General features: G+C 40.2%; 5 protein-coding genes across 6 annotated transcripts in view; 3 read left to right on the top strand and 2 right to left on the bottom strand.

Moving 5' to 3' along the window:
- Window positions 1-761: 761 nt before the first annotated feature.
- Window positions 762-10,666, top strand: LOC108666990 (deoxyribonuclease-1). Its single transcript, XM_018153967.2, has 9 exons — window positions 762-867; window positions 1,203-1,388; window positions 2,600-2,760; window positions 3,191-3,426; window positions 4,721-4,874; window positions 5,803-5,905; window positions 6,730-7,011; window positions 7,322-7,411; window positions 10,366-10,666. Exons 1-9 carry the CDS (start codon window positions 811-813, stop codon window positions 10,531-10,533), a joined length of 1,437 nt encoding a protein of 478 aa, XP_018009456.2. The 5' UTR covers window positions 762-810; the 3' UTR covers window positions 10,534-10,666.
- An 11,558-nt stretch (window positions 10,667-22,224) lies between these two features.
- LOC108666989 (alpha-galactosidase A) lies at window positions 22,225-37,438 on the top strand. Its single transcript, XM_047880035.1, has 5 exons — window positions 22,225-22,396; window positions 33,111-33,277; window positions 34,824-34,998; window positions 35,268-35,424; window positions 35,892-37,438. The coding sequence occupies exons 2-5, from the start codon at window positions 33,114-33,116 to the stop codon at window positions 36,227-36,229; spliced, it is 834 nt and encodes a 277-aa protein (XP_047735991.1). The 5' UTR covers window positions 22,225-22,396; window positions 33,111-33,113; the 3' UTR covers window positions 36,230-37,438.
- A 1,052-nt stretch (window positions 37,439-38,490) lies between these two features.
- Window positions 38,491-44,735, top strand: LOC108666995 (ATP synthase subunit e, mitochondrial). The gene is made up of 3 exons (XM_018153973.1): window positions 38,491-38,648; window positions 44,218-44,374; window positions 44,615-44,735. The coding sequence occupies exons 1-3, from the start codon at window positions 38,601-38,603 to the stop codon at window positions 44,668-44,670; spliced, it is 261 nt and encodes an 86-aa protein (XP_018009462.1). The 5' UTR covers window positions 38,491-38,600; the 3' UTR covers window positions 44,671-44,735.
- Window positions 43,663-55,997, bottom strand: LOC108666994 (optineurin). Of its 2 annotated transcripts, none has more exons than XM_018153970.2 (12): window positions 55,803-55,997; window positions 55,378-55,474; window positions 54,632-54,801; window positions 54,253-54,411; window positions 53,538-53,667; window positions 53,119-53,279; window positions 52,649-52,711; window positions 50,521-50,688; window positions 50,017-50,193; window positions 48,372-48,532; window positions 47,483-47,621; window positions 43,663-45,430 (listed from the first exon to the last, which is right to left on the bottom strand). In XM_018153970.2, exons 1-12 carry the CDS (start codon window positions 55,986-55,988, stop codon window positions 45,299-45,301), a joined length of 1,743 nt encoding a protein of 580 aa, XP_018009459.1. In that variant the 5' UTR covers window positions 55,989-55,997; the 3' UTR covers window positions 43,663-45,298. The 2 variants fall into 2 exon arrangements, with proteins under 2 accessions (XP_018009459.1, XP_018009461.1); XM_018153972.2 differs by having other exon boundaries at window positions 53,119-53,276.
- A 6,650-nt stretch (window positions 55,998-62,647) lies between these two features.
- LOC108666993 (alpha-N-acetylgalactosaminidase) overlaps window positions 62,648-71,801 on the bottom strand; it is an 11,697-nt gene continuing 2,543 nt past the window's right edge. The window contains exons 3-8 of the mRNA XM_047880036.1: window positions 71,437-71,611; window positions 67,302-67,396; window positions 66,704-66,865; window positions 66,195-66,392; window positions 65,368-65,475; window positions 62,648-64,287 (exon numbers count right to left, since the gene is read on the bottom strand). Coding sequence (XP_047735992.1) covers window positions 64,105-64,287; window positions 65,368-65,475; window positions 66,195-66,392; window positions 66,704-66,865; window positions 67,302-67,396; window positions 71,437-71,611 — 921 coding nt within the window. The 3' untranslated portion in view covers window positions 62,648-64,104. The remainder of the gene's footprint in view (window positions 64,288-65,367; window positions 65,476-66,194; window positions 66,393-66,703; window positions 66,866-67,301; window positions 67,397-71,436; window positions 71,612-71,801) is intronic.

Genomic DNA, 71,801 nt, shown 5'->3' with positions numbered 1-71,801 from the left:
CAACAATGAAGCTGGGCTTGAATCATCTGATGAGACAATATAACACAATTTGAATGCGAGCTTGCGGCGGAATCAACGAGGAAGTTTGCTGAGTATTGTCGCTGTTGCTCTGCTTTTCAAAATATTTACCCGGTGGAAGTCTAGTAGCTATTTCAAACTATCGCCAGTCATGAAAAGATCCGGTCAAATGACACGAGTTTAGATCTGTGAACAAGGCACGAAAAGGAAAAGAATCGGCGACAGGCCACATCAGGCCTACACTTCAGCGCCGACATCACTATGCTATTAATTCTGGCATATATATCGTGTCAGGCGCGCGCACCAAACTGCTCGTGTCTTTCAATCATGCCGCGTCATTCCCTTCCCGGGGTAACTGAGTTATGGTTTTTAATCGGACACTTTTTCTCATAAGCATTTCAAGAAAACTCTCAAGCTTTTGTAACTTGGTTTGCATATTTAAAGTGGGAGGATACAACAATTAATCATACATCGACATAGTTAACTTAAAATACGATAATGACTGTTTAACGGACTTAAGAAATCGACTCGCCTCCAATTGTTCGCAGTTATCCCTGGAGAAGTTATCCCTGCCTTGAGATAACTTTTCCTTGGGATAACAAAAAGTTATCCCTGCCTTGATCATAGTTATCCCTGGTATTAACACAGTTAAGCTAGGCATTGATGAATATGGACATTTGCCGTGTTTATTCTACATCTATATTTTTCTATGCGTCAATACGTTACATTCTCGGACATTTCAATCCTAGAATCAACAAATGACTGTAAAACTAAAAATCATTCTAAATTAGAATGTTTATTTGGGCATTATTCGTACTTCTCGTAGTCTCCATGTCAGCGGAAAAAGAGGTAATAGCGACTGGTGTACTCAGCTAACAGATAAGGAGTTTTGAGTTAACTTTGTATGAGCACGGAAAATCGATCTAGCTGATAAATCATTTATATGGTGCACGTTCGCCTTGATCTTTAAGTAAAACGCATGAAAATAATGTAACAGATAGAGTTTTATTAGAAGCCAATTGTAAGTAATTTCAAGTTGAGAATAATTTGAAACTGTAGTCTTTTGCTACCAATTCCAGGATAATACTGTGTCAAAATATAATATAAATTGAAGAACATAAAATTACCTTACCTTAAAAACTAAGGTTTTTAAATCTGTGAGAGTCATTATCTTTCATCAAAAGGTACCTGGTCAGAGGGCAAAGGCATTCAAGGAAACAGGTGGCGTGTACCCCTTAATGGTGGACTTCTGTTCTGCCCTCCGCTGGCAACACTGCCTCGACGAGCCTGTACGCATCGGCTGCTGGAACCTACAGCGCTACGGCGTCGCCAAGATGAAGAACGAACTTGTGATGGACGTCATTGTCCAGGTGAGCAGCCAGCAGCTGCAACGTCACGGACCAGCTCCTGATGGGACGTCATTGTCCAGGTGAGCAGCCAGTAGCTGCAACGTGATGGACCAGCTCGTGATGGACCAGCTCGTGATGGACGTCATTGTCCAGGTGAGCAGCCAGCAGCTGCAACGTGTCGGACCAGCTCGTGATGGACGTCATTGTCCAGGTGAGCAGCCAGCAGCTGCAACGTGATGGACCAGCTCCTGATGGGACGTCATTGTCCAGGTGAGCAGCCAGTAGCTGCAACGTGATGGACCAGCTCGTGATGGACCAGCTCTTGATGGACGTCATTGTCCAGGTAAGCAGCCAGCAGCTGCAACGTGTCGGACCAGCTCGTGATGGACGTCATTGTCCAGGTGAGCAGCCAGCAGCTGCAACGTGACGGACCAGCTCGTGATGGACATCATTGTCCAGGTGGGCAGCCAGCAGCTGTAACGTGATGGACCAGCTCGTGATGGACCAGCTCGTGATGGACGTCACTGTCCAGGTGAGCAGCCAGCAGCTGCAACGTGACGGACCAGGTGAACGGATATAAGAATTGTGAATTCAGGTAGCCAAGCAACGTACAGAGATCAGCCGTCCATCAGATGGCTGGACAGCATGCCGTGGTTCACAAGTAAACTTCCTGATCCCGGTCACTCCACTATTATATGGATGGATACTGTATTTATCGCGTTAGGGCAAGATAGAAGTAAAATAAACGAAGTATTTGCTTTAGATTTATCCAAAAGTGCTCCCGGAAACACGCATCTACATACGTAGTCTTAATAAGTAAACTTTCGCGCCAGTGGACACCTCAAGCATTGAGATTCCTTGAAGAAATTAGCCATGGCCACGATCGTCAATACTTTGTTCAGATCAGGGTCCTGCCAAAATGTTTTCCAGCAGCCCCGAAACTTGGTTACTCGCTTAATTTCTGCGAGGATGGCATTAAAATTATTCCAAATTGAATGGTATGAAAAATTCTTGAGTGTTGATCATAAATTGCTGCACCACGGTGCAAATGATTGCTGGCTCACCGCCACTCAAAACTTCAACTCATGCCGAGTCGAGCACTGTAACAATAAGGAGCCAAATTAATTGTTCCTCATTTTCGAAAGTGTGTCACTATTCGAACGATCAGACTCATTCCTTTATATATATTAGGAATTTCCTGGAACACAACTGCGACTACGGCTGTTTTCCAGGTCATTTCTAACTACGATTTGATCGTACTGCAAGAAGTGACGGATACGACGGGCACGGCCGTACCTGCGCTGATCACGGCTATCAACACTTACATGGGCAGCGAGAATCTCTACGTGGCTGTTGAGTCGCCGAGGATAGGAAGAAATTCTTATAAGGAACAGTGAGTCAATTATAACAATTCAGTACTGAATCAACTGAATCAAAGAGAATAGAAGAGGTTCTTCGTAATAGGGGTCAGCACTGCAAATATTGATACCTTGAGGAAATTTGCCGTATTTCGAATTTTTCGTGTAGGATTTCGTTCATTTTAATATTTTTTTATGTTCAAGTTGAAAAATAAATATTTGACGTTTCCTGATTGTGTTTTAGACCTCATAATTGAACAATACAAAAAATATCAGTTGCGACAAAAGTTTTGTCCACGACTGTGTCCACGTCTCTATATGCACGCTTACTCGCCAAAATAGAAGATCGCGAAGCATTGTGCTGAAATTTTCATCTCTACACTTCATCAGGTCTTCAGTGCGTCAGCAGCAGTTAAACTAATGTAATATTTGCTCGGTTTTTTTACGTCAAACCCCTATGTGCAGATATGTGTTCGTGTATATGCCAAGCCGCATGACGTTCGTGAACGGCTACAAGTACGTGGAGCAGTCGGACGTGTTCCAAGTGGAGCCTTTCATCGCGCACTTCACCAGCAACAGCACGGGGCCCCTGCGCGAGTTTGCCGTCATTCCCCTGCATGCCAAGCCCTCCGACGCTCTCGTCGAAATGGACGCCCTTGTGGACGTCTACGATCAGATGATTCTTGACTTAGGAATTGAAGGTTTGATCACTGCTGCCGGGTGCTCGTTGTGTGTTCTTTGGCAGAAAAATCCATGATTGGTACCCTACCTACTTGGGTATAAGTTAACAATGAGATGATGGTTGATATGAGTTTTTACGACGAGGGCTCTTCGTTATACAATAGGTGAATGGATTTACGATACAAATTTATCAATTTTTCGAATGATTGGATGTGTTACCGAGTTCGAGACTATAATAAAAACATCGGCGACCGACCACATCTGGCCTATTCTTCAGCACCGACATCACTATGCAGCATACAAAAAAATTATTTCGCTTTTGTTCGTTTAGTGGAAGTGCCTGATAGTAAGAACATCGTTAACAGTGAAAAAAAAAAACGTTGCTTTAAAATTTAGCGAAATAAATTTTGATTTCAAAAACCCGTCATTCGTAGCAATTAAGTTAACCCATCAGCTTGAGTACAAGTGGTGTAAGAGCGTATTCGATGGGATATAAGAAATCAAATCGTTGATTGATTTCCAAATTATATTTCCCAGAATGTTAAGATTGTCGAATATATTGACAATTTACAGAGGAGCGTCAACCAAACTCTCTGATAGAATATTTCGAAAATAGTTGTTATATTCCTAATTCGAGAGGGATATATACTCAGGCAAAAAATTTATTGTATGAAAAGGAGTGCCAAATGATTATATATTAGCCATTCTGATATTTGGAATAATCTAATCAATAATCGAAAGAAATTTCTTAGGTGTACCGTGCTGGTAAAGGCTTCAATATTACAGCTTAATTTCTTTCCTTTACTTGAGGCAAACTATGGTGGTCGTATCAAGTTCAATTGGTAAACAGGCTTGAGGCTCCTAAACTGTGCTGGTAATCGTCTAGTCAAACTTAGAGTTGTCTAGAACTAAGTGAGGTGAATTTTCTAGGTTGAATCAGAACGTAGTATTCAAGTAGTTTGATTCTGAAGCTAAGACTGTAAGCGGGCTTGGACCATGAGCAGCTAAGCGCAATTTATTTCCTTAGCTCGCAGGCTTAGTTTTTTTTTTGTGAAATTACCTGGCTCTAGGATCAAGAGAATGGATCAACTATAGGAAGGGTCAAAACCACGCTGGTTGTCCTCAGTTCAATTGAGCCTACGGGTAATCTGATGCAACCAAGGTGCATTTAAAAATAGAGGAATCTTTAGAGGTCTTGGATTAAGTGTGGTAAACGTATGCTGGTAATCCAAGGTTGAATCGGGAAATAGATTTCAAGTACTCCGATTGTGCAAGCTGTGATGGTGAGGCCATTGTCTAAATTTCTGTATACAGATACGATAATTCTTGGAGACTTCAACGCTGGCTGCAACTACATCGTACAAGAGGAGTACGAACAAATGAGACTCTACACAGACCCACGCTTCCATTGGCTCATTTCTGACCACGCTGACACCACAACAAAGACTACGTCTTGTCCATATGACAGGTGCGTATATAGTTACGCGGACGCCACCTCGAAGACCACGTCTTATCCATGCAACAGGTGGGGTATAGATTTACGAGTATACTGAACCACACCACAAAAACACATTTTGCCCATGCGACAGGCTGGTGGTATACTTTCACCGGCACCACCACGAAGACCACGTCCTTTGCATACGAAGGGTAGGTATAAACATATACCGACTGCACCACGCTAGCCAAGTATCTTCCACGCTTTCTGAACATATACTGAATAGTTCCAGACTTCCAGTGGTAGCAAGGACAACGATGATGGAATCCGAAACATGCAGAGTATGTCCAAACTACTTTGAACTTAGTAGGGTGCGTTTTATTGCAACTAATGACTACATAGATCTTTGAAATATTTGATTTGAATTTGCTTCCACTCTACGATAAATGAACGAGCCATTATAAAAAAATTCTTTTTCACCCACTTGTTCTTAAGTGGTTCTTCAAAACCCAATTTTGCCAGGCATTAAGTGCGTAACTGCAATACACTCGCGCTTTGCTCGAACTGTTGATAAAAAATTACTGCGTGAGTGGATAAATAAGTGGACCATTACCCACTCATTTCTCTGAGTTTATTAGAGAAATACATTAAAAATACTCTCTAGCTCTATATTATACGCCTTGAACGTCATGTTACAATTACATACACGGATTACAAACGCAACGCACACTTGTTTACAATTTAACAAGAATTCTGTTGTAACTTAACGACAGAGGCTAAGCACGAAGATGAGAGTCAATGTTAAACTCATTATTTCATACCAGTTGTTGTCTGGACATTGAGTGATAAAATCGATGGACTGAATTTTGTTCTTGGATGGGAAGACATAATGCAATGCTTTAACCTTTTTCCGTTGTTCCATTGAATTTGCTCTTGATTTTCTCTCTGATATCTGGCATAGGATCATCCTGGCGGGCTCCACCCTGCAGAAGGCAGCGTACTACAAGACTGCCACCACTTACTACTTCGATGAAGTTCTCGGCATCAAATCAAACTCTGACTTGGCGAGTAACACTACAGCCTTCTAAATAATAACATAACATAACATAGTGATGTCGGCTCTGAAGTGTAGGCCTGATGTGGCCTGTCGCCGATTCTTTTCCATTTCGTGCCTTGTTCATAGATCTAATATCGGGGAGGCTGTTCCACATGTCGGTGATTCGAAGCGAGAAGAAATTTTGTCGCGTGGAGAAGTTGCAGCGCAATTTTTTTAGCTTATAGCCGTGGCCCCTGGTGTTGGTTCTTGTTTCAAATTCTAGTAACCCTTCAGGGACCTTGCTCGTAGTTCTTAGTAAAATTTCGAAATTCCCGTAGTTAAACTGGAAAATAGTTCTTGTACAAACAATCATGCAGGGATTACCTTTCCACCTTTGTTCCATTCCCAACATGCCAGCTAATTTATCTTCGTATTATTTCGTTCAGAAAGTTTTGCTGCCGGTACGCGTGGTAGTGGAATTTCATAAAATGAGTGAAAAACTGTTCAAACCAGTTTTCATAATTATAGTAGAAACCAGTTTCCTGTTCGGCACGCTTTTATTGTTTCAAGTTCAGCTGAATGATCCAGCAGGGCAGTACCCGAACATGATTCGACCCACCACACTTTTTCTGTGTCTTTTTAAAATTGCAAACTATTTTCAATTTTCTCTGAAAACTTTAAGACCTAGAAACAACTGAACTTCCGCACCCTCTAATGAAAATAGGACTTGCATTATGTTACAATTAGAACACTTTCATCACAATACCACACTCTCCTCAGTGGAAAATTAACAGCGTGTAGTCAGCAAATGTGTATTTCTCACCCATTCTTCTGATAATAATTTTAAAACAGATTCAAGACATCAGCGACCACTACCCGGTCGGCGTAATGATACGAGGCTCCGTGCCCGCCTCCGTGTCGGATTTGTACAGCTCGTCAAGCGCCAACTCGAGCGAACCACGCGCGCCTCCTAGCGAAGTTCGAGTGAGCGTCAGCGTCGACCTGCCGAGCCAGCCTTGCTGGTCTAAAGTATTCAATTTGATGCAAGGATGGACTTCCGAAAGTCAGGAAGGCTGCCCAGTCCATGGATTATCTGAATTATCACCTCAAGTAGCCATATCTTCCAACCTCGCTGTCAGTTGCTCGAGTATTTTTGACTTACATTAAAAATTTAATATATAGGCTTTTTAGACTTAACATTTGAGTGAATATAATTTGCTAAATATGAGCGCTAATATTTAAATATTATTTTTTCATTAACTCAGCATTTAAGTTGGAATAATACTTAATGACTGCATAATTACTTTCATTGCTTTAAAAACTTATTATAATACATGAGATTACATTGTGAAGTCATCTATCCAAGAATCCGAACGTCATTCGTGACAAGGCGTTTTTTTATAAATGCTGCATTTCAATGTTTAAAATATTCTACAATATACAGTTTCTTGAGTGGAGCGCCACCGATGTGGACGGTGCATTGCAAGTCCTCACGCACCTCTCCACACAGCATCCCGACGTCATCCCGCCTCAGGTGCAGTGCTATATACAAGTACATCACAGCAGCTCATCCCGCCTCAGGTGCAGTGCTATATACAAGTACATCACAGCAGCTCATCCCGCCTCAGGTGCAGTGCTATATACAAGTACATCACAGCAGCTCATCCCGCCTCAGGTGCAGTGCTATATACAAGTACATCTCCCGCCTCAGGTGCAGTGCTATATACAAGTACATCACAGCAGCTCCTCCCGCCTCAGGTGCAGTGCTATATACAAGTACATCACAGCAGCTCCTCCCGCCTCAGGTGCAGTGCTATATACAAGTACATCACAGCAGCTCATCCCGCCTCAGGTGCAGTGCTATATACAAGTACATCACAGCAGCTTTGCCCCCTCAAACCTGGAGCCCGAATAAACTGATACAGTACCACAATTTTTAGTGAACATTGCTATGTCATGGGGGTATTAAATTTAGAAATTATTATTCTACAGCGGTTCGTGTGCAAATTTTTTAGTAAATACTGCTATTTCATAGGAGTATTAAATTTAGGAATTATTATTTTACAGCGGTTCGTGTATTGTCCAGACCTCGTCGTGAGCACAGCTAATGATGTCGTTTCTATGACACTCGTTGATTTAATGATTAGTTTAATTGAATTCTTAATTTATTGCCGAGGCCCGATAGGTTCTAGATGATGTCCTAATTAAGACATGAAGGATGAATAAAGAGAGTTGAATTTTAAGTTTTACGTATTTAAAGTTAGACATGGTGAGGTATTATTAATGGAATCGACAAGGTAGTAATTTCGACACTATCACGTTAAACACGATTGCCTGAGCAGTCTTAAGTAGATGCGCATACAGGCTGGCTGGCTAATACAACACTAAGTTATTGGTTAGCTGCTCGTGTGCGATTGCCTCAGGAGATGCTTGAGGAGTTTATATAAATTCGTGGGAAGAGGTCATACAGATGTTTCGGGAGACGTTAGCGTAGAGGAATTTCATGCGGTTTTCGAAAACAAAATTTCTGCTGTGTGAGCGTCGTCAGCCGATGCTCCGCCAGCAACATATACACCGTGCCCGTTCGTCTTTGTGCTCCAAGAATTCGCTTGCATCACAGCTGAAGATGTCGTCGCGGCGGTGCGCTCGCTGCCTAACTATATAGTAGTGTGTCAGCGATTCGCTGCAAACATCGTTAATTAAGGGGAATGTCGCAAGCCTGTCACATTTTCTGGTCGAGCTACTCAACGGCTTCCTCACCGACGGTGTTGTTCCGATGATCTCCAAATCAGCTAACATTACGCCTCTATTGAAAAAAAGCAGATATTGACGCTTCTGATCCCAAATTATATCGATCCATCTCCAACCTGTCGATTTTGTCGAAACTCATGGAACACATTGTGGTCCGACAGCTGTACAGCCATCTTCAATAGTTTGGTGTCAAGCCTCGCCTCCAGTCTACATACCGTCATCTCAACTCGTCGGAAACTGCCGTGCTGAAGGTGCTCTCAGACATTCTGCGAGCAGTAGGCCGCGGCGAAATTGCGGCACTGGCTTTACTCGACTTGTCGGACGCGTCGACAACGCTACTTTCTTGCGTCGACTTGACGTTTCATTCGGCCTGCACGCAAATTGCTGCGGTGGTTCGAGTCTTATCGCAGCCATAGATTCCAATGCATTCGACGCGTGAACTCTTCTTCTACGCTATTATTGGTCACTTGCGGCGTACCACAGAGATCAGTTCTCGGCCCGATCCTCTTCCTGTTATATAGGCTACTGTCGACGTCTTGCATATAATTGATTCACAAGTTTGAATCCGCATATGTTCGCCATCGACACTCAAATTTATGTCTACTATGCACCGGCTGACGCTGCAGCGTTACAGGACCAGATGTCTGTCTGCATGGATGCCGTCTCAGACTGGATGAGCCACCGGCTCCAGCTCAATGCATAAAAACTGACTTGATTTGGTTTGCCACGTACTGCTCGGTGCCAGCATCAGCTTCCGGCCCACCTTGTTCGCGTAGGCAACGAGTTCGTCCCGCCTGCGTCTTAGGTTCGTAACTTCAGCATTCTACTGAACTCAGAACTCTATGAACAATCACATCGCCAAAGTCACAACCTCTTGTTTTAGCGCTCTGCGACAAGTACGTAGCGTCAGCCGCTGTCTCTCGAGGCCGGTCCTCGAGCCCCTCGTAGAGGCGCTCTTTTTGACCTGATTAAACTATGGTCATGCCATATTCTTTAGACTTCCGACAACGGATCTAAATAAACTGCAATCCGAAATGAACTCCGCTGCGCGCCTCGTGAGAAATAAGCGAAACTTCGACCACATGTGAAGCCGATATTTCGCGATCCTAACTGGCTGCGCATGTAGCAGCACAGACAGTTCAAGGTCGCTCTTCTGACGTTCCGACACCTTCACGGTCTGGCACCTCCTTATCTCACGGAATGTCTGCAGCGCATGTCGGAACTGCCTTCTGAGAGACGAATGCGTTCGGCATCAACAGCGGACCTCGTTCCATCTACACGTCTATCTACCGTCGGTGAAGAAGCGTTCCCGATCGCCGCCACCAGAACCTGGAACTGTCTGCCGGCTTCCGCAATATTGACTCCGTTGTAGGTGTTTCGTCGACGCCTAAAGACTGAACTATTTCACATAGCCTATGAATCTAGCCCTTAGTCATTGTATCCGTTCCCATCCCTTCGTGTGTCTATTTATTTTTTTCGCTTGCTATTAATCTTATGCGTGAGGTGCCCTCGAAATTCGTTTGAACCAGGCGCCACGAAAATTGCTTCGTAGAATAATTATAATAGTAAAAATTACAGTGACAGGCTCTTGTTAAATTACTAGTAAGTGTGACAGGCTTTTGTTAACATAACAATTTTCGAGACAGTCTGTGATTACTTATTGATTACCGTGACAGGTAGTTGCTTACTCACCAATTTTCGTGTAGACTGTTGCTTACTTAGCAATTATCGTTACAGGCTGTTGCCGTTCTTGGCTACAAGGCCGGGCATGGAGCGCTGAGTGATCCAGCGATATACGCAGCAGAGCGCGAGCCTCAGCACCTGCGACTCTCGCTGTTGTGCCGCTCACACCACCAGGAGGCGCTCTGTTCACTCACTCTCAGCGCACGCACCGACGTCAACTGATACAACCAATGTCTATTTAATTACATCAAATTATGTGTGCGTATTATTATCTTGTGCTTCAGAAACAAATATCATGATGAAAATTCACCTTATGACTATAAAGATTTTTTCCTAAAAATACTTTATACGGGAGAAAAAGACTCTTTAGTTCACTGTGATAATTAAAGATCATTAAACTATCGATTTATGTCAAGCGGTAGAAATCGAGTACAGTCCATGTGCTGATAATAGCTTAGAATGATAGAGGGTTCAGGCATTACGGCGACCACAGAGACACTAAAATATGAAGGCGTATCCTGCCCAATCTCGAGTTCACAACTGGTACAGGCTAAACACGCCTAACTCAAACATAAACTGATATGTATGATTACTGTAAAAAATGGCAGAACTACATCGCATTCTTCAATTTAATATTTCTTATTCATAGGATATCAATGAGGTATGAAACAAATTATATAATAAAGATAATATAATGATATAAGTAAAGCAGATGATTAATGAATGTACTTTTCTTGAGTCTATAGTATGGTTTTCCAACATTTATTGAGAATAAATTATAAATAAGAGCTTATTTCACATTACGACTGAATTCACCTAACAAAAATAGTCTTAATCGTCCAAAATGCGATGCACTTTTTGCACTGGTGTGAGTCATCAGGAACCAGTTTAGCACGGCAAAAGTTCGTATCGGTGCAACGTCCAGAAATTGTCACTATTTACACATTATAACTTAATTATTTTTGTCATTGCACTTTAGTCGCCAGCAAACTCAATGTAGGCACAGAGGCGCTAGGCCACTTTTTTGATGGCGCTACTTAACGAAAGGCGACGAGCCTGGTCAGGCATCCTCCCCTCCTGAGACCTCAACAATTTTGAATGATAGTAAACGGTGAACAGTTTTACAATTTCTAAACTTTGTGAGTATCGCTAAAAAGTTTTCCAATAAGAAGAACTGACGTTCATCGTACTTTCATTTGGCAGAGCCTCGGGGTGGATGGCTAGAGGTCAGCATAGCCTAAGTCCACAGTGCGATTCATATACCTTCCCGAGCGTAACGCAGCCGGGCATCTTCACGGCTTTTGACACAAAGCGCCCACCACAACAGCGCCGTTCAATCACAGGCCGCAGCGCATACAGGCCGGAGCGCAACGGGCCCTACCGCAACAGCTACTCCTAACGTAACTTAACTAACCTAACCTAACCTGCGCCGCCTGTTACGGTAGGGCCTGTTCACTGTTGCGCTCCGGCGCTGTGAAGCAGTGGCTGTGTTGTGCACAGCGGATTTCCTGTTAGCCGGAGTTACCCACAGCTCATTGATCTGAGGGTATATGTAGCTATTGCATGCTGATGGTTGGCGTTAGGCCCAGGGCCTGTTTACGAGTCAATTTTGTTACCCACGGCTGCGCTCCCGAGCCTCGTAGCGTAAGTCAAAACAGACCGACTGCGAAACCCTCTCGCTCATGAGCACTTTCAGGAATAATCACAAATCACGGCAATTACCATAGGGCGGCAGGAGAAGGGCAGCATTTTTAATTGTTTGCATCATTTGCATACAACTCGTTCATTTAATATCAATTATCATCATTTAAATATTAGCTTTTTCATCATCGGCTCAATTGTCGCAGTCATCTCAGATTTCGAAAAGCTATCAACAGACAGACGAAGTGCAGAATCGTGTTCGTGCTAAACCATCAGTAAACCTACCGTAGGATCAGTAATACGTATTAGTGTTTCGATGATAGGTTTTCGGATGTTAGCTTTATCAGAACTGAAAAATTGCAAATCCAATTCATAGTTCTACACGGTTGGACGCTTTACTAAGGTTTTCGATCAAGTGTAAAGAGATCGAGTGAATAATGTAGTCAACTAGTCATTACTTCGTTCGACAAAACTTTAAATTCTTTCAAGAGGTTGCAATTCGATTTTCAATTGAGCATCCCAAAGATTTATGATGCTTACCAGGAGGAGCTCTAATTCTAATATTGGTAGGCACAAAATTGTGTTAGCAAATCGACAATTGAAAATAACAATGTGATAGTCGCAAATTCGTTGTTTTTAGCGAACTATCAAGAACCTTCATTTTGTTCATGAGTCAGTAGAAGATCTCCAATTCAGAAAGCATTCATATGTAACTTTAGTGTCATCAGGATAATGGCATTGGATCTCACCAAAATATGACACTTTTCTAGTCTATTTATCACTCCGTGGTCATGACTCTTGCACACAACTTTCAATGCTGGTTTTCCGGCACTCATTGAGCCTTATTACATCACGGCAAATGAGAAACTATGGATCAAATTAGCTATTGCTTTGCACACATGTAGAAGGCTGATTTCGTGAAGTAAACTATTAAAGAATAGATTACAAACAATAGCAATCTTTTCCATAGTATGGAATACAAACAATAGCATTCTTGTCCTATATGAATGCAAATTTATGAACCGTTCCGGGCTTGCCGCGGTAAACGAAGCGTCAGCACGTCGCTCGGCTCAACGGACTCGTAGCTCATTCCTCATTCGCTGTTCAGTACGCATGGTGACTTGGTTGAGTGTGTTTATAAAAGGAGTTGTCCGTGAGCCACCCGCTGCTATTTTAAAATTCTAAGACCTCATCGAAGTTCAGTGCACTCCGTTGGCGTTTGCTGTCGACGAAGAAAAATTAAAAACTTATGCTTAATAATTCTGCAAATTATAGTTACGTACATTTATAAACTTGAACAGTCATGAAAGTCTTAATAACGTTTTCGTTTGATCCGCTTTTTTCAATTTTGAACTACTTACCTATAAATTCACTATCTGTGCCAACAAACCCATGCCTCTTCTAAGTATTTTTTGTTTCAATTTTTAAATCCGTGCGTAATTTTTTTCAATATTCGTATTCGTCAAGAAACGCCATCTACAGAAGGATTATTACGTGAGTCTGTTTCTTCATGAAAATTATTCTTTCCTTAAAATTACATAAAGTCTGCGTTTACCGTTTAGGCCTATCTGTCTGTATTTTCTGAGCGTCAGTGATTAATTGGCAGTAATGTTTCCCTTCTCGTGCATTAAAAATTATATATGCTTGCTTTGATTTGAAAACGTCTAATTGAATAACGTTCATAGCCTCATAGGTAAATAAATTTAATAAAGACACATGCCGGGTATATCCACCGGCCACCCAATTATATATGCCGGTTCTTCGAAGAATAATCGACGTTACCAATCCCTCTGTCCAAATTCCAAAAAAGTGTAAGGCATATATTTTCTTTGTTCTTGGACATGAAAAGAATGATGGAGAAAAAAAAACAATTGTCAGATAAGCAGCAATGGAAGTTTGATGTGCGAAAATTCCGAATGAACACGGAATGATAAGATTTTTAGATTGTCACATTCACATCAAGCGACTCACAACTTGAGGCTACCAAGTAGTACCAACACAATATTATTAGGATGAGAGTGTTCAATTCCGTGCTGATGTCCTAAAAGATATTCAACTTGGATAATCACTGTTGTGCCTGCTGAAGAAAAATTTCAATGTGCGTAAAAATAGTCTATGAGAACCTTTAACACAGATAGAAATTCGTGAGACGTTTTGGTGAAACACGCGCGTGCAAACGTTGTTCCGTGGCTTGAGGACTTGATGCCGCGATTTCTCATGTCTCAGCACCGTAAAATAATATCAATTTCAAGGGTTAGTGTTCATCCGCGATTGTGGATGTGGTCAATGTCAAGTTTCTTGAAACCTTAACACGTTGACTACGATTGCTTCATCTTGTACTATTATTTCATTTTTTGTACTTTTTTAAGCGGCAGGGTTGCCAGACGGTCATTTTTTCCGGACAAATTCCGTGATTTAGTTTTTCTCAATTGCGTTGGCTGGCTACAATTTATGATAGGTGTACTTTCTAATTAAATTTTAAATAATGCAAAAAGAAAATAAATGGAATTTTTATAGCGGAACCTACAAATAAACTAGTATATATTGAATTATCGGCCTTTTTGGCCTTTTTTGTTCTCGGATTTGGCCGATTTTAGGCAACCTGAATTATGTACCACTACCTCCTGGAGAAATACATTTCGTGGTTCGCATATGTACCAATACGTAGTCAACGTGTTTTAATAGTCACCTATTTGAATTCAGTTATGCACATGAATGCTACAAATTATCTAATTTTATGCGATGTATGTATTTTATGTCTCATACAAATATTTAAGAAATGTATAAAGGTTGTCTCAGAATGACAGCCTGCATCATGGTATCACCGACTAAGGATTGGTGTCAGGGCTCAACATTAAAATGTTTGAAGTAGCCTCGAAAAATGTTCTCAAAGTTTGTTAGGAAATTTTTGAGACATTTTGTTTGGAGAATTTTAGTTTTTTTTTTTATAAATTTGCAAAACCAAAAAGAAATGGGTAAACTTTCAGTTACATTATGGCCCTTAGAAACCACCGTCTTAGCGATCTTCTGGTTATCGCTCTGGTAAAGCTGATCCGTATCATTTCGATCATATTTATTTTTATTGGAAGAGAGAAATTACTGAGTGTCTAGCTTAGACCTTTCTCACTGTTTTAATTCTTTTTGTAATGCTATTTCCGATATTTTTCATGCAACTTGAACTGTATGTAGGTACGAACTCTATTGCAATTTTGCAAAGAATGTTGAATTAAATAAATTGGCAGCTGCTACTAAAAGGTAGGAAACCAGGATTAACGATGTGAGGGGATAACTCTTGAAATTCTAAAGGTCTTTCTCAACCTCACGATGCTTTGACCAACTTGTAATCCGACGCGTTTGCAAAGTTGTTCATCGTAAAGGTCGAAGCATCGCGCGCTTACTGTCTATATCGTGGCCTGGCGCACGCGCTATGAAGCTGCACGAGAGGATGTCGCAGCTCTGTCATCAGTGTGGTCGCGAGCATGACGTCGTGCCTTCGTATATACACACTCAAGCTGCCTAATCAAGTCGATCGAATCCGCTGTTTGACGTCAGCGAGGCAGAGCCTTGTTTCGAAACGGTTTCTTGTGGTGACCGTCTTCGTACAACGATAATCATCCCTGCCACTTGTGAAGAGTTGTTTGTATAAAAGCACACGTTTCTAAAAGCACACTTGCACACGTTTCTGTGGTCAGTTTATTACAAAATCTGAGAATTGAAATTTATGAACAGCGATTGGTAAATTCCATTATCACGGTTGATCGAGGTCAAAACCAACGAAGTTAATCGTTTGCCCTTGATAATTGTGTTGCGTGTAGTTCGCAAGTCCTAAATTTCTCTCCAATGGCCTTATTTGTCCAAAAATAACTTTAGGCTGATTTTTGGAAGCTTGGCCTGTAACGACTATACTATTATGATTTACATTTTACAGCCTGTTCGCCTAACCAAAGATTTGCATCACTTGTAGCTAAAAGTAACGCAACATGCGCGCTCGTGTCTGGTTAGTCCACTTGGTCTGCCTTCAGCTACCTCTTCTCTTCTGTTACATTGATTGGCTGTCTCTACTTTTAAATTAGCCGCTTTCCTAATCAGGAATAAAGAGTTTGAATTTGTTCAACTCTTATGAAAAGAAATGCACGATTTGATTCATTATTTTAGAAGAACGCATTCGCCCGTGCAAATGCCGTTAGCGCGAAAGTCTGGTTAAACAATAATAGTTCCGTGGAAGTGTTAATCTCATAAATAATTAACGCCCTGCAATTTCAATTGAACGAAACGATTTCATGAAATCAAATTTGTCAATTATGAGCCCCAATTCCCAGAAACTATGTTTTATCAACACCATCGTTTTCGATGACTGCGTAAACCAATGACTAAATTCGGCGGTTTACAAACAACTTGATGCTCGAATTATGACAGCGACAGCGATGATAACTGACACAATTATTTACTCGAAAAGACGAACAGTTTACGTGATTTTTCCGTGCTATACAAAATTGTTTAGGATATTTCATGAAATAATTTCCATATAACCGTCGCGCCGATTAGGTTACGCAGTCGGACCGTCCGGAAGAAGAAGACTCCGCCTCACGCTTGACTTTCACTCTCACAACCTCAGGCTGTCAACGTTTGCAACCGCAACGGTTGCGAACTTGCACGTTGCGTGTTGTCCATTTGCCCGCGAAGGATGTACGGCCGTGTAGTCTGGAAGCTGCCGAAGCCAGCAGTGACCCGCAGTTGATCATTAATACTGTAGTCTACATCATATTTAAGCACAAGAGCCGCGACCCAGAATAAGCGATTTGGTCACACTGGCAGTTGGCAGGTGACGCAACTCTCAATACACTTCAGTTACCCGCTTGAATCACCTATCTTGACGCCTCGTTCATAAAATATTCAAATGAATTGTTACAGTGTGGCAAAATGTATGGAGTGGGAATGTGTATCATCTAGACCAATCAAAACTAGTATAACCAGGCTAGGAGAGGAGGTGTCTTTAAGATTGGAGTATAGAATATCATCCATACAGGTAACGTCGTAGATTGCCTTCTGGAGGTTTTTAATTCATTTTAATTCCGTAGTAGTTTTAAGTTTTTAATCCTATTCATGCTAAACGTCAGGGTGCAATTTCGTATGACTGTGAGTATGTGCATAATTGGACATACTCGCAGTAATTAAACTTAATTAATCCAACTTGATTAATTAAAGTTTCTCATCGAACAGTTCCTCACTGTTCCCCTAATTTCCGCGCGGAACAGTTCCGCGTTTCGACACCTAATTTCTTAGAGCTTCCCCGTGACGAGCTGATCGGTGAGCTTCAAACCATGCTTCAATCTTGACTTCTAGGGAGTGGCAAGGTCTTCTTCGTCTGCGCGAACTGTTGTGCGCGAACTGTGCTTTTTGCAGGCACTTTGCAAAAGGTTGAAACCTTACCGAGCAATCCGAACAAAGCGAGTTGTTCGAGCAAAGAGATTCAAGTATATTTTCTGCATAAAGTTCTTAAGGATTGAGAATTTTCTCAACCTAAAGCTATTTCGTATTAAAAGAGATCGTTTTCATCGCATGCAAGATCATGGTCACTCATTTTGTTCCCAAACGAAAAATTAATTATTGGTCTTGAATAATTACATCATTCGATGACGTGAAGAGCATATGTAGTTTTGTTATCTAAAAGCCTCGAATAATTACCTAGAGAACATCGGATGCGGTGCGTCCACTTGAAAGAAAGGAATGTGTTTATGCGACCACCACAACTGAATAACAAGAGAAAATGTGCCGCTTATCTGAGAATTTATGGGGCTCTTTAAACTTTTCAGTTGCTCAGTCTTTTATGTGTACTAGTTTGTCTAGAAGAGAATTGCGAAGTTCTGCTTGTACCAGCAAAATAGTGTTCAGTTCAATCAACCATAAATATTTTCTAATTCGTTTCCCCTACGTTTGGCATGAACGAATTGACGCGTTCGAGATATATGGGCTTTCTATTCGCACATGAGTTCACAAACCATCTGTTGGTGTTCGGCACGGTTTCTCGTGTGGGAATTATTTTTGCACGACTTTATTATGGTTTGCACGCTGCTGCTCAAACTGGGGACTGAAAGTCAATGCGGTTCGCACAAATTTACGCCCTGGTGCAAAACTGAACATCTGAGCACTTAAAAATACAAAAGTAAATCCTTAGAAATATAGTAATAAGACGCCAGGGTTAGTATTACTTCGTTATGCTTCTTTCTATTAATTGGTCGTAAAAATTTTTATTTCCTATCAGGTTTAATCTGAGCGTATATTCACAAAATATCTTAATATAATGTTATGTTGTGATAATCCACGGTTTTATATATAAACATGCGGGGCGATGAAAATGAGTGTACTACTCGTATCACGTGGTATTATGAAGGTTCCTGGATTGGCCGATGCCTGCTCTCCAAGTTTGTGTACTAACTAAAACGTTCCTCCTGAATATATGCGCATGTAATGAAGTTTATCACGAGCGATTTGTGTGAAAAATAAATAAATTTCTAGTAATCGACCCGCAGTTTGGATTTCCATCATTTCTGTAATTCCGACCCTAAAAGATCAATGGAACGGTAAAAATGTATGCATTTTTAATTCTCGTCTTTTTAAAAATATCCGTGTTCCTGGAATCTAGATAAATCTACCCTCATTCCTAAATTTAGATCATCGTTGATTTTAATCTGTTATTGAGCCACATCTACTTCGTTTAAATAATTTGAAGTACGAATTCAAAGTACATTTTCAAGTGCATTTTCATTTAAATTGGCATTTACATTTTCAATTTCATTTCAAGTGCAAAATAGTCAAAAAATTATAATTGTCACGGTTCGTTTTAGCATCATATTCTCCGTTGTGTGCGGCACTTTGTTAAGGATGCAGGTGACTGCTTATATATATGCTGCAGCTTCATTCCTCAGAAATAGCTTTGATCCGCCAGTTCATCATATAACCTACAATTTCATCTGCAGCTTTACTCTGTAAAATAGATTTATCTAACTAATAATTTTCTGTCGACAGTTGACTGTCGATTTAATATTATTATTATTTTGTTAATCAAGTTGCGCGAGCCAGATAACGCCCTCTCGTAAGATATACTTCGCAATATAATGAAGATTGTAATGAAAGGGATAGTCGTGTCAAACACTTTTGCCGCTCTGCTTCCTGCTTCACTTTCCATCTCGGTAATTGCAGCGTGATGCGAGCTTCAGTGCGCATATTCAGCGCTCTATGTGTATAATGTTCTGCGACTCGCGCATGCGCTGTTCCGACCACGATTCAGAGTTTCGTATAAACGGTATGTAAAAACGCTGTTCGTTTTTGTTGGGTTTTGGTTTGACGTAAGTCCGCGTTTTCAAGGATAACCACGGTTTCAACAACAAATATCCCGTTTATTGGATTAAAAACTTGTATCTGTAAGAACAAACAAATATATTAGCCCTATGAACTTCATTGTATGCTTATAATATTCAAATATAACAAATAATAATCAGAACAATAAACAACTTGTAGGAAGGCATAAATCTACGCACCGAAATATTGTGGGCAGTTTTGACGCGGGCTACGAACTGAGCTAACATGAAACTATTGATACGTTGTCGACTATCTACACACTCAAAAGGTCGGATTAACAAGTAAATCATAGGAGCGCATAAAAAAATAGACTATTAAAACTAAGCTAACAAAAGGTTCGCTAAAAATATTTACACGGTACGCTGACAAACCAAGCTTAGGTACACAGAAGTATCTTGCACTCAAATATCCATTTCAGTTGCTACTTCAATACCGGCCTTCATTTTTTTCAAGCTGTTTCTTCGGTAAGGCTAAAATCTTTTTTCGGTAAGGCTAGAAAAATACAAATTATTCTATTTCCTTATCACAAAAACGTTACACAGTGTACGCTGCAAATAACGAAAATTAGTAGTCTATCTTGTCGAATTATTCGTAAGCATGTAGAGAAATAGCGAGACATATCTTGCCGAACGTTCTCTTTCGTGCTATACTTGAGGGCAATCGGTGCCGCGCACATGGGTGTCTCTCACGCGGTCCTCAACCTCGTGCAAACGAAACAGGTCAAGACGGCTGAGCACCTGCTGCTGCTCAGCGTCGGGCCTGCCGCGGCAAACAGGTCAAGACGGCTGAGCACCTGCTGCTGCTCAGCGTTGGGGCTGCGGCGGCAAGCAGGTCAATACGGCTGAGCACCTGTTGCTGCTCAACGTTGGGGCTGCGGCGGCAAGCAGGTCAATACGGCTGAGCACCTGCTGCTGCTCAGCGTTGGGGCTGCGGCGGCAAACAGGTCAATACGGCTGAGCACCTGCTGCTGCTTAGCGTTGGGGCTGCCGCGGCAAACAGGTCAATACGGCTGAGCACCGGCTGCTGCTCAGCGTTGGGGTTGCCGAGGCAAAAATGAGATCAACTCAAGTATAGAGCACCGCAGGATGGGGCTTATGTAAGGCCTGATTGTTCCCATCACAGTTGAAAAGTAGGAAGGCAAACTAAGAATAGTTTTTATTTGTCCCTGAAATTGTTTGTGCAATTAAGCTAGTGAAATGGGGTACCATTAAACCGTTTAAGAAGAAATGCAGGCGTCTCCCAAATTGTAATTTCTTGAATTATTTTTTATAATTACTGATAATTTGCTGCATCCTCCGAGATGTTCATTTGTGTCATCAACTGTTTTTTTTATCAGCGAGGGGATATTAAGGTATGAATAGCATGCTCTTTATGTAGCGGCGTTGTGCCATTTTTTGTAAGTAAGCAGAACACAATGCTGATTTTTGTCGTTAAAACTGCAGGGTTCCAAATTCATCCACGTGTGATTATTTCTCTGTTCCATCTTTGTTAAACGAAATTATTTCACATTTAATTCGGGCAAGTGCTTGAGTTATTGTCAGTAGAACCACAATATGTATTTATTTTGCATTTCAGAGGGAGGTTGTGCGTTTTTGCGTTGTTTGTTTGAAGCCTGTCAATGGAAATATATGAGGACTACTCGAGCATGTATCTGCGATACCTGTAGTGCCAGAAAATCTCACAGGTGGATCTAAAATAAAATTTTATTTTAACTCCATTGTCCTCGCTACGATGATGTATTCAGGGTTTAGACTTTGTCATAAATTTACTGTGCTAATATTCCATAAAAAATTCATCTCCAATTGATTGCGATTTTACTTGAACAACCACTGTGTCTATAATATATCATTGTTGTTCTAGAATCTACATCGCCAAAACTGTTGCATAAATATTTAAATTGCGAATGCTTATCTAACAATACAACCGCTAGCCTGGACTTATTTAATGAAGTGCTGGTCGCTGGTACGTGACTGTTGACTGGTCTGTATATGTATATAAGTTAGTATCAGAAGGCAGAATCAGCTTGTTTCAACACGTGTGGTTAATGGCCAGAGAATTCTTCAATTTAAATTTTCAGGGCCAAACAATATTCTTCAGATGACATTAGTTGATCAAATTGCAGGTTCAAGGGAGTAATATCACTTTATTAACGACGTTTCGAATGTAACAACATTCATTTTCAAGTTACAGGAAGCATTGAATACAGAAATTTTGATGGAAATAAGTACATGATACAAGTAAATAGGATACACTTTACATCGATATGTATATAAGAGTATCACGCAGGCTTCCCTTTTGGATGAACGCAACTTCTCGACGTGCGTTCGCTCGCCGAGTCCTTGGCAGCATCCGTTCCAGAACCCTGGACCTCCTCTGGAGCCAGCAGCACCCTGCATGCATCCCTGCTCCTTTAAGACGCCGGCGTTCAGCTAGAAATGTCCGCGTATCCTTAATATTGTGAACTTTATTATTAGTTCGGCTCATTCAAGCTTTTAATTTTTTGCTTGAACGTTCAAAATTTCTCATCGTTTTCTTCTTGTAGGAAGTTTTGAAAAACGACCAGATATCGTAAATGAGTGATAAAAGCATGTTTCTCGTTTTTCAGTTCTATATAAATCAGCAATAAGTTCTCCAGTGGGCTAAAAATTAGGTTTGATTAGGTAAGTCACTCCCATCTATATTCATAAGTATCGTTTTATCTAAACACAAACAGGAAAATAAGACTGACTATCTTTTTATCGGTTGTTGTGTATCGCTAGGGAGCACATACCCCCCCCCATTAAACTTTGGACGAAATCTTTTTTCCTCGCCAACTTGCGTTGACGCGCTGGGAACCAGCGACTATCAGCAAGTGGCGTGCTCTTGAGCAGCAGCGCGGCTAGCTAGGTAGGTACTTATTGCCTGACTGCTCCCGTCGTGTGATACATTGCGAGGCTGCAGGGCTAGAGCGACTGTACTGTTGAAAACTACTGTCATCTGTTCGTTCTTGAATCTGTATCAATTTGAATTTTATTGATAGCGTTGAACATCCTCTCCTCTCTCTTTGGCTGAAATCTCTCTGACCGATTAAGTGAAGGAACTCAAGGTGAGTGTGGGTCACCAATAATCTTGATAGTGTAAACGCTGGTGTACTCGTAATCTTGCATGGTAAGGACTTCGCAAGCTAAGGAGCTGCCCGAAAGAGAAGTACAGACGTTTATATTGAAATTGTATTGAGTGTCTAGAATGAAAATTAACAAATTTTCAATTTTGATTTATATATCTTATTATATTCTGATGACTGTTAAATGCGCTGAATCGCCGGCTTCATGAGCTGTTAAAATTTAAATGAAGTCGTGCCCGTCTAATTTAATTCTCAGTTCAATAAACAAGCTGAATTATTCACTGATAATTTCCACTGAAAAAATCCGTAACTCTAGTAACGATAAAAAAATAAACGGAAGCGGGTAACATAAATAATAATCATCATCTGTCATTCTTTGAAAATGCCACACATCCTTCATCCCGGGAAGTCAGGATAGTCGGCGTGTTCGCAGGAATGCCTGCATGGTATGTCCTTGTCCTCGACCTGCTTCCTAAGCCGCGAACATAACACAGTCTTGCAACTGCAATATAATACTGATGTTAAAGAACTGCAAGATAAACAACAGGCACGGTATACCTGTACTCATAATTACCTAAATACGGACGCTCATTACTTAAATCTAAGAAGAATAATAGATAATGCGTTATAACAGTGCTCGAGAAAAGCTAAATACTGACGCCTATAAACTGCAGAAATGAAGCTTCAGAATCAGTTATGGATTAAAATTACTCTCAATGAACAAAATACTGATGCGTAGTAGTCCAACTTGAGAAGAATCAGAGATATATATATGATTATTGAATTCATTGTGGATCGTGAGATAAAGTTGCTTGATTGTAATGCTTTGAGACCTGATCTGGTTGTGAGCTTGCCTCAGGTGGCAGGAGAAACGGCAGTTCAATGTCACAATTGTGACATTGGCAGTTCAACAATGTCCAAAAACTCAAATGTAATCCAAATAATGAAGAAGTCTACAACCTTCTTTGAAGCAAAATTTATAGAATAGACCTGTCTCTTGGAGAACTCTCGCTTCTTTGCAGGGACAATTGTTGCGTATATTCCGGGTTTTGACGCTGTTTTGAAGGGTGTCACGAAGCCCGCAGAATTCATCGACGATCTCGAGATCTCGAAGTCGCGAAACTTCGCATTTTTTCCTTCCGCCTGAGACAAGCTCGCAACCAGACCAGGTTACCAACAAGCAACATCATCTCAAGATTGTCGATGAATTCAACCGGCTCCGTTACAACAACGTAAACTCTGAACTCAACGCAATAACGGCCCTTGCAAAAACGCGGGAATTATCCGAGAGGCCGGTGTAGTCTAGAAATTTTGCTTAAAAAAGGTTGTAGACTTCATCATTTGGACTACATCGGACAAATTGGATCAACAACAAGGACACCGAGCCTCTGTCTCATTAGTTAGTACCTTCAACCCGGAGGGCTAGTGAACCACATGAGACAAGCTCACAACCAGACCGTCACACGCATTGTGCTGAAGGAACCCACCAGCATTGTCATCAAGCAGTGACCTGACATCGCTCTACCGGCGATGGCTGACCACCCTCGTCTCTGCGGACTGGACGCCAGCTATCTTTCTCCTGACTACCGGATTTGCCTGAACTTTGAGATGGTTTCAGAGTGATTTTTCTAGCTAAAAAAATTTTAATGTAGTATTCTATTTGCGTATAATATGTACTTATTTCCACCAAAATTTCAATATTCAATGCTTCTTGTAACTTGAAAATGAATGTTGCATTTTAAAAGTCGTTAATAAACTAAAACTTCTTCCGGAAATATGCCCTTCGATCTACCAACGTCATCTGAAGAATTGTCCGACCCTGATAATTTCAATCTATGTACATATGTACACAATTCCGATAATAAGTGGAGTACTTCGGTAGGATCGGGTTCGGAATGAACGAGTCCAGAACGAACATGCTCGAAATGAGCGTGCATTTTTTCGGAATAAAAAATTATACATGCATTAGCGTTTTCGGGTGTCACTTGACTTTGTGTACAACATTTGTTTGTTATCAAGTGTTCAAAAAACAAATTATTGATGGTAAATAATTATGGTGGAGCTAATTTAAGCTTTGTGTTCACTCGACTCATAGCTTAAGCTTATTATGTCAACCGTGAGAGTGACCATAAATTTCAAGATAAACTGGATTTCCCGTTCATTACTATCCGTCAACGTGCGCCAGGAAACAAATTTACGTTAACGTATTCTCTTTGATAGGTGGGTTTTGCTCTGTTTAAATTATTAATAATGCGAGCAAATGGAGTGTCGTGAGTTAGTGCGACGCGATTGGTTCCTTGTTTGATAACCTGTGCTGGGTATTTCTCACCAGCATTGCTTATCATATCTTGCTGTTACTATTCGCATTAAGCGAGACCATTACTGCCTGCCGCCACTCTGATGACGATGACATAATTGCGTCGCGACAATTTCCTTGTCAACGCCCTACAGTGACATTGGAGGGGCGGTTGCTCACAACAATAAATGAAGTAAATAGTTCAAAAATATCACGTAACGTTTTCTTTCCCTTATTTTTTGTTTCGAAATAGTAATTGATCGCAATAAAAAACAAATAATGCATTGAAATTAATATTCGTGCGTAATTTTGATTCGCGTTTTACTGCTAATCTTACCAGTGCGGGGGATGAGATTTCTACTCTCGTGCTAGGTAATGTATCATAAAATTTGCATCTGTTCAGCAAGTAAATACTTCATACAAAATTACGAAATTATATAAAAATCCTCATGTATTTCGTTTGGTCGCCAGAGTAGTTCTTGCGATCGCTGTACATGTGAGAGTTCTGATGAGTCATCGATCATTTTCCATGCAAGCTGCGTAATGTTTGTTCCCTCTTTCAGGTCTCGTGTTGGCGTGACGTTATCTTGCCCTTGGTAAGGGGCGTTTACATTCTGGTTAACCGGTTAAGTTCATTGCACGTATTATAATGCATCGGCCTCCCTTGAATAGAATACAATGTCTCGGCACGATAATTAGGGCATTGACTTCAGCACCGCAGCACGCCTTATTTGCATGACACTCATTACAGTTGACGGTCATTATAACTGCCTAGTCTCTGCATTGCTGCTCTATGTCGTCACGCCGAGGTGCGTGTGGCAAGAATTTCATCATTCTGGACTGTATAGGCAACCTTTTCATGCCTTGAGGCTCCATTGCCTCTATAGAGACACTCCAGCACGCAACACCATGCTTCGGCACTGCGTTCTTGGCAAAGTTTTGTAGCAGAACGTCACCTTGGTTGCATTATGAATAAATGTCAGATAACGCGTTGACACACCGAGTATGAATTGATGATAGCGTTGCTATTTGAATGGAATTTTGTCCGAACAAGATTCATATCGAATAGAATAGAATATCGGTTCCTTTCTGTCTTATTTCATTCACTACATCAACCTGTGTAGCTTGAGGGTCTCTTGATTAGAAGAGCAATGTTTGTTGTTCCATTCACCATTGATTCGTGGAACTAAATACATGAGCCGTGCAGCCTTTTACTCGCATTATTTTAAATACCTAAACATAATTGGTCTCGAATAAGTAATATGCATACTATTTATGATGCAAATATTACGTAAATTTATTTACTTTTGGGATGTTTTATTGATGAACTAATGTTATGAATTATTTATTATTGTTTTCTGGTCCTGTTTATCACCCACATCCGGAAGCCAGATAGGATAGTAATGGTCATTTAGTTTTTATCATTTTACCTGCTCACGCCTGCGGCCTGTACACCCCTTCGCATGATCGCTCGTACCTTTTAGGTAAAGATGTTGCAAATTGCTTTTGGACATTAGCGGCGCAAGCTCTAAGTGTTCTCAGCTAGAACAAAATTTGGCCAAGAAGTTGGCTCCAGCACGTGGAAAAAAAATTTCTTGCGTAAATAGTTATATTGACTGACTCCAGAGTTGCAATAACATGCATCATTATTTCAAGGTATGTCTCTCATATGTTCGCATTATTCATATTATATGCCCTGTACTCAACTTAATATTTTTCAGAGTTGCAACTTTGCAATTTGGTTTCAGGTTACAAATGACACTTCATGAATAAAATTCTAGTGTTGAAAATTGTATCCCTGACGCAGTGTCTACAAAAAAGGCATCCTGACGTATCCGTTTGGTTCATAAAATAATGAATAGCTCGGGAATCGCGTTTTAACACTGCATGAATGTAGTTACTTGAAATAAGTTCGACGTTGAAAATATAAATCAAGTGGTCTAGTGCTAGATCGCTCTTTTTGGCATTCAAAATTATTCATGTCTATTTTGGCGTAGCCTTTTTATCTTAAGCCACCAATGAAGTGCTTGATGGCTGAATCGTTTAAATTGATTGATCATAAATTGTTTCTATGGATTGCGGAACTTTCTCAATGCCGTTTGTGTTTGGGATGCAGAATTTACAAAAACTGTGTGGCATTTGCGTTCAACTTTTCACGCGTTACTATTCTTGAAAATCCTTCCTGAACGTTCGTGCTCGTTGCGCATTTAGTCGTATTCCTTGTGGGAGACAACGCGCAGTCGCCATGGCGATTTCCTTTCCACACTCTTAGTTTCAGGAATCGTCATTTTTCAAAAAGATATTTCTGTTTATATTACACAGTTCATGAGCAATTATCGCTGTACGAAGTTGACTATTGAAAAACTACGCTGTGATGTCTAATGTTCACTCAGTATCTTAGTTTAGGGAGGACAAGAGGACAAATGTACATGCCGGTTGCTTTATCAAAAAATATAACTCAGTACTCACTGCAGTGAGTGACAGAGAGAGCATTTTCTCGTTGACGAAAACGTGAAGTCACGGACGGACAGACGGACGGACATGGCGAGCACATTAGTGCATTTTTTCCATAAATGAGAAAATGCGCTAAAAATGACGTTGTAGTGTTGACGTTTTCGTGCATAATTTCAACTAGGATTGGTTCTGCAGCCTTGAACACTCCTTGTTCAGTCCGGCTCAGGTTAGTCCGGCGCACACTTGACCCTGACCCAGTGCACGCACTTGTAATTCTTTAAATCCCATGCAACACTATTGGTTACGATTACAGTACTTCAAGCCTCGAATTAATCGTATAAGTACCCACGCCTCTCTATTTGTTGAACATAAATCATCCTATTTAAAGCGAAAAGCAATATCAGTAACTAATAATGGGACCTTCAATTGCATACTACCGGAAATACGTGGAAGTTGTTACACGAGGTTCTACGGAGCTGCTGTAAATAATGATCAATATGTCACGGCGCGGACCTCACTAATTGCTGGAAGATAAAACCGGATGTCGAACGAGTAAAGTCCGTACGAATTGCACAGACTTAGTGTTAAGTTTTTAAAAGTAATAATATAAACAAGTAGTATTAAAAGCAGTATTAAGTTTTTAAAAATATAATGACAGTTTGTAGTAGCCTACAGCATGGTGTCCCTCTTGTGCGCAAATGAAGGGACCTGTCATGTTGAGAATTTAAGGCGCACAGTAATACTGAACGTAGAAACAAAACAGCAAGTTTTATAGCATCACAGAGCATCATCTATTGTATTTTATAGTTTTATAGCATCATCCATTGTATTTTCATGCTTGAAACGTAGTGTCTATCGTACTGACATCTGAATCAGCTATACGGTTTGCGCGGCTTCACCTCATTGCAAGAACTTCCTATAGGCATCGAAAGAAATATATATTAGCTTATCTAACATTCAATTAGCCACACCGAATTGGTCGAAGTCACCTAATCAGACGAAGATTGGACGCTCTCGATTTGATGATAGCATCAAATTGAAGGCAGGCAGGGCTGAGAGAACTCCTTTGTTTGATTTGTTGTTACCTGTTAAGGGGAGCGTCTACCCTAAAATTGAAAATTTTTACTTTTTCGGTTTTTATACTAATTTTAAAGCTGACATTCTGCCCTATCCAACGGTACCACTGCCATCTCTCTACGTTGATTTATGATTTCACGACATTTCATGAAAGGGGGGCGGGTGGGGGAGTTCTTTAAGTAATTAGATAGGAACTAATTAGCTGCTGAGCTCTTTAAATATAGTGTCTACTTGAGTTGTGCTGCAGTTACGTGTTTAGTCTCATCTTAAAGCTGACATTCTGGCCTATCCAATGGTACCACTACCATCTCTGTACGTCGATTTTCACGTACACGACACTTCATGAAAGGGGGGCGGGGGGGTAATTCTTTCAGTAATTAGATACGAGATAATTCGCTGTCCACCACTACAAATATAGTGTTTTTGTGAGGTCCGACTCAGTGTGCCTCCGGGCTTTGTAGGGAGAGATGCGCATGTAGTTGCTCCCATCATCCTTGAGTGGAATCAAGCTCCAGAAACGTTTAGTTCGGAATCTATGCTACATTGAGCGCATATTGTGGTGCGCGCGGACTTTGTCGCGCTCTCCTCAACATTCACACTTATTGTCACGGAAAACCTATCTCCTCCTAGAGTTTTGAAGCTCCAACAATGAGACATATACCATTCGATTTGCAATTGAAATATCTAGAGATTCGTCGTAGCTTTTTTTCAATTTCGTTATAGTTTTGAAAATAATTTGAAAAAAGGGAAGGGAAATTGGGGAAAATCGAAAAATTTTCGAAAATTTTGGGAAAAATGCTCCCACATTCACAAAAATTCGAAATTCGAAAAAAGCTACGACGAATCGATAGATATGGTCCTTACGCATCGAATGATATGCGTCTTGATGTTGTAGCTTGAAAATTCTAGGAGGAGATAGATTTCTACAGTACCCCCTTTTTTGGCCGTTTTCTAAGAATTTCACGTTTTCTTTCATTTTTTTCGAAAAATTGACACGAATAAAAGCTGTCTATTTTTTGATTTTACATATGTGTACCAAGTTTCAAAGTGATCCGTCTGTAAATAGCCGAGATAATTTTTGGGGCAGACGCTCCCCTTAATCTCGCATCCATTCCATTATTTAGCCGGCAATATCGCTTTCGCATATCGGCACGAGACCATTTTCCAGGTCATGGTTTATAATTATTTAAGCAGCTCATTAACATTCAAGTTATTAATGTCAACGGCGAGAAATAATTCGTGTCACTCAATTGTCGTAATTAATGATTAAGACGTTAACCCTTGATTTTTGCAATCTTATTTCATGCTTGCTGAGTAAGTTTCTCTTCGAATCCGTGCTGTGTTCGGTGGGAAAGAATTACTAACGATCATGCAAACAGAGAGAGGTTAACTGAAGTTGCCGAGCCTCAATCATTTGTACGATAATTACAGTTTTTGGTGATTTCTAACAGCTGTTATTACAACAGTAATTTTATGTATATTCTCTCGTCACGGCTAAAAAAAACTTCAGTTATTACTTGGATGAGTGTAATTATACACGACAAAGCGTAGCATGATCGCCAGAAGAAAAAGAATTCTAACTTAAGCTGGTCAAAATAATCATCACGCTGGTGCTGCAAACAAGCATTGATATCTAGACCAAGATTCTGCTATACACCCGACTGCTGTGAGAGCCGCTTATATGTATATATGAACTGTCATATTATTTCGCTCTGTCGGACCAAGTCAAACGCTCCCTTATGTACACAAAGCACGTGAACTGAACTGGTCTTTGTTGGTGCATGCCATTTGCAGTACTATATGCGAAATGCATAATGAGATTCCTAAAACACGTTCCATGCTTTTAATTTTGTATGCAAATGCTAATATTTTAGAATGGCGTAAGAACTGTGGCACAACTCTTAGAAGATAACAGGCTGGAACTTGCTCCGACAACTTGGGTAACCTCTTCTTGTTATGTGAGATGTTTCGCTTGACTATCTATTATGATCATATAAACAACTCTTTTTTTACCACGTTTTTCTTAGCTCGCTTTCGTGTCTGTCTGTCTGTGATGATCAAATCTTGCAATCGACATTTCACCAACTTTCCCGCTAGCTAGCACTCTGAAACTTTTAGGGAAGCTCATCTCCCGATAACAATACAATATATGGAGTAACGAATAGTGATAGAAAAATTCGAAATAGTGGTTGAATTCAAAATTGAAATTAAGGCATGCCTAAATGAAGATGCGCCCCACGTTTTTTGTTTTAGATGTAAAATATTTTAACTGAAATACAAAAGACCAAGAGAATGAAATCAAACGGAGATCAGTAGCTGCCGTAAAATTATTTTCTACTTTTGAGTCCACATGAAAAACGTGGTCTTTAAAAATTTTTTTTATACATTTTATTTATCGTAACAAATTGTCATGTTGCAATCAAAATCTTACACAGGAAATCAAGATAAAATGGGCTTATTCTTCTGCGCCGACCCCAATATAAAAATTAGAAAAGATAGCGCATTTTAAGCATTTTAAAACGTAATACTCGTTTCATTATTTCAACTTCTTTCCCCGCAGGTACTTTAAATTAATACCTTGATACTTTCGATTAGGTTTAAGTGTTACACTTCGGTTCGAGATAATCGAAAACGTTGCTGCTGTATTTTCTTAAGACGTTTCAATTCTTGGATAGTTTACTACTCCAATAACTAAAATAGCGTCAATAAAACGAAATTCTCACGGATATTTTCGACACTAAACGAGCTATCATGCAAATATCATTAAGTGGAAAATTGCAAGCTTCACAGTAATCACAGATAATTATGCAGTTCAGATTCACAAATTTCGACGTTTGCTCGGGCGACGACGACAATAACCAATGATTTAGGTGACCATAAACGGCTAAGGGTGTGAGCGGTGAAATGGAGCGTGAGACGCGTGACTGTCGTTGCACTGAACTGCTGCGTGTGAAGGTTGACTTGACGCAACCTAAGCGCGCTCTCTGTTGCCTGCAGGCTGTACGTGTGTCTTATTTTACCTCCGACAGCCAACGACCAACGCGTTCACGTCATGTCCGCAGGATTCATTGTCGTCGAGTGAGATAACTTTCTCCATGTTTATTTTTAAACAAATAAATAGCCTTTTTGCTGTTAATTTGGCCGTAGGCCTGTCGCCGATTCTTTGACATCGCAGAACATCCGAAGCTTGTTGCGGGCTCGAACTCGCAACTCACTGGCCACTGCTTCAAAATTTCTTTGCCCGCCTGGGCCTCCTTGCCGATTCTGACCAGAAACTGGCGCACAGAGCTGGGATCGGACCCGCACCTTTCTGTTCCTATTTGATACTGCAGAACTGCACTGTAACCCCTGGACCACCCTGCCTGACTATGATTGGTTTGCACGCGGAGTTTCTAAGACATTATTTTCCCGGTTTATCATTATTTTTTACTGCGAGAATAATGAACAATTTATTTTTCATTGTCGAATCGGATTAAACAACCAATATTATGTTAGGAAACTATCGAATTCCATGTTTTGCACCGATCCAACATTGCATAGGGATAAAAACAGTTTCTGTTAATATAAACCACTACAGTACTATAATGTGGTTTATCTAACACCTCAATGTAAATAATCTCTAACACCTCAATTTTTATTGTATTTTTAACTAGTTACAAAGTGAATCCCTATTTTCTCAGCAAATATCATATACGAGTGTTGAATGCTGTTTGAATGCGTCGATGCGGTGCATGGATTCATGTTGCTGCGTGAGAATGCAAATTGCCGGGAGGCATCCTAACTCCAAAGTACTTGCCAATTTCCCATATTTAGGTTTAGTATAGCGGCAACTACCGGATGCTTAACATGTGTGCGAAGTTTCGCTGTCTTTTATGCATCGTAGTAACAGTAATAAGCTCTAGTATGAGCTCTTGTGCTGTGTTTATACCAACATAAACATTTTTTTCACACTAGCAAGACTCGAGTCAAGGTAAATATGGTAACCTTGATTAATTCCTTCACTTAGGAACTTTGAAAAGAATAGCGTTGTTTAACAGGTCACAGATGCAACTGTTGAGTTTGTTGTGTATGCAACTTATATGTATAAACTTTCATGCCACTCCAGCGTGAATCGGGAAAAACCGTATCGGTTTTTGCGACAAAAGATGTAGAAAGAAGCATGTTATCTCCAATCTTTCCAGCTATTTATTAATTCAGAAAATTTTTCGGGTTTAAATCAGGTCAAGTATTTTTAATGATGATAATTTATTTTGGGGAGAGATTAATACTACCATAACTCTGATCTGATCCACTGACAGTTACAACATGAACATGGAACTAATGCTATGAATTATTTCTATGGACTGGTAAAGTTGTGTTTATCTTATGGATTGTTTCCCTTTTCATCTTGATGAAAAGCATAAGTCTTAGACTCTCAGTCTTCAAGTCTTGGACATCATCATCATGAGTTCATGACATGAAAGATGATTACGTATACTAATTAACTGATGTGTTTGTGAGTGGAGTACCTATTAAATAAACAGATTGGCTATTGTGAATTGTGATACACAATTAATTTGTGTAGTTGGACATGAGCTGGCAACTTCAGTTAGTAGTAGCCTGTGCCCTATAAGCCTAGCAGGCATTAAGGTCAGAGGAGAAAAACTCTAAAGTTCTACTTTAAATGTATAACAACCTTGAGTTTAATAGTTTTTATTCTAGGTTTGTTACTTGATACTGCATACTGGGACTTAGCTTAGTACAAATAGATAAACCTGCATGCATTCTGCAAAGCAGTATAGTATTGTAAATCATTCAGCTCATATTTCTCATGCTCCAGTTTGTTGATATTTCACTTGGCAAGTTTCTAATGTGTATATTTTTTTCCAGATCATGGATGGATGTGGCAGAAGTAGTTTAGCACTCCTGGTGCTCATAGTCCTGGGTGTGAGTGCTCTAGAAAATGGCCTGGCCAGAACGCCCCCAATGGGGTGGCTGGCCTGGCAGAGGTTCAGATGCAACACAGACTGTCAGAATGATCCAAATAACTGCATCAGGTAAATTATACAAATTTCTTGATGCTTATAGTTAGGTTCCATTGGTAAAACTAACTTAACTGACAATTATGACTGGCAGAATGATCCAAATAACTGCATCAGGTAAATTATACACATTTCATGATGCTTATATGTAAGATCCATTGGTAAAACTAACTTAACTGACAATTATGACTGCCAAAATGATCCAAGTAATAGATAGCATCATGTCAATAATAAAAAGTTTGTAATGCGTAATAGTTTGCTTTGTCTGAACTGTGAGATAGTTTTCAGAGGCATTATCCATTTGAAAATTTCCTTGTTGTATCCTATTTACCCCTATTATGTACTTATATCCACCAAAATTTCATTGTTCAATGGGTCTTGTTATTTGAAAATAAATGTTGATACATTCGAAACATAGTTAAATATATTATAAGTACTTGCTGCGACCTGCCATTTGATCTATTAATGTCATCTGTAGAATTTTTTGACTTGCTGAAGATTAAAAGTTTAAAATTGGAATATAATGCATTATCTGGTCATTAATCATTTGTGTTTCAACAAGAAAATTCCATCATCTAATGCTAATAATAGTTCAGTACACTTATTTGACACTTATCACCGATTAAATCAATTCTGAACTATCAAAATTACTCCAGATTGTCAATTCTTAAGTACACTTCTTATTCTTTGTTATCATCAATTGAATTGATAGTGTGACTGTCAGAATGATTCAACCTTAAAAATCAGCAAAATTACAGCTGATTCATAATGACAGTAGGTATGTATTTAATATTTCTTAATATAATTTCTTATTGGTTGGTTATGCAATACAAAATAAGGAACACGACACCAATCCCACTCAAAATTGCAGCAGGCAAATGACTGAGTTATTTTGACCTTCCCATTCTTTACACTTTGCATTGAATTGTTAGAACTTCTGATCTCTTTTCCTAATCTCCTTCAGTCAATACAGTGCAACATACTTGACTGTACTCACTTTTTGATTTGCTGTTGTCTGTTTTATTCTTGAAGTATTTGAGAAGTAACCTTACTTTCTAGGAAGATTATTATATGCGGGGTTAGAAAGGCAATTTTATCCTTCAGTTTTGCTGTATCAGATGATCAAAATAAAAATTATTATTTTGAAAATTATCCAAAATGCCTCATCAATCAAACTAGTTTCTTATTTATATACCTTCACCATCTTATTTGCCTCAGTTCTGCTACCATTATTAACGAAATTTAGTTGGAAAAACTTGCATCAGACTAAACTAATATTATTGTTGCCAAGATTTCATTATTGTTACTAGGCATGAACAGAGACCTGTTGTTAGTAGATCAGCAATTGTGAATGGAAGCTTGTACTAATTAGGTCACTAATTATAAATGGAAACCATATGTTATGGGCTCATGAATTGTTGGCACAACCCTCTTATTTTTAGGTAGATATCACTTAGGAACAGATACATATTGTTCAAAGGGCATTAATTTCAAAGAGGATCTTGCATAAATGATTCCCTTTATAAATGCGCATGATTACTGTTTTTTATATTGGTTGCAGTGAGACGCTGTTCATGCAGATGGCGGACATCATAGTGTCAGAAGGCTACCTACAGGCAGGCTACAGCATGGTGTCCCTGGATGACTGCTGGCTGGCTCGTGACAGAGATGCTCAAGGCAGACTACAGCCTGACTTTACACGCTTCCCTTCCGGTATTCCTGCTTTGGCTGATTATGTGAGTCTTCTATGGGATGTTGAAAAAGCTCACTCTTGATCTGGATTGACACTAATTATAATCCTTGGATCCAATCACTTATGGATTTAAAAAATCTTTAAATTTACTTTACAATTAGACCATTATAGGAGTTGGGAGAGTTTTGATTCGAAATATGTCTAACGTCAATTAAGCATTTCTTTTTTATATAGGCATTTTGCTGGCTTGACATTCGAAGTGATACATCAGAAAATTTGACTAGGGTATAGAATGAATGTTTGCTGTTTCAGATGCACAGTCGCGGTCTGACATTTGGTATCTACGAAGACTACGGCAACTACACGTGCGCGGGCTACCCTGGCATATTGGGACACCTGCAGGTTGATGCTCAGACCTTTGCTGACTGGCAAGTTGACTACGTCAAATTGGANTGTCATCATATTACTGGTTGAGATGAAATAGCAGAAGACGGATAGAACCTGCGCCTTGGAAATAAAGAAGCATACACCCTAGACCAGATGGATCAGGCTACGAGCCTGAAACCAACGAAGAAGCCTGACCCTGCAAAACGAATATTGGACCTTCGGCGCGAAATAGACGACACTCATCTGAAGCGCTAGAAACCTCTCCCTACTACTACTACTACTTATGTTTAACCTTAAGCTGTCGATCCACGCTGGTTTATGTGAAAAATTTAATGGTATGGTGAGGATTGAAGCATCTCGTAAATCCTTTGGACAACTTCTCTCACAATGTGCTTCAAAGATTTGCGCGCTGCAGTTGCAAGCCTGTCATGCCATCAACTTATTGGCTCCATTTACCATACATAGGTATTTTAATATGCGCATTACATTGCGATGCCCATTCCGAATGTTAAGGCATGGCCTGATAAAGATGAATTACGTGACCTCAAATATTTACCCAACATCTTACTTTCTTCCAGGTTTCTGTGACGCTAGCAGAGCTTGGTCTGACTTACCCCAATGGCTATACCATCACCGACCTTTTTGACGGCGTAAATTACGGAGTTGTGGAGCCGTCGAAGCGCTTCAAGGTGGACGTGAACCCCTCAGGCGTTGTCCTGGTAAGGTGTGACCTCGCAGCATCATTCAGGGCGCATCGCAACAACATCTTCCGTCACTCCAACAACAACTTCCACAACCTGGCCGTGCCTGCAGTCACCCATAGGGTCAACCCACTGACCAATAACGTGATCTTTCCTGCACAGCGCGGTTTCCCTGGCAAGCGGTGAAACCTTCATTCCACTCTTTTACGCGCTTAGCTATTTTAAGGTTTTCTGCATCATTTAGTTCGAATTCTGTATGCTATTTGCTGACTGACACTTGGCCACTACCTTTTAGAAATTGTTCTAATTATATAATTTTTGCAGCTATATCTTTCTGTTGACCTGCATGGGTTTTCAATCCAATTCTGTATTTTAAGAGTTGAGCATCCATTTAGAATTTCGTGTTGAAAACATTTTATGGTGCTGTTTATTGTTATGTTGGAGATGTTATTCGCAATAACTTGTAGCTATGAGAGGCTAATTCAATAACACGATTGAGAACACTGACGTCTAGGTTTTCATTTATTAAACTTTATTTTAGGTTAGCCGTGTATATCACTTTTAAATCTTGTCTAAAGCCCGTGGGTGATCAACAATATCAGGGTTGCTTATCTAAGAGGAGATTAGACTGATCTCTGTTTGTGTAATGCATAAAAACTGCCGAGAGTCGGTCAGAAACGGATTCGATATTTTCAGCATGTTAGTACTCTTGCTGATATGAAGACGTTTGCTACCGAAGACCCCGAAGGCCCCTACTTCTGCACTGATCCCAGAAGTTGGGTCTGTTACTGTAGTAACATCGATATTTTAATTTTAACCTAATTTCATTTCGCCGATGAATTTTATGAATTATAAATCGCTATTTTAATTTTAATTAAATTTACTCAGCTGGGCCAGAGATAATTTCTATGTCTTATTGAGTAATTATTAAAATAATTTTTTTTCTTATATTTCATATGTTTTAAATATTATATTCCATTTAAATGTTGCTCGAAAATTCTTCCTACTTCTGATCCAGATGGATGTGAGGGTGACCTCTTTATTTCATCGCCACATACTACCCTCTCATGCACACATTTCAACCCTCCTAATTCATCGAGTTGCATCATTAATTATCAGTTCATATTCTGTTCTATTCATATGAATATGGCAGCTTTTATTACGACCGTAAATCTTACCTGAAAGATATTGAAGCCGTGCACTGCATCTTGTTTTCGTGGGCATTGTTGCCAGACTCATTGACGGTATTCACACGCTGAAAACTCCACGTTTAGCCACATTATCTTCTGAAGCAAAATCATTAAATATGTATGTGCTTTAGTCGATGCTCCCTGCAAATTGTGTATTTAACCGTTTTATTTTGTACAATTTATATATTAAATTATTTAATATTAATTTGCTTTTGATTTTGGTACCCTCTAAAAGTAAGATTATCATTTTTACAGATCTACGTTATTGCCATTGAAATGACCTCAGTTATGTTTTGAATTACGCACTTCACTTTTCTTAGTAAATAATGAGACTAAGAACGATACATATAAATCGTGAATGGCAAACATGTTGTCGACGACTCTTGCTCATTGTACGTTTGTTAAACTTGCTGATGCCTAGCCTCGCTCACAACCAGTATCGAGAATTATTCTGACAATTTTAGACTCATGATATCCAAATGTCAGTTTACATAACTGGCTACGATCGTCCGTTATCATTACCGGCAATGATTAAATTGGCCATGATCATAACTGGCAGTAAACTAATCCCACAAACTTGGTGGAGTAGTCAATACAGCTGCACAGTACGCCGCGCTAGTTATAGCGACTTGGCTGATAAATGATTCAGGCTGAGCTAAAGTAGATTTTCATTTGAAATTTCTTGAGGCTATGCGTGTTTTACATTAACGTACTGAGATGTCTAGTTATATCTTATTGGTGAACTGCAACAGTTATGAACGAAATTTCTCATCGTTTCATTACTTCATGTTGCAAATTGGGCATCTAATAATGGGTTCTCCAACCGCACGCATCTCAGAGCGTGGCGCTTGAGGAAGGAATGATCCCGACCTTTTATTTCTCTCGTCCTACATTCCAGACGTTTTAATTCGACGGTGTAGTGTTTGGTAATTTCATAAAATTTTATCGGTTTGAGTGAGTTGCACACGAACGATTTGCACTACAAAATTTTAGACTCAATACCGTCCGAAATTATAACCAAAAAATGTCGACGCGGTCTAATCAGAAGCGAGGAATATTGGCAATTATCTCTTTATCCCCTCTTGTTTGAAAAAAACGATTCATATGAAACTATAATAGGGATTTTTGATTTGTAATTTCATATTACAAATATTTTGCATTGTGCTCAAAAATGATATGAAATTTAATGGGAATAAGTTACTAGAGAAAATAATTGGTCGGTGTAAATTTTAGCTCTGGCAGGCTCTGTTGACTGTGGACTGCCGTCGGTACTCGGATCTCGATAGTCTGTCAGTCCGGCTCAGTTGTTTGAGGTGCTTTGGTCGGGGCAGGAATTTTGTTAAAATAAAGAAGTACAATATTTCAGTATGCCAGTCGTTCTAAAGCCTGCCGTTCGTGTATCTCCAGTTATAAAGGTAATTCGATTGAGTAGTTATTTAGTCTATTATTTTGCTTAGTTACGTTTTCGATGTCCCAGTAATGCTGTCTAAATTAAATTTATTGCCGTAGGCTAAGAGCCTAAGCCTTATGCAGTTAGTCAGTAACTTAGTGGCTTAATGTAACTCAAACTGGCTTCAATTCTAGCAAACTGGCACTTGAAGTTGAATAACAGTGGATTGATGAAAAATATTTTTATATCACTCAACTAGAAAGTTTGATTCAATTGGAACAGACTTAATCAGGTAGAAATAAACGTAGGTAGAATTAACGTGTAAATGCTTTACAACCAACAAAGTTCCTTGATCTTAAAAATTCAATCAATATCATACACTAGGCCTATTATGCAAATTAGTTTAGACAGTGGTTGAAATAACACAATTAGCTATATGCCACAAGCAGCCACATTGAAGTTTTATTTGAAAAACATGCCAGTGGTAGGGTACTGTGATATAATTAATAGGAGATATGACCTCCTTTTCTTCTACAAGCATTTCAACACAATTTGGCTGTTTTGGCATGGATTTGACCAAAGTTGAACACATTTTATTCAGTTGCTCATCAATAAATCATCATGATACCAGGTCCTAATTACAGCACAAATTAGCTTTGCCATTGTCAAACAGTCTTGTTTCAGAACTTCAGAAGTCTTTTTTGATTATAGCCAATAAGTTTTCAATGGGATTGATTTCTGGAGAATTTCCAGGCCAGTATAAAATCTCCAATCCACTTTCTTCAAAGAATGTGTGCTTAACTGGAAAAATGAATTAATTTTGGCCAGGGTGCAGAAGTTGGAAGCAGCGTCGCCACTATATGGGTTTTTAAGCCCAAAGCGTCACCAACCATTTTCAAGATGAGTCGCCTGGTAATTTTTAATGAAAAGCAATTTACGCTGAGTAATGAAAAACTATTTACAAGCCACAAACTTATTTACTACAAGGTTGCAGCATAGTGGCAAAGCAGAGAGTTTTTTATACTCTACTGTAAAGTTTGGTGGTGACAACATCATGATCTGGGGCTGTTTCTCCGCAAAAGGTGTTGGTAACATATCACTTATAGATGGTAGGATGAATGCTGCAAACTACCAGAGCATCCTGGAAAATAATTTGACGACTTCTGTTGAGAAACTAGAGCTACCTGGTGATTGGATTTTCCAGCAGGATAACGATCCTAAGCATACTGCAAGATCCACAAAGAAATGGTTCGCTGATAGAAATGTACACGTTATGGAATGGCCAAGCCAGTCGCCGGACTTAAATCCGATTGAAAATTTGTGGCGGTATTTGAAGATTCAAATTAAGAAAAGGTCCCCAACAAACATTGAGAATCTTAAGGTGGTGTGCCATAAAGAATGGTATAAAATACCAGTCAGCATCTGCAAATCATTGGTCGAGACGTATAGAAATAGACTGGTATCTGTTGAGCAGAAATGCTGAATAAAGGGTATTCAACCAAGTATTAAATTAAAATAATGCGGATTTATTGTTTTGTATGAATACTTTTTTCACCGAAGAAGTGAACATGTTGCATTGTTTTTTGTTGCATTTAGATTTAATTTCTTTTGATAGTATTTTTGAAAACTATGCGTCTCTATACATAATTTAAATCACTTTTCCTGTTAAGTTTGTGTACTTACATACATTAAAATACGATTTTTCAAGTGTACGAATATTTATTTCCCCCCACTGTACATATAAAAAAATCTTTTATTTGTATAGGTATATGTGGATTATTTTTTAGATTGGTAGATTAAAGTAGACATCCATGTAAGGAAGGTGAAACATAAAATAACTGTTAAAAATAACTGTAAGCAAACTGAAACATGGAGAAATACCTGTAATTGGTAACTGGTAATAACTTAACAAGTAACAACTAACATGTTGACACTAGTAACAGGATGAGGTTGTCAACATTACACAGAAATCTTTTGTAGTTTTATTCTGTAATTTATATTATGTATATATCATGCTGGTTTTTAAATAATATTTAATACTATTAAGTAAAATCTAAAAGCTTTATCTATAAATGTAGCAGTAGTGCTGTAGTGGCAAAACATCGTATCGCTACTTAAATATGTAGCGGGTGCTACCGCTACCACTACATTGCCTTAAATGTAGTGCCGCTACAGCTACTGAAAATGTAGCGTGTTACTGAAAATGTAGTGCGCTACTGCCCACCTCTGTAAGTAGATCACCGTATGCGTAACTCGAGTTCTGATTGGTTTACGTCACTCTCAAAACACCACACTGTGCGCCAGCAATGATGAAACGTCACAAACTGTTGCCATATTTATTTAGAAGCCTTTTGAATTCAAATCTACAAAATTGCTGAATTCCGACACTGACGAAATGCGGCATATTGTGAGACGAATTTAGACAGCGCTTCAAAATTGTAATTTGTAATTCTGACACCTTGTGTGTCGTAATTTTGACACCCTGTGTCGGAATTAGTTTTATGTGTCAAAAACCGTCTCTTAAATCAATCATCTATTAATTTATTTACCACTTAAAATCAGCAAATACAAGTATACTTAAAGGATTTCTAATACATTCACAGACTTATTTAAAAGTCTCAAACCATAATATTCTTTCTGCACAAACATTTTATCACTGTTTAGTAAAGCAAGGTCAACTATCAACTTTCATACACGTTTCGATGTTCTCACTAGCTGACTTGGACTTTCGCTCTGCGGATCTTAACATTTTCCCGCTAGGCCTAGTGTTTTGCAGAAATCTTGCGCGCAATAGTATGACGTGACCATTTCAACCATCTATGCATGCATGGAACTAAGACCAAGCTTTATATAAAGGGAAAAGTTTAATGGTGTTGGATTTACCCCCAGTGTCGGAATATGGTGCGTTTACCTATATTATTTAATATTTATGCCACTAGGCTGAGTGCCATCCAGGCATGGAATATAGCTAGCTACTTTTTGAGCTGTAGAAAGTAAGAAAAGTTCTAATCCTACTGCCAGTCACTATGCTGAGTTTAGTAATTGTGTTGCCAAGATTTGGTTTTTAGGCCTAATGTGTTACCATTATTATTGAGGTTTTGTTACCAATTTGCCAAAAGCCTGAAGTTGAGAACTAACTCAATAAAGATTTTTGTCTTAGTATACTTAAGTGTAAGAAGGTATTGTGCTGTCAAAATTTTTTGAAGACACAGATTTAGATTTTTATGTCACCAAAGAAAGTCAGATATTTGCTTGCTCTCTGCACCGGCAGCCAAGTAGTACGTATTAATCTGGAAGCGCCTCTTAGCTTTGGTAGTTCATATTAGACTTAAGGGAGCATGTAGGCAAAAATTTTGGATTTCGGCTTTTCCGGTTTTTAATCTACTCTTAAAGCTGATTTTCTGTTCTATTCAACGGTACCATTACCATCTCTGTACGTCCATTTTTAGATTCACGACACTTCATGAAAGGGGGGCGGGTGGGGGAGTTCTTTAAGTAATTAGATAGGCACTAATTAGCTGCTGAGCTCTTTGAATATAGTGTCTATTTGAGTTGTGCTGCAGTTACGTGTTTAGTCTCATCTTAAAGCTGACATTCTGAGCTATCCAATGGTATCATTACCGTCTCTGTACGTGAATTTTGACGTACACCACACTTCATGAAAGGGGGACAGGGGGGGGGGAGTTCTTTCAGTAATTACATTGAGGGAAATTCGCTGCCTCGCACTACAAATACAGTGTTTTTAGAAAGTGTAAGCCAGTGTGCCTCCGGGCGTCGTACGGGGACGTGCGCATGTAGTCGCTCCCACCATCCTTGATTGGAATCAAGCTCCAGAAACGTTTACATTGGCATCTATGCTACATTGACCGCCTATTGCGGTGCACTGGGACTTTGTCGCGTCCTCCTGAACATTCACACTTAATGTCACAACAAACTTTATAACTCCTAGAGTTTTGAAGCTAAAGCAATGAGACATATACCATTCGATCCGCAATTAAAATATCTAGCGATTCTCAAACCATTTTTTTTCGATTTCATTTTAGTTTTGAAAATATTTTGAAAAAAGAGGGAAAAATAAAAAAATTTGTTGAAAAATCGCAAAATTTCAGAAAAATCATAACAAGAGAACCAAGGAAAAAATTGAAAAAGTGTTTCGAGAATCGCTAGACATGGTCTTTACGCATCGAATGATACGTGTCTCGATGTTGTAGCATATAATTTGCAACGGTCATAAATTTTTTTGGAGTACCCCCTTTTTTGCCGTTTTCTATGAATTTCACGTTTTCCTTCACTTTTTTCAAAAAAATCACACGAACAAAATAGTAATCATTTTTGATTTTACATATGTGTACCAAGTTTGGAGATGATTCTACCATATATATAGAAAATAGATTTTTGCCTACATGCTCCCCTTAATATTTCATAATTGAATATTGGATACCTATTTACCACTTGGAAAATATAAACTCCGTAAATGTGTTGAGCATTCAAAATTGAGGATTGATGGCAAAATTACATTAAGAATTGCACTTTTGAATTCTCGATGGCTGTGTGGAAGTTTCAGAAATTGTTTGATTGAAAAATCTTTTGAAGAAGGTTCATTTAGCAGACCTGTGTCCACACTACTGCATAAATTAAAATCATAGTCAGGATAGCCAATTTGAAAATAAAATGTTTTTAATGCAATCGTACTTCGGATTGTGATCACTCTGCATTGCCTAAAATTCAATAATGAATTCTACAGGAGAGCAATTATTAATGACATTTTAGCATTTGTTGCAGAACTGCAAATTGGCTTGGATGCCAATCTGCAGTCAAGGTGAAGGCATGCCTGCTGACAGATTATTGCTGTAGAAGTATTCAATAAGCAAACTTACTCTTTATCTATATCAATGAACATTAAAAAGGCCATGCTAAAATGAAGCTTTGCACGTTATGCTATTCTGATTCCTGTCCGTAAACTTCCCTTTTGTTATTATATTATTACCTAAAGACTGACAGGTTCCACACTGTTCTACTGCAATGGAAAATAAAACGTGTTTAATCGTGCGTCATCCGCGCCCCATTCACTAGATCAATGGTGATCTAGTGAAATGGACTGCTTCATTGAATTCATTTCATCCACGCTGAAGCTGATTATAGCATTCAATAACTTGGATTCTATTCCAAGAGGAAATATAAGTTATTCCATGTATTTATCTTACAAGGTTGGTAGGTAGGGATTATGTATAGGTATGTATATAAAACACACTGAAGCGTTAGTTATGCTGAAATGTTTATTTAGTTGAAGTAAGCGCCTCAACTGCTATGACTCAGATAGTAAATTTTACAGAAAATATTCCTATCCCTTAATGATTCCAATCTTTTAACAACTAATACCCACGTGGAGTTTTTTTTTTTTTTTTGCCGTATGTGAATATTCAAATTCATGTAAACTTCATATATAATTTCATTATTAATGCTGAAACGTCATTGAAGGTATGCATCTCTATTTATGATTATGCATCTTGATGACGTAAATTTCTGGAATAAATTCCACCTGCTCAATTTGCCACCGGGGAATTTCTGATTGTTCTCTCTTATATTTTGTTCAGACTGCGAGGTGGTCTGCTCTCCTGCTGGGTGTTCTGTACGGCTCCGTGCATTTCAAGTCTCTGCAGAAGAAGGAGAATGCCTTCAGAGAGGAGGAGGCGAGACTGGCCCCTGCAAGGCAAAAGCTGGCGGCTGAACTGAAGAGTAAAGCCAATAGGGGTGAGTGGAGTCGAGTGCGAACGTTAATTTGCCTTTGCTAATTGCTATTATCAGGGCCGTTGAGATTCCATACCTGGTACAATTTGTTCTTTAATCATACATTTGTAACAATAACTGCAAAAATATTTATTCTTGTAAATTTAGTGTGGCAGGATTGTAATTAGAGTGAAATATTATCCTGATTTTTCAGCGATCAATATTTCTGTCATGTTCAAAAACGAATTCTATATTTTCTTGCAGAGGAGATGCTATACTTGGCCAAGGAAAGTGGAGTTCCAGTGCCACCAGGCTTTTAAATCTGCGGCTTTCGTCGAGAGTTGCGTCTGTATAAAAGAACGTCTTTAATAAAATGAGATATTAATTATATATTTTATTTAGCAACATGTTAGTAACGAGCTGCAGGCGAATTAGTAAGCGTTGAACAGTTAATCTGCAAAGACTGAAGTTGATTTCAGTCTTTATTTACGTTTTTCCGCCATGCATAGAAACAACTTTCCTATTGAACTTATAGTAAGGACTTGCACACTACGTACTATTAGTATTTTGAAACTTAATTAATCGTAACTAATTTATGACTAGTTTGTTATGATGGTACGATTCTTCAATACATTTATCAGTGTTGATTTCACACACGAGCCTGAATCTAAATTGACATAGTCATGAAGAAATATGCGTGTACCACATTTCGACTTTAACATAATTACGACGTGGGTTTAGTGATAGACGAACCGTATTTAAACTTGTGAAAGGAAATTTTTATCCACCCTACTGTAGTAGGAAAAGCCCCCGTTGAATTTCACAAGCATTCTTTACTTTGTTGCCAAAATAACCGATATTAGCTAAAATTGCACACACGAAGCGGTTATTCCAAGCTGGCGCCGTCTTTCTTCCGACACTGGGCAGGCTGCTAGAGTCGCGTTGGTTTCAATCTTCATCGAGGCAGCGATTGACGTGTTCCTCCAGTGGCCTGAGCTCAGCGAAGGACTTATTGCACTTGGGGCAATAAAATAGCGATTCATCCAACACCTCCTCGTTCGCCTTGCTCCTCTCGCCGTCCTGCTCACAAAAATTTTTAATGGCTTGGGGGTTTTTAACCGAATTGATGAAAGAGGTTCCTAACAGACGAAAAAGTGATGAGTTGAATGAAATGTATAATCTTAGTTAAATTCGTCAATGTTTGTGTCTGAAGCTTGGCTTGAGTCGCACATACAGTGGGGGGAAATAAATATTCGTACACTTGAAAAATCGTATTTTAATGTATGTAAGTACACAAACTTAACAGGAAAAGTGATTTAAATTATGTATAGAGACGCATAGTATTCAAAAATACTATCAAAAGAAATTAAATCTCAATGCAACAAAAAACAATGCAACATGTTCACTTTTCGGGGTGAAAAAAGTATTCGTACAAAACAATAAATCCGCATTATTTTAATTTAATACTTGGTTGAATACCCTTTATTCAGCTCAACAGACACCAGTCTATTTCTATACGTCTCGACCAATGATTTGCAGATGCTGACTGGTATTTTATACCATTCTTCTTGGCACACCACCTTTAGATTCTCAATGTTTGTTGGGGGCCTTTTCTTAATTAGAATCTTCAAATACCGCCACAAATTTTCAATCGGATTTTAGTCCGGCGACTGGCTTGGCCATTCCATAACGTGTACATTTCTATCAGCGAACCATTTCTTTGTGGATCTTGCAGTGTGCTTAGGATCGTTATCCTGCTAGAAAATCCAATCACCAGGTAGCTCTAGTTTCTCAACAGAAGTCGTAAAATTATTTTCCAGGATGCTCTGGTAGTTTGCAGCATTCATCCTACCATCTATAAGTGACATGTTACCAACACCTTTTGCGGAGAAACAGCCCCAGATCATGATGTTGCCACCACCAAACTTTACACACCAAACTCACCAAACTCACTCACTCACACCAAACTCACCGTCTTTCCTCCACACATTGCGACGATAATTTCGACCGAAAAGCTCAATTTTTGTTTCGTCCGTCCAAAGAACCTTTTCCCAAAAAGCTGTTGCATTGAGATTTAATTTCTTTTGATAGTATTTTTGAATACTATGCGTCTCTATACATAATTTAAATCACTTTTCCTGTTCAGTTTGTGTACTAACATACATTAAAATACGATTTTTCAAGTGTACGAATATTTATTTCCCCCCACTGTATATATGGGCTGTTCGAGCGCGTATCCACGATACTTATCGTGTCGGGGATATTTCCTGGACCTGAAAATTCATTTATGTGGGAGAATGAAAAGGCAGTACAAAACTGGGAGGCAAGGATTGGATGGGAAAGTCGAAAATTTAAGAATGATTCTGGAAATTCTGAAAATTTTACCTTTGATGGAGTAAAATATGTTTTCGTACGAGTCAGATACTTGGTATATGTTCCATGTCAAATGTTGGCTTGAACAGATAGTTTAATTAGCACACTTAAGCTTTACTATATTTATATTATATTTTAAGAACAAAAGAATTGGCACGATTCCAAAATTGCAGGAATTATAGAGCCCGGCACCGCCGTGCTAACCTGCTAGTTAGCCGTGATTCGAAATTAATCTGATAGAATATATCGTTGAGAGTTAAGCGCAAAATACTTCGACTTACACACACGTTGTGCAGCGTGCTACTCAAATTTCGATGATGCCTTCAGAGGTAATGTTCTCAGTTTCCGTGAAGAGTTTTTGTCCATTTCGTGAAATAATCGCCACGCCGTTATTTTTCGAAACGAAGGTTGGTTCACGTGATTGTACCCGAGTTAGTACAACAGAGTTACGTTACATTTATAAGGGTCTCAAAGCGAAGTAGGTAGCAAAACCCTCATATCTAGATTGTGCTTAGACACTTCATTCCAACGTGCAACTCGTAATGTACTTCGAACTACAATAAATACTGGCGTCTAAAAAATATTAATGTATGGTTATTTGTTATTCTGCGTCCAACGAAATGGCGGTGACCATACAATGGCGCGATCAACCAAGAGAGCCGTTCTCACTGAGAAATAAACGAACAAAATGCTAATTAGTGTCAGTATTCATGTAAATGAATTCTATGATAAACAAGAAGGTTATGACGTCACCCGCACCCTAGTCTCCAGGTTGTGCGAGAGCTGGTCCAGGGACAGCGCTCCTGTAGCGTCGCCCCCGCGGCTGGTGATGCTCAGCGACGGTGGCGGCGTCAGGGACTCTTGGGGCTCCTGAGACCCAGCCCGAGAACCGCTCTTTCTGTAGACCAAAAACAATCACGATGACAAACTGATGTTAATTGTAAAGTCACTACTACTACCACTACTTAAAGTCACTACTTAAGTGGTTAACCAGACCTCGTCTTTCTGAAAGCTACGTAACGTTGTACTATCAGGCCTTCGCCCATTACCGGCTATCCATATATCCAGAGAGGTCTCGCTCACTTATGAAAAATATTGCTTCAAACTGTCAAGAAATCTTTATTTTTGCTTTGGCTGCCAAGTCAAAGACAGAATATTTTCGGAAGAAAATGACACTCTTCTTCTGCAAAGTGTTTGCTCCCATAGTACCTTCTCCAAAAAGTATAGATTAAGCCAATAACGGCATGGCTATTTCGCTCCAGACGTAAAATTGACGATAAGTCTCTTCTTGCAATACACTATTTTTTTCATTCACATGTTCCAAGCCTGGACAAGCCCCTAGCCCCTTACAGCTCCATGAGGAAATTGTCCATCCATGTTACAGCCAATATGTACTACTGCCAATATGTTACCTAGCCGAGTAAGTGACGTGCTGGGCGGCCTATGGCTCGTCCAGCAGCTGCGTGTTCCCCTTACAGCTGCATGAGGATATTGCTCAACCATGTTACAGCCAATATGTATGCCCCTAGCCGATATGTTACCTAGCCAATATGTATGCACCTAGCCGATATGTACTACCGTACTGCCGATATGTTACCTAGCCAATATGTATGCACCTAGCCGATATGTACTACTGCCGATATGTTACCTAGCCGAGTAAGTGACGTGCTGGGCGGCCTGTAGCTCGTCCAGCAGCTGCGTGTTGCGGTGCTGCAGCTGCCTGATGTCGTCGCGCAGCTGCTCGCGCTCGCTCGCCAACGCTTCACGCGCCTCCCGCTCAGCACGGAAGTCGCCCTGGTACACCTCCACCTGTTCCAACATTAAAATAAAATACTTAAAAAAAACTTTTTAAAAAACCACGTTTTTCTTGTGGACTAAAAAGTAGAAAATAAATTATGGCTCGCCCCCAAAAAACGTGTGTCGGGCAGATTTATGATTAAAGCGAAAAGCACACAATACAGGAATTTTGAAAATTTGATAGTGAACGTACAGCCCGACCCACGTTTTTTGGGGCGAGCCATAATTTATTTTCTACTTTTTAGTCCACAAGAAAAACGTGGTTCTTTAGAAAGTTTTTTTAAGTATTTTATTTTCTACTTTTTAGTCCACAAGAAAAACGATTAAGACTTGATTAAGTATGACTTGACGTACGTATCGATGATACACAGCGTCAGCACCTGCTCGTCTATAACGTCAGCGCCCGCACGCCACACTATATATATACTATAGGTATATATATACTTTAGTCAATTAAGCTAATTTAGGTCTCTAATTGCTAGTTTTTATGATTGTATCTGAAATTGTTAGGCGAAAATAGCCTGCATGCCGAATTTCAGATCTCTAGAGCAATCAGAAGTGGGCTAATTTTCGTTATCAATGTTAACAACAAACAAACAAACAAACGCGAAGCTGAGTAAAGAAAAACGTGTTAATGAACCTATAAAAGTAATAATGTCACTCGTTCGCTTGAATCGCAAATTCACTAAAAACTTAAAAGCAAAGAAAACTCTACAAAAATTTATAGTATATTTAAAGTAAACGTTTTCTTTAAAGATACTATGAATTTATGTGGAGTTTTCTTTGCTTTTAAGTTTTTAGTGAAATGAACCTGCCCTGCTTCACGTTCCAGGTAACGTAGACAATACTTTATCATTGAACTGTCACTATTATCAATTTATATTCTAAGCTCACTAGGTACTGGCGAACAAACACTCAAATAGCGATTCGTTTCATGTCAAAACCGTGAACGGTTCGAATATAAAATCAAACTTCTGGTGCAAGAGATGAAAATTAAATGTGTTCGTGTTATTAAGATATTTATATATCAGAAAAGAAAAGCTGACTATCGAACCCATTTCAAAAACAATGGAGGCAAGAAACGATCATGAGAAACAGCCGACAGAGATGAAGTATATAGCACGAAATATGCTTGGGGAAGCTTGCACGCATCCTCGCTCGACTAAATTACGTCACAATCAACTTAGGTTCAGTCTGCAATCTACTAACATTAACACATCAACACTTGGCTTGTATTAAACACGAAAGCCGTGCTTAGTTGAGCTGACAACATCAACACGCCGCGCTTACCTGAGCTCGTAACATCAGCACGCCGCGCTTACCTGAGCTGGCAACATCAACACGCAGCGCTTACCTGAGCTGGCAACATCAACACGCCGCGCTTACCTGAGCTCGTAACATCAACACGCCGCGCTTACCTGAGCTTGCTTACCTGAGCTGGCAACATCAACACGCCGCGCTTACCTGAGCTGGCAGCATCAACACCCCGCGCTTACCTGAGCTCGCAGAATGGAGATAGTTTCTCCCTCGCTCTGGAACTCCGCCAGCTTCGCCTTGGCTTGCCCGCAGTCTTTCTTCAGCTTGGCCAGCTCATCGTTCTTGGCCGAAAGAAGTTCCTCGTAGGACAAAAGCTTGGCAGTGACCGCGTCGTGCTGCTCGTTGATGCTTTTTATCTGAAAATTACGCGAGTTAAGTCAACTGAACAAGATGTCCTCTTTTGCAATCATTCAAAATGTTAATAGACAAGTCTTCGAATTTATTGTGAATCATTTGTGTCTAAGAAGCAATGAAATATAATATTTTCTTTGGATATCGTCCAAAATCTAATCCACAACTCATCTAATACAATTTTATTGTTCACTACACGCGTTTGCTAAATAAACCTTGAACTAGCACCACAGACAGGCGCATGACTAAGTAGAACTTATAACGATTATAATTGTATTTAATAACGTGAATAGCAGAAATAAAAGTAATAACATGTAGGATGCTTGCCGCACCTTGGCCTGGTAGTACTGGTCAGTGTTGGAGTTGCGGTGGATTACGTCCCTCGCTTCCTGTAGCTCCGTGCGCAGCGCAGTCACCTCGGCCGCTGCCTTGCTCCTCTCCTGCCGCTCCTCGGCCAACTTGATGCGCTCTGCAGCCAGCGTCTTCTCCAGCACCTCAACCTTTACAATTCGTTAAAAATAACATCCTATTAGTTCAAAAATGGTACAACAAAACTCAAAATGACATTCATTTTGATGATGAAGGTTTGAATAAAACTATTATGGTCTGATAATATATTAAATGCATAGCATTCGTTGTCTTGTGACAAGAAGCATGTTTGATGCTCGTTTGATGTAGTACCAGTAGTAGTGGAAGGTTTGCTAGCGCTTCAGATAGCTATCTAACTCGCGCCGGAAGTACCATCTTCAGTTACGTCAGTAGTATTTGATTTCTTCCGTCTTAAAGGCTTGCAGCCTTATCCCTTTAGGTGCAGGGGTTGGGCGGTAGATTCTCTGTTCATGGAGCGAGAGTCTGCTTCGGCTTCATATAAAAACTCCATTGTCGAGCAAGTGGGGCTTGATCAGGGAGATGGGCTAGGAGCAATTAGTTTCCCGGCAAATGGCCGCAAGGCGGTGCTATCATGGGATCATGCTAGATCTCTGGAAGTAGGTTGCATTCTATCAAATATCGTCCAAGGTTGTCGGTTCCGAAGTTGCTGCGCTGGTCCGCCCTTAACATTCTGAGGAACGACTTGGCGGTGAAGGGCTGATGTGTTGGAGTAACAGTTCGTCGGATGTCGCTGTGGCTAGGACACTGCTAAGACGCAGTATTGTCTGGAGTAGCAGGCAGACATCGCAGTCATAATATGGTATAGGGCGGCGCTCAATCAATTAGCTGTGGGTGAGGCGCATATGACCGATCCTCAGTTAAGAGTGCGCTACCTTCATCCGTCAAGATCTCTGGTCCAACGAGCTCCATGCTGATATGCTGTCTGCGATTGTTTTCAGTTTATTGTTTCTCTATGCTGTCCTTGATTGTTCTCAGTTTATTGTTTCTCTATGCTGTCCTTGATTGTTCTCAGTTTATTGTTCCTCTATGCTGTCCTTGATTGTTCTCAGTTTATTGTTTCTCATGTTCAGCCACAGCTCGCGCCACATATGGAGAACACCCTGATGTGGGGATAGTGGTCGTGGCATGGGACGTCCTTAAAATAAATAGTCATGTCTGACGAAGCAGCGCACACCGCCGCCTCATCCGCGCTGTCGCTGCTCCGCACCCCCATATGTCCAGCCATGTTTACCCCGATGATGGGATACTTGCCTTTGTATATTCTCAGGGCTTGCACTACACTTTCGGAGTCAACAAATATCTTGAATTCTTGTCCGGGATTTTAATATATAAGGACCAGGGCACAAAGGATACCAGATAGATCCTCGGTGTAAATTGATGCGTTGAGACTCGTCTCGATGTTGTTGTGACGGTCGCAGCCGCACACCCCATCGCGCCATCCGATTTTGTGCCGTCAGTGTATTTATGGCGTCGAGTTTGCATGCTTTGTAGTTGCGTGGTTCAAGAAAAGGCTTTTCAGGTGGTTGCCTGTAATGCGCACTTTAGCGGGAAGGTGCTGATGGGGATTCATAACTTCGGAGTTTCCTCAAAAGTAACAAGCAAGCATCGTTTGGACCTGTGCTGCTGTAAAGAGTGTTCCGCAGTCTTCAGATTATGTAATGTAAGTAAATGGGTTTGCTTGGTTTTCGGTCATAACAGTGAGCCATATTGGAGATAATGGTAGTTGTTCGAGGCGGACATTCATCTAGAGAGTGAGCTGCGCACGGCGGAGATCCAGTGGAGGTTTTCCGCTCTCTGCCTAGAGGCTGATGGTGGGGGATACTCTGTATGCTCCTGTACTGGGTCTAGTAAAGATAGTGTAATTTTTCTTGCATATTGGTATAAGATGCATCTCTAGACCATCTTGGCTCTAAGTATGGCTCTCGTTTCATTTATGTTATCAGCAACCATACAAGTCAAACTCAAAAGTAAAGAATATCTCATTAGAAAAAGTTACGGTACGACGCAAAATTGAAACAATTCGTTCATATATTATACTCAAAACACAAGACACTTCCAGTCATAACTCACGTCTTCTTTCAGCAGAGAAGCTTCTTCCTGCAGCTTCACCTGATCCAGAGGGATCCCCATATCCTGAAATTTAATATTTTTATATTTTGGAGTCCATTGATATTATTGCTGTCTACTCTCATTATTCGCAGTAAACTCAACACTTCAAATGTAGTAAAAAATCTAAGAATCAGACAACAATAACACTAATCTTAGTGCACAATGAAAAATCACAAACGTAAAAAAATCATTTTATCATTCAATGTTTTCAACCTTACTTGGATCCGATAAACCATAAACAGTAGAAGTACTAGCAAGTTCAACCTTTTAATAAAAAAACACATAAAAGAAAACGCAGATAGGAGAAACATGCAAGAGATACAAATTTGTTTTGAAATTTTCATAAAATAAGAAGTATCATTAGAAGGAAGAGTAGCAATATCTCTTCCCATTGAATTAACATTCGTGCAGCCTGAATCAGTTGTACACACCATTTTGGAAGCACCGGCGGCGCTCTCGAGCAAAGCTATTTTGTGGCGCGCTCGCTGCAGGTCGCACTGTAGAGCCTCAACCTGCACCCGTGCTGCCTCCGCCTCTCTCTGTAGTGTCGAGTTCAACTCACTAGAGGCTTCGTCACCTTCGCCACCAGCTGCTGGATAATGCAAGTCAACGAAGGAAGATTTAATTATTAATTTACAACTAGTAATAAATAAAAAGTTTATCATAATAATGTTTGTTCAAGGATAAAAGAATTTTCTCAGCAGAATTTTTTCTAAGATCAATACAGCTCTCTTTGGTGGTATTGGCAGTACATACGGTACTGAAACGTTTGAAACACATCGATATTCCCAGACAATACAAACTACTACGTATGAAGCAGCTGTATTTCAGTAGAAACTGTGACGCTCACCGTGCTGCTGGTCTTGCAGCGACATGTGGTGCAGGCGCAGCTGCTGCTTGAGCTTAGAGTTGATGGCTTGCAAGTGTGAGCGCTCCATCTCAGAACGCTCGTGGTCACGTCGGAGGGTGCTTATATCACACTGCTCAAGGAAATGCTGCAATACACTAATTGCAAGCTCAAAGTTGAGACAAATTGAAGTACCCAATGAAAATATTTGGTCTTTTACAATCTCAATTATTCAAAAGTAGAATAATTGTAAATGAAAATAGATACTTTGAAAATTTCTACCACAGAAGAGAATTTGTTTATTTCTTTCCTAATGAAATGTATGAACACTAATTGCCAGCTCAAAGTCGAGACAAATTCAAGAACCCAATGAAAATATTTGGTCTTTTACAATCTCAATTATACAAAAGTAGAATAATTGTATATGAAAATAGATACTTTGAAAATTTCTATCACAGAAGGGAATTTATTTATTTCTTTCTTAATGAAATGTATGAACACTAATTGCCAGCTCAAAGTCGAGACAAATTGAAGTACCCAATGAAAACATTTGGTCTTTTACAATCTCAATTATACAAAAGTAGAATAATTGTAAATGAAAATAGATACTTTGAAAATTTCTACCACAAAAGGAAATTAGTTCATTTCTTTCTTAATGAAATGTAGGAACTGATCAAATAATTATTATATTTAAATTTAATGGAGTTTATCAGCAGACCTTAAGAAGAGTGATGTCTCCCTCCAGTCTAGCTCTGAGAGCGTCCATCTTGTCTTTTTCTTGCTGCAGCTGCTGCATTTGCTGCACAGCGGATGACAGGCGAGCTTGCAAAGCCAATATCTCTGCACTGCAATCCCCTCCACTGGCCGCTCCATCACGCTAATCAGCAGTTAATGTTTAGAACAGCTTCAACAGTTAACAAGAATAATTTTTTAATTACAACTATCCATTAACAAATACACTGCAATGAAATGAAAGTTCTCTGCAACAACATGAGCAGAACATTAAATTTCAAGAAAAGAACATTCAATTTCATCCAACTACAAGAAAATCATTGAGAAATATCATTGCAATCCAGCTCAAAATTGACCCCATTTACCTTGGCTGCACTCTTCAGAGCAGCATTTTCATGCTGCAGAGCAGAGATCTGCATGGCAGCCCTGGATAAATTTTGGTGCTGTTGCTGTTTCTGCAGCTGGGACTGCTGACTCCAGCGCACCACCAATGCAAGTTGATGGCGTAAGGCAAGATTATTTTGCGCCAGAGTTTCTGTTTTAAGAGTAAAACAATTGTGCACCATAGATAACTGAAGGCCTGGAAAACTTCAGTTACATCATTCATATTTAATGGATGTTATTGTGTCCGAGACTCTGAAGTGAGATCAGAACCACATAAAAATAAATATATACTATATATATTGAAGAAGTTTAATTGACGTAGTAAATTCTGCCACTGTCATTTTCTTAGCCACTGATCAAACAAACATTTTCTGACTTGTTTAAAAATAGGAGTTTTAATATACAACAAAAAATGTGTTTAAATCCATCCCACATTTGCATACCATGACTATCATGATTTCAACTTGTAGGCTTGTGTACATTTGAAGGGTGAGAGAATATTTTTGACACAATAAAAGAAAAGATAAGGTATGAAGGATGGAAAATCATGGTTCATTTTCCCTCATGGCCATCCTTTGGTGTAAAATGAGAACTTTATTAAACTGTTTAGTTAATGTCAAACAATACTAACAATTATTTTTGCAGCAAATTATTATAATTCTACAAACATATTAAATTGAACTAAAAATAGAGTGTGTGTGGGTGAAATTGTAAAGCCGTTGCCTACCTTTTAGCTCCAGGTTCTTAGTGACAACAGTACGGAGCTTGGCAATCAGGTCTTCTTTTGAGACCCCATCAACTGCTGACAAACTTGACAGAGTTTCCTGAAAATACATGACCATTTATTTTACCATCCTTCAAGAAAAAAATTTAAATCTTTGACATCTACTAGGGTAAATGAGTAAATAAGCAAATTAAATTTTCCAACTGCTTTCAGTCTGATGAGAAGGAACATTTATTATCTAATGTAAACCTCAATATCTAATCTACAATTTTGAAGAGAACCATAAAAAACATATAAGCAGGTTAAAAATATGAGAAAAGGATATTCTGCTGAAAAAAAAACAGTAAAACAATCCATCTACTGTATCTATTTGGTATTCCTGCAGTTTGAGTCAAGAACTAACAGCTTAATAGTTCACAAAGTATAACCTGAACTTCAGCAGCTGTGCGTTCACACGGAGAGCTCGGGTTGTTGCCGTTACTCTCAACAGAAGCCATGGGTGAGCCTGGTGAGGGGGGATCAGAGAGGGGAGGAGCACCACAAACAGCTTGACCCATGATTCCTTTCTCTGCTTTATAGTTATTTTTTGAAAAATTATCTTCCTGTTGAACCATTTTGAAAATTTCTGTAAAATAAATCAAGTACTAAGCATCATACATGATAGAAAAAAAATTCAACAGAATATGTTATTTTACAAATTTTTAATCAAGCATTCAAGCCATGCTGTTAAATTAGAAGCCATTCAGTGCATGCTGACATCATAATTTTAGGCAAGATTCCACTGTATAAAAAATTGGAATCTTTTAAGCCACAATATTTCATTCATAAGGAGAAAAACTTTAATCTAGAGGGTGAGTTCCGAGTATTCAAATCCTTAACGGAAAATTGGACAACCTTGCAGAAGCCATCTATGAATATGACAAATGCCCATGCAGGCATCTATTTTCACCCATGCTTACTTATTCATTCCCCCATATAACTTACCTAATTTATATTATAATAATAAGATAATTTTTTCAACATTTTCAAAAATTGCCCCATTTTCAGTTCATTTTCACCCATTTTTAAGAAAATTCTAGCAAGTTCCTGATTGGTTCAAATCCATACTTTTCATCTTCAGATTAGTGAATGAGTGAAAAAACCTGCCAGTCAACACTAACATGCCAATCTGGGACAGAATTCTTAAAAAATTTTAGATGAAAACTATTTTTTTAGGAGTGTTTCTCAAAAATGTCAGAATTCTTTATGAATTTTATTTAATAAAGATACTTAGTGTAATAAAATGAAATAAAATTCTGCAGACAAGATAAGGAATTATATTCAATAAAAGGACTCATCAAGAGTCAAGATAATTCATTGCAAAAATTTTGTTAGAAATGCCTGAAATTGACATAAGTATGACAGTCATGAGTCATGACAAACTAGGATTTTTGGCTTTTTCATGGTCTTTTATCTTGGCAAGACCAGGATTGAAGAAAATTTATACAAAAAAAAAAATATATCGCTTGTTAGGGCCTTGAGTGGTGAGCTTGGGACCCTCTAACTGTTCCAATATTTGTTGCCAAACAAGACTGCAGAAAACATTTCCCCTTAACACATTTCTCAGTGCTTGGTACCGCAATTTTTGGAGTACTTATAAGGATAGATGTTTGAGACAGGAGTTAGCATGTCCAACATGATTACTGAATGTTATAAATACAAACTCTGCCTTAAACATCCACAGCATTAAAATAGAACAGGCAGAAAATTAAACATGTCATTAAATATACATAATTTGCTGAGGTTAAGTTGAAAAGCCAGGGACAATTTCATATAACAACCTTCACAAAGGCTGGTCAGGTTAGGTTAGGTAAGGATAGGTTAGGCATGGTTCAGTTCAGTTAGATTAGAATATTTTGGGCTAGACAATATTCAGTAAAGATTGTTTAAAACACTGTAATGACACATGCCAGAAAAGGCTACAATTGTTTGTAGCCTTTTCTGGCTACAAACAACTTTTTGGTTTGTTTGTTTAAGAATGCGTGGTGAGAAGAAGAGAAAAAAGAATAAAGGTTAAAAAATAAGCACAGTGGCTGATCTGGTTTCATCCACCAGCACAAGGATGACTTGATGTACTGTCTTCACCCTATAATATGCTCTGTGCTTCTCATGAAAAAAGAGACAAAGACAAGGGAGTGGCATCTGCTGCCCACATTTGCTCCACCTGTAAATCATTAAAACAAATCTGTATTTACATTCAAATGCATCAAAGGGAGCTTAAAAAGTATAAAATGTTCCATGTGGTAAATAATGTCTAAAAAAATGTAACTCAGTACTCACAGCAGTGAGTGACAGAGAGCGCATTTTCTCGTCAACAAAAACTTGAGGTCACGGACAGACAGAAAGACAGACGGACAGACAGACAGATGGACATGGAGAGCACAATAGTGCATTTTTTCCATAACTGAGAAAATGCGCTAAAAAGACAAAAAAGGTAGAGCTTCTTAGCAGGCTGTGTTCTCTTATTGCAGACTCTTGTAGCAAGGCCTTCAACACAATGGTTGATTTTACAATGTGAAAGAGACTACCCTCAAAGGATGCTGCTGCCAACACCTGCAGACCTCTGTAAAGGATCCTGCACACTGCACAGGTTGGGAGTGTGCTGAAGGCTGCAAGAAGTCTCGGAGAATCTTTTTCAAGTCCATCTTTGTATAGAAGGATTTCACTCCTTTAGAGAGGGCAGATTTTTGCAAGAAATGGCCAGAGAGAAACAGACAGAAAACCAAGGAAAATCAGGTCAACCATTCTCAAGATGTCAAGACAACACCGGCTGCTCACGGGCAGTCAGAGGAGCTGGGAGGCAATTAGGAAGTCATATCCATAGATCCAGGCCTGTAAATAATGAAATAATGTAGGAAGCAACCGCAAGTAACCCTTGAAGGCGGCGCATCACCAAGTAACCCTTGAAGGCGGCGCAACCCTTGAAGGCAGCGCATGACCAAACTCATCATAAGGTCATTCAACAAAGTGAAAGTGCACAAAAAGTTTTGGAATGCTTTTACACAAACTCAGATTCTGTTTAAAGATAAAACGTGAACTCTTAACTGAAGGGCAGTGCAACAGAGTTGTGGCTCTGTGGCTTATAACCTCCTATGGGCCCAGCAAGTGAAGTTATCTCCAGAGCATCAATAAGCTAACAAATCAGTGTGGTGCAAACTTTATCTTAAAGGCAAAGATAGCTTCCGTGTAGGGGTAGTGTATAGATCACCAAACAGGTCCTATGATAGTCAAAAAGTACTGAACAGCCTTTTATGGAACACAACTTTCAATAGGTCACATATGTGGATCATTGGTGACTTTAACCATCCAGAAATAGACTGAGTAGATGAATCCTCTCCAAGAGATGGGAATCACCTAGCATCCCTGTTCTTGGAGTCTGTGTAAGACTCATTTTTAATCCAGAACATCACCAAGCCAACCCATTTGAGGGGTAAACTGACCCCAAATATTCTAGATCTAGTATTTACTAGTGAAGAATCAATGTAAGATGAGCTTCACCAGGAGGCTCTGTTGAGCAAAAGCTACCACCAATCGTTGTTTTTCAGTAATATGTGCTATGCAGAAAAGGCGCTTTGGATTCGGAATCATGAAAGCTTGAACTTTCCTAAAGGCAACTATGTTAGGCTGTATGCAAAACTCAAAATAAAGCTTAAAAAAATTGGTGGTATTGCTGCCTGCCATTGCAGTGAAAATATTTGAAAAAAATATGGCAGAAAATTAAAAAAAGAACCCAAAAGCCTTCTTTTTGTCAGATAGTTCAAAGTGTAAAACAAGCAATCTTATTTCTGATTTGAAAGTAGACCAACAAAAAAATATCCTCTGATGACCGTGATGAGGGCAAGGCTAGTGTTTTCAATCAGTTCTTTATGACTTTTAGAGTGCGTTCACAAATTTCACAAATGAGGACTTGAACAGTATTTCAGCTATTGAGAGCGCCTAGGAATTCTAGGAATGTGTTGGTCATTGAGATCCACAACGACCACAAGGACAGATGGAACCCTCCAGGCTCCAGCGCCACTCACTTTGGTAGTGACTAGTGGGGAGAGAGGTGGTGCAATTTGAAGCCTGAAGGCCCTCTAAGGTCTAAGAGTGCTACTTGTTAAGGATGGCATACTTGTTTTTGCATTGAATTGGGTGCTGAAGTGCTCTAATGCACCAGGGCGACCAGGCCATCCTGCACGCTAACGGCTAATCCAGGGCCCAGGCCGTCCTGCGTCCTAATCCAGGACCCAGGCCATCCTGCGGGCTGCGTGCTAATCCAGCCTATCCAGGAGCCAGCCCCGTGCTCCTATCCGGCATTTGCATCAAGTGGGATAAGCGCGCTGCTGCTCCTGCTGCTGGTCTGCTTGTATTAGAGCGTGTGGCAGCGTGGCCCATTCCATTTCTACTTTTGTCTGCCATTCTCCTCAATTACATGGGTGATGATGGGTACATGGTTATTTAGAAGGCTACTAGCAACTTAGCAAGTAGCAAGTTGATGATGATGACAGGTTGTAGGTGTCTAGGTGACGAAGAAGTCCAGCGCAGACCACTTGTGTTGACTTGGAGATCTTGGAGTTTGTGTGGAGTTTGTTGTTGACAGGGAGCTAAAATTTTATAGGCATATTGAAATGCAAGTTAATACATCCAATAAACTGCTTGGGCTGATCAGACGCTCCTACGAGTACCTAGATATAGAAATGATGAAGCTGTTGTTCACCTCTGTCGTGCGCCCAAACCTAGAGTTTGGAAACGTTGTGTGGTCACCGAGACTTGAAAAGGACAAAAATTTAGTTGAGAGTGTTCAAAGACGTGCAACAAGGATAATACCAGGATTAAAGGGCAAGTCTTATGAAGAAAGATTGAAGATTATGAAGCTTCCCACGTTCCCAGTCTCCGTTATTGTCACCTGCGTGGTGACCTCATTGAAGTATACAACTATACAAGTATACTCATGGTTTGTACAAGGTCCCAGAAGGATTAGGCTACTAGAATTTGAAACAAGAACCAACACCAGGGGCCACAGCTATAAATTAAAAAACTGCGGTTCAACTCATCGACGCGACAACACTTCTTCTCGCTTCGAGTCACTGACATGTGGAACAGCCTCCCTGAAGATATTGTTGACGCTCCGAGTATGAACGCATTCAAGAACAGACTAGACAAGGCCATGCAAGAGCATATGTTCAGTCTTAAAATGCCTCGTACCCTACGGAACAACTGATATCTAGAAGCGATTTTAAATCTACCATCCGTAAGGCCAGACTAGTCAAGAAAAGTACAAGAATCGGCGACAGGCCTATCCAGGCCTATTTATTTAATGCCGAAGATACCATACTATACTATACTACTATACTTGTAGTTGTAACACCTGGACTCAGCAATGCTGCAATGATTATTAAATTAAAGACTTCATCTTCTCACTTTCAGTTGCACTCTTCTGTCTGCTGATGCTTACTCTCCACGTTGTCAGCAGTCTCTCATGATGTGTACAGTGTAGTGATGTGAGCTTTGTGAGGCAAATCGGTGATAGATCCAGTGCAAGTTAGCAAGTTACCTAGCAACCACCGTCCACCAACGCCGCGGCCCGATCCTGGCTCCCTAATTCTCTACTGATTCCTACTCATAGAGATGGTTTGTCAGATAAACAGGAATGAGGTTAGTGAGAGCAATCAGCAATCTGGTCAATAAGACGTGAAGATGTCGGTGATAGAGTTGATGAGATGCTAGACACATGACATGGGTACTTGCTCAGAAAATGTTAGCTACGCACATTCTGCCGGGCCGCCGGACGGATGCATGCTAGAGGCCAATGTCCACAATTCAGTTTATATTCCTTTCCGAGCGTAATCATGCAAGAGGGCAAAGTAGCAACTGCAATTTAGTGCTTGAAGGTGGAATGCAGCCGTGCACCACCGAACTTGTCAGATGACCCGACCAATCAGCCCTAAAGGAGGAACGCCAGCACATTTCCGGATGACCACCAATCAGCCGCGGATCAAGCCATCCATCAGTAACCAGCCCATGACATCAATTTGCTTTAAATATCAGGAGCTTTACGCCACCATATTCTGAAGCGAATAGCCCGGAGAGTAATGGTTGTCCACCACTGAACGTTGCATCGAATCATCACTACATTGCCTGACTTTAGCTCAAACTGTAACTAGCGGACAACGGACTGCGACCAGCCAGCCCACTGGCCCAGCACACCAGTGGAACTGCATGAACACTCATGGTTGAACTATATAAGATTGACCCACGAGAATTTCCGTCTCTCAATTCAGCTTTCTTGTTACGTCACGTAGATCGAGAAACGTAAACAAACCCGTCATTCCCATGACGGATTGGTTGACTGGTATAATCGAATTTCAGTGATTGGTTAATGCCCGTGGAGTCACTGAGATCAGTGACGTCACAGGCGAACAACGAACTTCATCCGCAAAAATGGGCTTCTGATGGGGGGTCAACCACTCAACCTTGTACTAGTTCAACCAATGGGCAGGGAGGCCCATTGGTTACAGTTCAGAGTACCAAGATTGGAGCAGAGAGGCGCGGGTTCCATCCCAGCTCTGTGCGCCAGTTTCTGGTCAGAATCGGCAAGGAGGCCGGGCGGTTAAGCACAGCAGAGAGTTGCGAGTTCGAGACCGCAAAATGCTGTGAATGTGCTGCGATGTTAAGAGTCGGAGACAGGCCATAGGCTTAATAAACGCTGAAACCGCTATTATAACCATGTGAACACTGTCGTGCACCACTAGACGGTCACTTTTAGGGTTGATTCGGCACATGGGACAGATACAGACGGCTCCGGCCCGTTCTGTCCAGGTGGTGTAAAATTTTTTCGCGTATTGACAGACGATGCTGGGCCATTCTACGTCAGGCTACTTTTCTGTGGGCTGATTGATCTAATTCAATGGATGTGATCTGTCTGGTGGCTTGCCGCTGATAATGTTATAGTCAAAATGTGTTATAGGATACGTTCTTGAGGGAAGGGATCACGATAGTCCATTCGATGCACGGCAGTGGTGGTCTCCGACAGGCGTCCCAAAATTTATAACTCTAGCCAATTGCTTTCGCTTTCATTGATTAAGTTATTAGTTACGCTGCAAGCAATTCTTTACTTGCATGTACGTACCGTTTACAGGCGCTTTACTGACGTAGCTTGGGTTCAAAGAGCCACAAGTACCACCACCATTCCGACCGTCAGAAACCCCTAAAATTGCTTGGAACGAAGGTAAAAAATGCGTGTTTGAATAATTTCAAATATATTAGAGCGGATCATCATACACGATAAAAACAAATATATGATCAAAATTTTCGAAGAAGCCTATAAGCCTTCTGAACAGAATAAGAGCGTACTGCCATCTCGCCAGTTTCGCTGCTCGGATAACAGTAACAATAAAATAAATACAGAAAACTGACTAAACTGATTATGACTTGAAACAGAGCTCCAGCTACGATTGAATGTTCACCTCATTCCTGCGTGTTGTCCGAGCATCATCTAAATTCTAAATTCTTGCATGGTGCTATAGTGTGCCGTATAATTATTGAATTATAATAATATAATTCTTGCACAGGGGGACCAGCGATATGAATAAACGACGCTTTATCAAAGATTCTCATGGTCTTCTTCAACTACTAATCGTGGTAAACTTAAAACATATACATAAGTTGAATAAACACTCTCCACACATGTCGAGTGGCCTTTTCTCAATGATGACGCTTAATACCTACTAGGGTAGCACACACAGTTCATTCACAAACTCAAACGCACGACTCAATGCCCCATGCCAATGCCAGATGATGCTAATAGAAAAATTACTCACAATATAATCACTCTAATATCAATATGAAAAATCTGTTAACAAGTTTTAAAAATCAGGAAACGGAAGTAACTTGTCAAATTCTTCTGAGCTAGGAAGGCCAAAAAACATACAGGACCAAGTTGTTGCACACAGTGGATACACTTAAATTAGTAACTGTGAACGTCACTCCTGTTTCACACACATTTTTCTTTATTCCTAATGTGATTTCACTTTCTGCTGTACTACTCTAATACTTTGTAGATTCACACACAAGAATATAATTTTCTATCTTTCTTACGAGCATTGAACAGGTTGAAATGCTCAAGTTTATACTTGAGGCAGGTAAAAGCTCTTGGCGGGCTACAAAGAGTTCACGAACGTGGGGCACATAGTTACTAAAATATTCGGACTTGGTAGATATCACTCATAATAAGAAACACTGTTGGACGGAAGTGACAGATGCGAGAGGAATTTCTCGTCCAGAAGTCACGGCTGGGCGGGGATCTGAAGAGATCAAGTCGTAAGAAAGAAATGAACAAAAGCCACGAATCTTGCGGACAGACACACAATTTAGTCAGACAGATTCAAGCAATCCGTCTCTAAACCGATTTGTTCAGTAACACGTAATGCACATTTAAACACATCTGTTTGGTAACACGAAATGTATATTTATTCTGTTAACTTTTCAGCAATGGTTGAGTTTAATTAGCTCAGCGAGCATGAATCTTATGAATACTGTCGCTGAGCAGGCTGTTGCCTGTTAAGATAAGGTGGCCCGATTTTATTAGTTCCGTTTCGTCGATTTCGAAGGAGTTATGACGAACAAAGTTCATGTTGGTTGGAATGCCAGATCGTAATGACTTCAGTTATGACTGCCAAATATGTGGCCGGCAGAGAAAGTGTTCCTCTCTCATATTTCATTGTCGTGGGAAGCAGCGAGGTCCCATCGTAGTAGGACAACGCCTGAGGGGTTCACATCAGCCTTGAAGATATTCTTAGGATTCACAAGGCCGTACTTGACGCCGGAAAAAAGATCAGTGACAGTGTAGCCGTTGGGATACGTCATGCCAAGCTCTGCTGGCTTCACTGACACCTAAGGCGAGGCAATGATATCAGATAACAAGAATTTCATCAATGATAATCGGTAGGAGTTACTCTACAACAGGAACGGAGGAAAAGTTTCTTAAAATTAATCGTAGAAAATAAGGTAGACGTTTCTATGAATGATAATTAACGTAAGAAATATTCAGCTTTCACATATGCTGGTAACTCCAATTAGCAATGAAATGACAGTGAAATATGGAAAAATTGCCCTAACACATATGAATTACGAGAGAAACAAGCACATCACAGACACGGCTCTCACCTCAGAAGGTGTCCCGTCTGTGCGGCGGTTGAGGAAGGCGATGGCGTAGGAGTAATAATTCTGGTCTACGGGGGTGATGGGACGCGCCCAGATCTCGATGCCTTTGTTCTGCAGAAGTGAAGTAACATTATCACATCTTGATGTTGTTTTGAATCATAATCCGCGTTAGTGATAAAAACAGTCAAAATAAAACATTCAGGGAACTGAAATATATGGGGTGAATACCTTGATCCTGCCACGCAAAAATGTGTCGGATAACAGTTGAAAAAAATGTTATAAGTTCGATAAACTTGAGTGATGGAACACACCAGGAGTAACAGGTGGGTGTTCAGCGCGTGGGCAACAAGTGAAGCATGTCCGGTGGTCCACGGGTCCAGCTGTCACGTCTGCATTCAATTTACTTCAGAGGAGTAGGGGAATCTTTTACCTAGTACAGGGTGCGGCGTGGGAACTTACTCTTTTAAAAAAATCACAAAGTAAAAAGTATTAAAGATAGCGTTTTAATTCTTTCTTTTTTACAAAGAGCTACATTTAAAGTTTCGTTGGGTTTACTTACAAGTTTAATTCTTGAATATTACATCTTGTAGGTGACCTCCATGTCTTTTTGCATATCAAAGAAACGCATATTGTGTGTTTTCCTTCGGTATTGTTCTTGACAATGTGGTTTTGCAGCCTGATGAGTGCCTCGGTGGTGCCTCTGAGAGGTCGAAAACCGTATTGCACGGGAGAGATTAACTGTTGAGATTCCAAGTGCTGTATGGTTAAACATAAACTAAAAAAGACTCAAACAAGCTGAGATTCTCCCACCTCAGAGGGCGTGCCGTCTGTGCGCCGGTTGAGGAAGGCGATGGCGTAGGAGTAATAGTTCTGGTCTACAGGGGTGATGGGGCGCGCCCAGATCTCGATGCCCTTGTCCTGCAACAAAAAAGGCCCATTGTCGACAATGGTATAAATGAAAAAATTCAGTTCACCAGAGTGAGACAGCACAAACGCATACTGATGCTGTTGCCCGAAACCCAAAACGCATCAGAGATTAACACCGTCAAAATACAACATCAAGCTAGTGGGAATGATCGGGTGAGTTTAGATTTTAATGCCGTTGTCCTGCAGCATAGACCGTCTCATTGTGGACAAGATTCGAAATGAAACACTCGTTATACTGCAGTAAGCCCTGATGATGCTGCTATTTTCAGGGCTCATACAACACGTGGAAGCTGGCAGCAGCCGACAGAAACAAAATTTGGTAAAGATCATCTTGTCTTAATACGGAAAAAAAAGAATACCGAATGCGATTGAATTAGGATTCAAAAGAGTAGTGTAGAGGGTGTGGGGGTAGGCTCAAGTCTTAAGAAATTAATATAGCAAAAAAACTGCGCGAATGAAGCCTGCCCGATGGTCCACAGGTACAGGTCCACGTCTGTGTTCACAACCACTTCAGAGAACTGGGGTGCGTTGTTATACCTTGCATATGCTGCGGCCTTGGATGCACAAGGGGTCCTGGTTCACGGTTGTGTTCAGAATTATTTCAGGATAGGACTGTTATACCTTGCATATGCGGCGGCCTTGGATGCCTAGTGGGTCCTGGTTCACGGTTGAGTTCAGGATTATTTCATAGGAGGATAGGACTGTTTTACCTTGTATATGCGGCGGCCTTGGATGCCCAAGGGGTCCTGGTTCACGGCTATCACGGCTGTGTTCAGGAGGATAGCCTTGTAGTCTGGCTTGATGGTGCGTAGGTCGACGGACATGAGCAGAGGAGCCGCAAATATCGCCCACATCGCCATCTGAGACTTGCTCTGCTCGTAGCTCAGCCCGAAGTTGCCGATGATCAGCTGTTGTACGGAAATATTTGTAAAAACTTCTTAGCCAAGACAAATGTTCATCAGATCTCTGATGATCTGACTAAATAAATACACAAGATCAGTAGTCAAGATGTATGCATTATGTAATTTTATGGAAACAGCACAGCTCCAGAACAATACCTGCGCATATAAACGTAAGACAACCTTTCTTTATATGAGGAAATATTTGTACGTTCACAGTTGGCACAATATTTCAAGAATGCATAAATGGTCGTGGTAACAATGCTCGACTGAGAAGGAGCATGAACAGGATTATCTATAAAGCAGTGGGCGGTCATCACCATGTCGGGGTCATTCCAGTGGCCAGGGCCGGCGTTAGGCACGATGCTGTCCTGGTTGTCACCGTAGTAGTCGATGATACGCGTCACCGAGTCCCATGAATCTTGAATGTCGTCAAAATTACGCCACAAGTTGCACGAGTTGATGATCGAAGTCCAGTTAGGCTGCAAACCCAATATTATCAACAAGAGTTGAGTGTGTTGGCATGATTTATGTTACCACATGACAAAATTTGCATGAAATTAGGGATTGCTATAAAATATATTTCAATATATATGACAATGACAGGAACACTGTATAGCTATTTATTGGTAAGAAACTCAATAAATAACACATAGGAACAACAAGGAATAATAACTATCTGTGCAATTGATCTTTCAATAAAAAACCTTATTCAAGCATGCACCCGTTACACTCAATTGACACTGAAGCCAGCAAAGGTACGTACGTCATCAAGCGACATCGTCGTTCTTCGATCAGATGCCTCTTTTAGGCACTGATACACAAGGCAAAAATCTGAGCATAATAATACCTCAATGCCGGCGTAGATCTGATCAGAACAATACCTCTATGCGGGCGTAGATCTGATCAGAACAATACCTCTATGCCGGCGTAGATCTGATAGACGGGCCAGGAGCAGGAGTAGGTCATAGGGCGGCCGGTCTGGTTCAAGTAGTGGCCAAATAGCGGGTAGCCTACGCGGGTGAATCAGAGTTATGAAATAAGCACCTATCACTTATTTATAGCATTCAGTTAGGTCTACGGCTAAAAAGTAAATTTTGAAAGCTAAGCTGCGAGTACTTTAAGTAACACAAGTATGGAAAAATACGGGGGGTCTTTGTGAGAACAAATATCCTGCATTCAAACTTTTAAAAATCAAGCAATCACAATTTTTAGAAAATTGTCATGCCATTGATAAATTGGTATAAAATACACATTAAATTTTAACGCAATTTGCTATCCTTTCCGAAACATAAAATTATTTATATCCGATATTTGATTCTTATTTTTAGCGCATTTTCTCATTTATGGAAAAAATGCACTATTGTGCTCGCCATGTCCGTCTGTCTGTCCGTCCGTGATCTCAAGTTTTCGTCGACGAGAAAAGGCGTTCTCTGTCACTCACTGCAGCGAGAACTGAGTTATATTTTTTAAAGATTAGCCAATACTTTAATGTTAATTGAGGACTTCAGTGAATGCGCAGCACTAACCAGTATCCATATCTGAGGGCAGGGAGTAGCAGCCGTCCAATTTGACGTAGTCAACTTGCCAGTCAGCAAAGGTCTGAGCATCAACCTGCAGGTGTCCCAATATGCCAGGGTAGCCCGCGCACGTGTAGTTTAGGCACGATGCTGTCCTGGTTGTCACCGTAGTAGTCGATGATGCGCTGTACTGAGTCCCATGAATCGTCGATGTCATCAAAATTACGCCACAAGTTGCAGGAGTTCATGATCGAAGTCCAGTCAGGCTGAAGAAAAAGTTCAAGTTAGTAGTCGCTCTACTAAGAGACTAATAACAATCATAGAAAATAATAGACGAAGTTCGAGAACCAACAACTTGAATGTAGGTTTGATCCAAATTTTAGCGGAACGGCATTGTTTTAAACGAATGGCTTGCGTAATGTGTAACTGCAGTAAAGCATGGGGGAAACACAACTGATGAAATTCTAGGCTACAAATAGTGAAATAGCACCGACTATCATAAACCAGGTGCAAGGCATCAATGAAGAATACACAATAACATAATTCGTGGAAGTTCCAGGAACCCACTTAGCAGTGGTTCAGTAAACTCATATGAGTGAATCAGAGAATCATAACTTGAACACTCAATTACTAATATCCTATCCTATATATAGAACAATCTGCACTGTTCATTCCTCAAAGCATGAACAAGAGAGTAGATAATCTCATATGAGTGAAATAGAGAACCATAGCTTGAACACTCTATTACTAATATCTTATCTTATATATGGAACAATCTGCACTGCTCATCTCCACATAGCATGAACAATAATTGGATATAATTGTATTGTATATAATTGGACCTTCATGCCAATGAGCAGCTGGTAGTAGGGCCAGGAGCACGAGTACACCATCGCACGGCCCGTCTTGTTCAAGAAGTATCCAAACTCCGGATAATCTGTAACAGATTGTTCAGGGCTATTTATTTCATTTCGAAGTAATCAAAAAACGAATTCACCATTATATTCGTCCTTTCTTAACTAATTTTATTACACAGATTAAATGACTTACTGAAAATAGTGAATGTACATAAAGCTGTTCTGCAGGAAAGGAAATGGGTCGACGGAAAATATTTTTGTACAGAATAAATCAAATTTGCTGGATATACGAACATGAAGGTTTTAGAATAAGATCTATAAAAGAAGCGATATCTTCTTGAAGTTATGAAGCGAAATTTGAACGTAGGTTCGAGCTCCAAGAGTATAATATAGCCACTTTCGTACCGTCACGTCCGATGCTCGACAGTTTGGCGGCAAGTGTAGTTACTACAAAGCCTAATTTCCAGAAGGTATATAAACCCGTGATTGAATGCAGCAGCTGTTAATAGCGAAGTCTCGGAGCTAGACGGACATGAATGGGTGCTAGTGAATCTGCTGTAAAGACGAAGTGACAGTAGCCGGATGGACCGGTAGTGTGTGGTGGAGGACAATGACAATGGGCAGAACAATGCCCGTAGTAAGACCATCTATAGCCGTAATACTAGTGAGAGGCATCCAGAAAGTTCTCCAAATTATTAGACATGGATTGGGTGGAACCAAGTCAGAGAATGGTCCGGCCATGGCTGGAGAGACTCAAAGATGAGCAATAATACCTTAGTCTCTTCGGTTGTCTTCTATGACAATTCAGCTGATTCAAGATCACTAATGCGGCAACAATATCATATAGAACAATCACGACACGTAATGCATCTAAGTACGACAGCCGAATATACTCAATGATATCGTGCGCCCCTAATCTCTGTCAAGTCCGTGACGGTGTCTTAGGCAGGCGCCGTCGACAAGGAATCTCGCCAGCGTTACGGGTCAGGCCAAACGGCAGGCCTCCTTCTCCTCCTTCGGCACCTCTACCTTTTTCGCCACAGGTCAAGGGACCTCGGTCCTCTACCCTTCTCTGTGGCCGCTACCTCTTCCATTAAGCAACACCCTTGCCCTATATTCCTCGAGTCTCTTCTTTTATTTTATCCTTCTACTGCCCAGAAAGCTTCACCCAAACCCAGGATCAAACCAATGCTTGGTCAGCTCTTCCAGTGACTTGGCGGGAACTATTCTTCCAATTCTCACAGTGTAATGCTTAGAAAAACGATAGGTATTGAGGTCTACCCTCTTTTGCATCAACATCGCGACTGTATCTGTGACGCCTGCATGCAGGCTTATTTAGTCCCAGCATGGCACCCCTTCCCTTCGCTCTGCCCCTGTTTTTACTTTCTATCCCATCTGCATCCTCCCTTTCCAATGTAACGGCATTCACCAAAGATTTCTGATCGCTCATAACAGCTTATCCTTCCGCCTCAACTCTCTCAATTGCCAAGCAGCCAAAACTCTGGAGCAGTTCCTCCCGCACCTCGTGACCTCCATTGCAACCTCGTCGCTGTATAAACAAGCCAAGAACAACCGCGTCGAGTATGAATGTAAGCCAAGAACAAGAAAGTCCGTTCCATCTCCCACAAGCGCGTTCGAAGGAGTTTGGCTCTCGAGCGCGCAGTGCTCAGCTTTGGAGTGAGTTCGGACCCCTGCAATTCTCTGGCATCTCACAGGCTTAGGGCGTGGAGCACATCAGCCGCCACATGGAGGCATTCAGAGACGCCTATAGTCCACACAGCGCATAACTTCGCATCACTCTCCTTCCCCACGTCTCACATTCCTGTGTGACAGCTCCGAGGCGGCCATCTTTCCACCCTCTCTGCTTTCGTCCGTCTTCCTTCACTCTCGTTCACCACATGAATCGCCCTCCACGTGTGCATGACGGCCAGTGCAAAAAAAAACGACAACAAGGATCCAGGTCTTCATGGAAAGTAGTGTGAAAATAAATGTCTAGAATAGCATCGATGTACTGGTGACGACTAGAAGTTATAGAAGACAACCGCCTGATAATAATTGAGACAGGGAGGGTCAAATTTGCCACCGTTCCAGCCAACACGCTAATGTCTTCTTCTTGTGGATTAGTCCATACATTGACTAGACAATACCATGATAAACGAGGACTTCAAATTACCTCGTTTCGCGAATCGGTGAAAAGTGAGCCAAATCTATGAAGAAAACTTGAACTGAAACGAGCAGAAAATATGTTTTGCTGTCAATAACTAGCAATATATTAATAAAGGCATGGCCATGCAAGAAATAAAATGATCAAGTTACAGCCACAGGAATCAACATCACATGCTACGAAATACTCTAAGTGTGAGTTTATTCTGTAAGAAATATTTGGTGATGATGAATATATTTCAAATTTCTGACATGAAGCAGTGCCTCTTAGGAACAGATGAAGATTCAAGACAATAAAAGAAGAAAATACCGAGTACATGGAAGGCGGTACGTACGTGCAACTCGCGCATCACGAAACTGTTATATGTAGGATTACCAAGCCAATCAAGAGAGCAGAGGATTATTGTAATACATTGCTAATGCAAAGAAATAGAATTCGGAAATGCTGGACCAAAACACAAAACCTACTTGACAAAATAAATAATAAAACGTAGAAAACTACAGGGTTCTAACCTCTGTCCATGTCTGCAGGATGAGAGAAGCAGCCATCCAATTTGACGTAGTCAACTTGCCAGTCAGCAAAGGTCTGAGCATCAATCTGCAGGTGTCCTAATATGCCAGGGTAGCCCGCGCACGTGTAGTTGCCGTAGTCTTCGTAGATACCAAATGTCAGACCGCGATTGTGCATCTGAAACAATGGCATTGTTGTTGTTGTTGTAATAAAGAGCTGACCAAGAGCATAACAATTAAGAGCAATCACACTGAGCAATCAATTCACGCCGTAACCACCGTAATTATATGAGACAGATAATGCAATAATATTATGTTATCCAAGTGGGCATCATCTTAAGTACATTTAGCCCCCTGATAAATGTCTG

Source organism: Hyalella azteca, unplaced genomic scaffold (genome assembly GCF_000764305.2).
Source record: "Hyalella azteca isolate HAZT.00-mixed unplaced genomic scaffold, Hazt_2.0.2 contig4495, whole genome shotgun sequence".
NCBI lineage: Eukaryota > Metazoa > Arthropoda > Malacostraca > Amphipoda > Hyalellidae > Hyalella > Hyalella azteca.
This window is presented reverse-complemented; position numbering and strand designations above follow the sequence as displayed.

What these genes read in the sequence shown, in the direction of transcription:
- LOC108666994 (XM_018153970.2), bottom strand. Translation starts at nt 55,988, where the DNA reads ATGGTTCAACAGGAAGATAATTTTTCAAAAAATAACTATAAAGCAGAG. An exon ending in GAGACATCACTCTTCTTAAG is followed by an intron (nt 53,668 to 54,252) that starts GTCTGCTGATAA and finishes TTCCTTGAGCAG; the next exon opens with TGTGATATAAGCACCCTCCG. An exon ending in CCGCCGGTGCTTCCAAAATG is followed by an intron (nt 52,712 to 53,118) that starts GTGTGTACAACT and finishes ATTAAATTTCAG; the next exon opens with GATATGGGGATCCCTCTGGA.
- LOC108666995 (XM_018153973.1), top strand. Translation starts at nt 38,601, where the DNA reads ATGCCAGTCGTTCTAAAGCCTGCCGTTCGTGTATCTCCAGTTATAAAG. An exon ending in GTGTATCTCCAGTTATAAAG is followed by an intron (nt 38,649 to 44,217) that starts GTAATTCGATTG and finishes TATTTTGTTCAG; the next exon opens with ACTGCGAGGTGGTCTGCTCT. An exon ending in GAAGAGTAAAGCCAATAGGG is followed by an intron (nt 44,375 to 44,614) that starts GTGAGTGGAGTC and finishes ATTTTCTTGCAG; the next exon opens with AGGAGATGCTATACTTGGCC.
- LOC108666990 (XM_018153967.2), top strand. Translation starts at nt 811, where the DNA reads ATGTTTATTTGGGCATTATTCGTACTTCTCGTAGTCTCCATGTCAGCG. An exon ending in ACGTCTTGTCCATATGACAG is followed by an intron (nt 4,875 to 5,802) that starts GTGCGTATATAG and finishes TATCTGGCATAG; the next exon opens with GATCATCCTGGCGGGCTCCA. An exon ending in TCAAATCAAACTCTGACTTG is followed by an intron (nt 5,906 to 6,729) that starts GCGAGTAACACT and finishes ATTTTAAAACAG; the next exon opens with ATTCAAGACATCAGCGACCA.